The sequence below is a fragment of the Gadus morhua genome, chromosome 4 (assembly GCF_902167405.1).
Source record: "Gadus morhua chromosome 4, gadMor3.0, whole genome shotgun sequence".
NCBI classification, from domain to species: domain Eukaryota; kingdom Metazoa; phylum Chordata; class Actinopteri; order Gadiformes; family Gadidae; genus Gadus; species Gadus morhua.
Window position 1 is genome coordinate 27,677,225 of NC_044051.1, and position 72,089 is coordinate 27,749,313.

Consider the following 72,089-nt stretch of genomic DNA (forward strand, 5'->3'; position numbering starts at 1 on the left):
CGATACGCGTCTCTGCATTCACTTTGTATGGGATCTTTTCGTCGCCCGTTCGCGTTGTTGCCGAAGCTTTGTCGCGCCACAAATCATAATCTGTCGCTGTGCAAGTTTTGTCGCGCCACAGCTTTGGCCGCCAATGGTGCTTCATGCCAATTCATTCTCAACCAATGCCGAGATAACCGGCATTGCATGTCTTTACCTTTTGTGAAAGAGAGAGACGTCGGAGAACCCGATGCAGTTTATTCATAATATTGTAATGTTAGGTATTTTAAGAATCTAAGCTTCCCTCACTTGTCCACTAGGAAGTAGGACCAAACATATAAGCTGCGTTACCCTCACATAGCCACAAGGGGAGCATGACATTATTGAAGGCTGCTCCCTCTTCACCTTTAATTAAGTGAAGAAGCCGAAGCCATAACGTCACCCCGGCCACGCCCACTAGGCCACGCCCACTGCATAGGCCACACTCACTTGACGTCCTGTACGGAGGACATCGAGTGAACAGGCCAGAGTTCAATAGGTAGACGGCGAGCACCCGGGCCTAAGCCCGGGGGCTTGAAGTAGATCACGGTATTTTCCTCTCACTCGTGTTAGATACAATTCCCTCCGTATAGCTTCACTTACCATGCCGAAACATGCCGACGACTTTATAACGAATAAAGTCAGTAAAGCAACCCGGGATTGGACAACTTTCTTCAAGAAAACGCAACAATTTGGTGACCCGCGACGTTTGGAAGAAAGTCCCGAGAATCCCGGCGGGCGCGACGCTAAAACAACTTCAGCAGGCCACACACGTCTGAGGTAAGTATAACTCATTGTTTTAAAGATTAAATCTGAAATAGGATTGGTTATAAGAACATTTAGGTGTAAGTTTGTTTTAGCCACCGACCGGTCGTGCTGCTCCAGAGGCCTAGACCTCGACTTAACAAGACATTTTACATTCAAGTCTGTTGGTATTTTGTTATTAAAGACGATGAATTATTAAGGTAAAAGACCCCCTGACCCCCTACACACGTGAAGTCCCCACCGCCCCCCCTCCAGGCCCCCTACACACGAGTACCCCCCCCCCCCCCCCTCTCCCCATCCTTTTGTTTACCTGGGCGCTCCTGGCTGTTTGATAAGGCAATGGTAGCCTGCACAAAGGGACCCCCGGTGTGTTATGTCTGTCTGTCTGTCTCTGTCTGTCTCTGTCTCTGTGTCTGTCTGTACCACGTGGGAGACGTATTACCTGTGGTTTTTGTGTTATATGATGAATGTCTCGAAGTTAAGCCGAGACCATCATAAGGTAAATGGTGAATGTCTCGAAGTTAAGCGGAGACCATCATAAGGTAAATGGTGAATGTCTCGAAGTTAAGCCGAGACCATCATAAGGTAAATGGTGAATGTCTCGAAGTTAAGCCGAGACCATCATAAGGTAAATGGTGAAAGCGCCGAAGTTAAGCCGGGCCACTATAAGGTTTATTTATTACCGGCCACAAAACTTCCAAACTCTTTACGGTGGGGGGAGGAAAGGTCAGGTTTTTAATGTTAATCTAGCTTAGTTGCATATTAAAACGGAGTCTTGGTCAAGGAGTTCAAATTGGATTGATTCCTCCCGGTTCATTTAAAATCTAATGTGCAATTTTGATTAGCATACAACGCAGCCGTAGAGTGTAACCACGTGGTGTTAAAGAGACGGCGCGTCTTCGTGACGTGGGTTTCCTTTGTCCAGACGTCCGCCATCTTGGTTCTTGCAGAGACCAAGAGCAGCGGGGAGCCCAACTACAGTGTTACATTCTCTCTCTCTCTCGCTCTCTCTCTCTCGCTCTCTCTCGCTCTCTCGCTCTCTCCGTCCCTCGCTCCCTCTTCCTCTCTCCCTCTTCCTCTCTCTCCCTCTCTCCCTCTTCCTCTCTCTCGCTCTCTCTCTCTCTTCTGCAAATAGGTAGGGACTGCAATGGTAAATCTTTTGTTAAGAATGCATGATCTCTGACCTGGACAATAGCAGATCTCCCCCCCATCCTTTTGTCCACAGGTCCAGTCGTCGGATCCCCCCCTCCCCACCCTTTGTCCCTGCAAACATTCTCTTCCCCTACCCTTCCTTATTCATATTGCTTAAAGAAGATCGGGAACGGTGGGACGGGGGCTTCGATTTAACTAACAATAGAGAGGCAAGTGGCCTCGCTGTTGTTGGTTGGGTTGAGGTTCTTGTCTTATTGTTCTTTCTTCCCCTTGCCCCCTCCCACCCTCACACCTAGCCATGTGTTGGAACCAGGATGTAAATTTAGCCTTTGCAACCCAAGCAGTGATGGATGCCCGGCATTCATGGTTTTAACCGGTGCCCAAGGCGGGAGTTAGCTCAACCGCTGTAGTTCAAATACAATAACATTTGTTTCATCCGATAACTTCTGAATTTTTCTTTTAGGTTCAGTTTTTGTTTTGTTTGTAGAATATCACCATATATTTAATACCTAGATGTGCATAATTGTTGTAGGTTTGGATGACTCTTTATTCTACCTAGTTTAGACGGTTTTGATTGACCTAGCTCAAGATTCACCGGGTGTCAGCCGTAGGATTGTGGCACTTCCTGGGAGCCTCCCAGCCACACGTTAATCGACTAATCGTTCCTGCAGTGTTCTGAGGTGGTAACGGTGGGGCTCATGGGGAGGCCCCGGGAGAGTTGTCATTCGCGCGCTCACACGGGGAGAAATCGGGTAAGTCAGAAGGTTGAATTAATGTATCGATTTGACAACAAAAAACTAGATAATTATAATAATAAATACCGTATTTTCCGCACTATAAGGCGCACCTGAGTATAAGCCGCAGCAGCTAAATTGAATGATGTGTACATAGATAAGCCGCACTGGACTATAAGCCGCGGGTGCAGTGATGTTGCTAGGTACGCGTCCTGCGTCCCTGACGAATTAAAATCTGAAAGGACGCACTAAACTCACTATCCATGCGTCCCGGGGACGCATCTCATTTTCCCCATGAAAAACGATACATTGTGAACATTAAACAACTCGTGTTTAATCACAGTAACTGGCCAAAGAAACCTTCTTGTGAGCAGACCGGACAAGCGCTGTTTCAACCCTCTGCGCATCTACTCGGCGCAGACGTGATCCCCTGTACAAAGTATCGCGACATGCTAATTTAGCCGCTACCAAAACAACTAGCTCGTCACCGCTGATTTCATTTCAACAATTAAAAATACGAACTTCATAGTAAATAAACCCACGTTTCCACTGCTCGATGCTGTGCTCATTCGTGTCGATTATGTTGTAACGTTTAGGGGACGTGCTGTAATGAAATAAATGAAACATAATCCGGTGGTGGTGATGAAAACTACATTGAACGGCAGCCGCCATATTGTTATGCCCAAACGGCGCCTGCGCATACATCGCGCTTCCAACGAGATCCCGTTTTTCTCGAGAAACAGGCAGAAAAGAGAGAACGCAAAAATGCCACCAAAGAAAAAGATGAAACCTATTGCAGGTCAGCAAACTATTGCAGCTGCATTTTCTGTCCCCACTACTACTTCCAGCGTTTCCTGCTGGAGCCCGCCACTGGTGGCGGGGCGCGGACCGGTCATAGAGCCCATAGAGTTAAAGTCGGTGGACTCGTCTGTAACCTGTAAAATCCATAGATTAGCCGCACCGTTATATAAGCCGCAGACTCGAAAAATGGGGAAAAAGGCGCGGCTTATAGTCCGAAAATTACAGTACTGTTCATGTAATGGTATAGTTAGGTCTGGGACCTGCGTAGCTAAAAAAACTGTTTTGGAAATAGTAATGAACGTGTACGGGACATGTACAGCTATAAAATAAGTAAAGATAAAACTGGGTTTTACTTTACTTCACTTTGCTAAGACATATTCACGTTTGATGTGGTATGCAGAAAGTGGCGCAATAGGATGTTGTGCAGAGAATAAGGCGTATTCACGTTTGATGTGGTATGCGATGTACATAGGAGTGAATCAAAGTGTGGACAACATCAAATGCGAGCAATAGGTAGAATAAATGAAGATTAGGTCATCCAATATACATAGTTAGTGTAGGACAATCAGGTAGTATGATGAAGGTAACTGTTATTATGAGATACGGTTAACACAGAAGTGATATTGACATGCACATTTTAACATTCTTATTTCCCTTTTACATCTTTTTGATTATAGGAACTTGGTTGCACTACGGTGTTGTTAGCTTTGGTTGTCATTCAATGCGCATGGCTGAAGCATGCGCAAGGAGGGATGTAGTGTGCAATTAAATCAAAGTAGATACTGTAAAACAATTAAAATTAGAATTCATGGAAATATGTTTTTGAACAACTAACTGCTGTACATGAGTTTGTATTTCTGCAATAGAAACAAAAGTTCCAGAACCAGATGCAGACACACCCGGAGCCTACAAACTACCACCGCCGAGCAAGGACTAACAGTCACATGAGGAAATCAAATAACGCTCCGGATGGGTTGGTGACCAGGGCGCTGGCATAATTACAATCCCTCAGGTTAGAATTGGCAGAGAACTCCGGCATTAATGACCCTTTCACAGGATGGATGGAGAATATGTTTGGGAGGTGGAAAGGCACGATCCAGTAAGTGCCCGTCGCGGGAATAAATGCAGAGACCGTGTTAATTGTCACCGGCTGCCGTTGTATTCCCTGCGCACGAGGGCTACTGCATCTGCTGATCACCACAGCAGTGGGCGCCACAGAAGTGCCAAGTGCCATTCAGGCTTACATGGGGATCAGATATGATCGGATGAAAGTAAACGATACATCACCTGAGGGGCCCGACCCTATCCAGCTGTAATATGTAAAATAGTCAACACCTATACTATTCTAGTAGAATCGCCTGTATATAAGATAATCAATATCCCGGATTTACTTAAATAACAAATTTTAAAACAACCACCAAGACGAGTTGTGTTTGTTATTGTGTAGTGTTGCTTGGTTGCGAGTGCAACCCGTTATTTCTGAATCGCTGCATTGATAATGGTACTGTTGATCTTTGAGACGGTTGTTTACAGGCCACCTGTTGCTGACACGACGACGACGGAGAACCTGTTTGGAGGCTCCCATGATGTAGGAGTAACCTCTCTGAGATGAGCCCTTGACAAGGAGGGACGAGTCTTGGGTTCATGAATTACAGGCCCGACGGCGACAGAAAAAACAATGACTACGATAATAACATCGCCCAAAACCACCCACATGAACCAGCGCACCAATACACGAAGATCACCTGAACCCTCCAAATCCATGCTAGCCTATCAATCATTTTGAAATTTTAAAATTGTATTATGACTACCAATTTTTACTTTACTTTTGCACATGTTGAAAATTGTATGACCTTGTAGCACATAACTGAAGGGTATTAGCTTAGGATTTCTATGGATACTTTTGTTAGTGTGCTGTTTGATCATGTGATTGTATGATAACAAGATATATGTTCATTGTTGTATTGTTAAATAATGACCTGTATTTCCAATGAGACCCACAATGTGAATACCGTTTTCATAATACCCCAAATGTGAGTATTATGGGAGCGCGTAGTGGTTTTTCTCGAGTCGTTCCCACATGGTTGATGGTGTTGATGATTGATCCTACTTTGGATATGTTTTCGGTGTGGTAAATGGTGTTTATGATTTAAAATATTATTGTATGGTCATCTGAGATGACCAAGGAGGGATTGTTACGTATTTTAAGAATCTAAGCTTCCCTCACTTGTCCACTAGGAAGTAGGACCAAACATATAAGCTGCGTTACCCTCACATAGCCACAAGGGGAGCATGACGTTATTGAAGGCTGCTCCCTCTTCACCTTTAATTAAGTGAAGAAGCCGAAGCCATAACGAAGACATAACAATTTTCAACATGTGCAAAAGTAAAGTAAAAATTGGTAGTCATAATACAATTTTAAAATTTCAAAATGATTGATAGGCTAGCATGGATTTGGAGGGTTCGTGTATTGGTGCGCTGGTTCATGTAGGTGGTTTTGGGCGATGTTATTATCGTAGTCATTGTTTTTTCTGTCGCCGTCGGGCCTGTAATTCATGAACCCAAGACTCGTCCCTCCTTGTCAAGGGCTCATCCCAGAGAGGTTACTCCTACATCATGGGAGCCTCCAAACAGGTTCTCCGTCGTCGTCGTGTCAGCAACAGGTGGCCTGTAAACAACCGTCTCAAAGATCAACAGTACCATTATCAATGCAGCGATTCAGAAATAACTGGTTGCACTCGCAACCAAGCAACACTACACAATAACAAACACAGTAATGACCACGGAAGAGCCAGTGAATGAAGTATTGATTAGACATTAGCGACGTTGAATGGCATCGACCCTTTCAGATGGCAACGACCGTTTACGAAAGGGAAATCTGCGGCGGCGCGGCAGATTTCCCTTTCGTAAACGGTCGTTGCCATCTGAAAGGGTCTATGCCATTCAACGTCGCTCCTGACGTCACGACGTAAGGTAGGTCCTGTTATTATCAAAAAATGGTGGAACATAGCGGTGCTAATGACTCTGCAGGTCCATTGGAAAAAAAATCCATTCAAAAGCCGACGGAATACATTTGATGGAATACATTTTTCCAGGCAGTTGCGGTATAATTTAGCATTATATTGTATTATTATATGTATTATTGTATGTATTATATTTAGAGCTGTCAGTTAAACGCGTTATTAACGGCGTTAACGCAAACCAAATTTAACGGCGTTAAATTTATTATCGCGCGATTAACGCTATTATTTTATAAAAAAAAAAATATATATATATATTTTTTTTTTTTCTTTGGCTCAAAACAAAGAAGCAGTAGCCTGACTGCTATGTTCAAATGACATTTGTTCAAAGCAGTCGTTTAATTGCACTATAGACTCTTTTTTTGTATCGTCCTGTTTTGATCAGTGTATATGCCAATGTTGTTATCAATAAAAAATCATTTGCACAAGGCAAGCCGATGCACTTCACCATGTTGATAAGAGAATTAAAATGAGAAGAATTATGGGACAAAAAAATCAAGGGATATTTAGCATAGAAAAAGAATTTGCGATTAATCGCGATTAATTAGAGTTAACTATGACATTAATGCGATTAATCACGATTAAATATTTTAATCGCTTGACAGCTCTAATTATATTATATTTAAGCAATAAGCCCCGAGAGGCCGTGCTTTATACTGTAGGCTAATCGAACAGCTAAGGGGATTTATTATACAGTACAAAGCACAGACTCGAGTGGCTTATTGCTTTTCTTAAACGGTTACTACGTTGATCTAGCAAGATTTCATTAAACAAAGGCACAGCAACGAAAAATGTAACGATATATTCATAGATAATCATTCTTCCGCCAAGAAATATATTCCCTCCATATGAATGTTTGCCATGTAACACCGTTTGCCATTGCTATGTTTAACAGTCCGATGTCATAAAAGAGCTTGGAAACGGGGGAAATGAAGCAGACATTGGACACGTTTCCAAAGTGACTGGGAGAATGTGGAAAAACTTGCCCTCGGAAGTACGCAAGGTTCTGTATGCACTAGCTGCTACCATCATTTCTTAATAAATAATGAAATGGACACAAGTATAAGCTTATTGTCACATGCATTAGGCAGCCGTGGCCTAATGTTTAAGGTGGACTTAACATCAGAGGGTTGTAAGTAGATAAAAGCGTCAGCTAAGTGTAATGTAATAATAATAATAATAATAGATTCACAAGTAAGATATGAAGTAAATTGATGTTGGTGTATGTATGTGTCTTGAGAGAGAAATTCAGTATTGTAGAAAAGGCAACAAATGCAAAGGCAAACCTTGATTTTTGATGTAGGCCTATATATTTATAGGATTGGAAAGACAAAGCCCAACAAGAGCGGAAGGACAGGGACACAGGGTTGGCAGAGCCAAATAAATGCCCCCAATCGTTAATCGTTGTTGTATTGTACGAATATTTTGTATTTATATCTTGAATTGCCGACTCTCTAAGTTCTTTCATTCCGTTTGTGTCTGCCATCATAGCCAGTCTTTGTGTCATCATAGTAACCATAGTTACCACGCTGTGATGTACGCGGTGTGTTTTGACGCAATACGTCATAGTCGGGCATCGACCCTTTCAGATGGCAACGACCGTATACGAAAGGGAAATCCGCGGCGGCGCGCCGCTGCTGTGTGAACGTGGGGGAAACACTGGTATTTACAAATGACATTATTAAATTGCATAATGAATGATCAATTGCATAATGTAATGGATTACATTATCACCTGAAAGCCGAGGCACAGTATTGCATTAAGTTGAACATCTTCATCCACATCTTTCCTTCATAATTATATGTCATATTTATACATCTTCCATTAGTGTGTTCTTGACTTTTAATTTTGCTCGGACCCCGTTATATTTTTATTCTTATATTTTCTAGTAACGTTGACAAAATTGCGTCACTATGTTGACGATCATATGGCATATTACCACGTGTAAGACAAAAATAAAACGGATTGGGTTCACTAGCTCTTTTGCGTCAAGGACACTATCTAATCACACCCGATTTCCTTTTGTGTCAACCTTCAGAGTTTTACATAAATACTCAAGAAAGCGGCATATAAAGTGAAAAAACTACGACTGTTTTCGTTGATAGACCAACCTATGTGAAAATAATCTTTCAAACCAATAGATGGCAGCGTTTCACTTCATGAACAAACAGAGCTCAACGGGATTCAGCGGAAAAAAGGGACATAGCGGAGATCTAAAGTCGTCTTTATTTGATGAGCAGTGACAGCTGATGCAATTAACGCAAAAAGCAAAACAGTATTAGTGTTCAGCAAGCAAATAACATTCAAGCAAATAACATTCAACTACACAAAGTACACACTTCTGTTTTGACCACAGGTTCACATTTATCAGGGCACTGATTAATACATTAAAAAGTAAGCAACCTTCCGATTATTATGTTGCAGAGGACTTCAACCTTTTTCCTCCAGGGACCTCTTGGCGGAGTGAGAAGTGTACGGCCAGTGGGCCCATAAAATATATATATTAAGCCATAAAGCCTTATCTATTAATGTATCCAACTTTGAAGCTTAGTTATAAGACAAGTAAAAAACCAATGAGTTCAAATCAATGGGTCAGACTCAAACTTTGGCACTGAACCTTATGTTTACTTGAACAGTACATGTAGGTTATGTTATGTACAATTAATTAATTGTATGTTTGTACTACGATTCATCAGCATATCTCAGTGGGAGGACTGACTCTGGTGAGAGACAAATAGCTTGTCTATTCCTGGGGAGAATGAGTTTCTGCATTTAGTTGTGACTAGCTTTAGGGGTCACAGACCTCGTTTAAGGCCACACTGTTGCGGTAACGTAGACTTACAACAACAGACTTACAAACTGTTTAGTTATTGTCTTCTAAAGGTCAATATGAAAGCTTGACTGTGCATAAATGTTTTTTTAAAGGAGAACCGTCACGCTTGGCTATTTTTTAATACAAGAGAGTAGACTACGGCTGCCATGTTGTGGTATAAATGGCAGTCTTCGACATCAACTCTGTTTCTGCCAAGAAAAAATGGATGCTTGGGCAAATGCCATTATTGGTCTGGGATCGATGGTCTGACCTTTTTCGTGGAAAGTTGCAGGCCGTGATTTTTTTTACAACATGTGAAATTTTAAGATAGGGTTCATAGACACATAATTAGCCGTGGTGAGCGTGCTGCCTGCATGCCATCTTTGGTCACGGGCTTGAGAACTCGCTCCTTTCGGCGGGGTCATTTCAGAAAACCGGCCCGTTCCCTTCAGACGTCTGAGACGTCGACCTGCTGTACCTGGACCTTGAGACCATCACGTCTCGGTGGATCCTGATCTTGGCCAGGTTGCCCCAGAACTTCTCCCCCACGATGGCATACAACACGGGGTTGATGCAGCAGTGGGCCAGAGCCAGCGAGAGTGTAACCCGCTCCGCCGTGTCCGCCGCCATCCTCGCCGTGCAGTCGTACTCCAGCAGGCCAATCCGCATCAGGGTGTCGGTGATCACCGCCAGGTGGTACGGCATCCAGCACAGCAGGAAGGCCCCCACCACCGCCATGATCACCCGCATGGCCCGGTGCTTCTTGAAGCTACGCGTGCGCAGGAGCCTGGCGATGGTGATGCCGTAGCACGTCACCATGACGACCAGCGGCAGCAGGAAGCCCACCACGTGGCGGAGCACCCGCGTGGCGACCTTCCACATCGAATTGCCGAACAAAGGCTCGGCGCAAGCCACCTTCTCCGTGGTCAGGACGAGGGCCTCTTTGACGAGTGCGGGCAGGGCCAGCAGCACGCCCAGGGCCCATATGGACGCACACGCGAAGCGACTGCAGTAGCGCTGTCGGTATACGCGTGTACTGGCGGCGCAGACGATAGTGAGGTAGCGGTCGATGCTGATGCACACCAGAAAGAGGATGCTGGTGTAGAAGTTGGCCTCCGTGATGAGGCTGACCAACTTGCACATGAAGTCACCGAAAATCCAAGTCTGGAAGCCGGCCTTGGTGGCCCAGAAGGGCAGCGTGAGGGCCAGCAGGAAGTCGGCGATGGTGAGGTGGAACAGATACACGTCCGACGGAGTCAGGACGCGCCAATTGACACAGATCACCAGCCCTACCAATATGTTGCCCGATACTGCCATGTGGAAAATAACAATGTATGTGAAACACAACAGCCTGGCCACTGTGGGAGAAATCTCAACATTACAGCTCAATGTGTTGGGGGCCGGCACGAAGGTGGTGTTGATGATGGTGCTATTGGTGTCATAATAATAATCCTCGAAGTTGAAGACGTTATTCATGTCTGTGGAGTGGACGGTTATATCGTTTTAGGATGACGATTTTGGAAAAAACATTATGAAGGCATTAATCAGCCTTGGCATATATTTATTACATGAATTGAAGGGACATCCTTCAGACCAATATATTCCAATTCATAGATCATTAACAATAAAAAGTAGGACTTATTTATTTAAAATAAACTCACCGCTGCAATTTTGGCATATGCTTCCCCAAAATCAACAGGTTGTGATGCCTTTCTGTCGTCAGTAGTTGCTGGTTCAGAAAAAAAAATGGATTGTGTCAATGTCTTGCATTAGCCAATAGGCAGCTCGACTAATGAGGCCGACATCCTTATCCAACCAAGAGCACACTGGTAAATAAACATGGCTCAACAAGTTCATAATCTTTTCAAAGACTTTTGTTTGTTTGTACATTCAGGTAACGTGTATTTATTGAATTAAAATAATTGTTAATACAGTTAGCATATCCAATAAGTTAGTCACTGTTCCCCTTATTTTATCTTTGCCGTGATCTTTTCGTCTGTGCTGTTTTGATAAATGAAAGAAAATAAAAGAATTGATCTTGCCATCAGTGTATGACCCAAAGTGAGAGTCTTGTTTTCCCCTGCTCTGGTGAAAGAATTGGGGCACCACATTGCAGTAAGTTCCCTGTTCAGCACCCGTTAAGTAAGATGTACTCTGAAGCAAGGTGTTCCGCTAAACATGCGTCTCTTTCAGGAACATGTCAGACAACACATTTCTCATTCCGATTTCCGTAACAGTCCAGCCTCTGTGGACATCAGGCATGATATTCTTTGACTAGTTGTAAAAAATACGAATAGTAACAAATTCAATGTGACAACTTTTCATTTAGTCAATTGAAGCACAGATATTAAGGTGCTTTTTACGAAGCGACTCACCTTGAGTTCAGAGGCAGTCCCACTGTATTGGTCTGGTTCCCAGGCTGGTCCTACTAGGTTATGGCAGAGCCTCTTGGGGGTGATGGTATAGATTCGGGGCCGGAAACCAGAGCTGCCATGGGAGGAGTGACGCCTTGTTTCCTGTTTCGTTACCAAGATATTACACAAAAGAAAACTTGGATGAAGCTTACAGAAGGGGATTTTAACAGGTGTATTTCTACAGTATTTTACAGTATTCCTCAATGAGCAGCTAGGGATTAGTGGGCATTTTGCCCAAAATGCCTAGAGTCTGCCAAAGACCGTGAACTGTGATCAACGGGGATTGAAGTGCAACACAGTATCACAGGCAGTGGTTCCCAACCTTTGACCAAAATGTTACCAAAAGTACCTCCTCATATGCAAATAGTAAAGTCAAAAATAAAGCAGTACAGCTGAGCACAGAGTTTTCACAGTTCATAAACAACTATTACTGCAGAAGGCCATGCAGTATGTCGTTTATTTAGCAAACCCAAATCCACACCAAAATTATATCAATGACAGTACAATGGAAAGCATATAATGTAAACACAAAGCAACACTATTTTTTAAATAATAACAGGCAATAATACAATGTTTACTACACACTACGCAATATTTTTTTCCATCATTCTAGATTTGTCTATTGTAGGTCTGTGTGTGTGGATGACGGCTGGTTGAAGCAGCCTCACCTGGCCGATTCTGATTGTACTGTGGGGCTGGGTGAGGCTGCACACCTGTTGCCCATTGCAATGGCGGCTGGTGAATTTTATTATAGGGGGGGCAGAAAGTTTGTAAACCAAACCCCTGTAGGGGGGTCTTGGGCCCTCCTCCCCCCGAATTTATTTGCCTTGTAGAATTCAGCAAGGTTAAGAGTGCAAATACATCAATAATAATTGGGAATTACCGGTATACACAAGTAAACATTCTCTCTCTGTCTCTATCTGTATGTGTGTTTGTGAGAGAGTGAGAGTGACAGAATGTGATTCTAAAAGGGGTGAGTGTGTTACGGACAATCTATTGTGTTGGTAACTTCACTCATAAATCTATCTACAGTTAAGTATGCATTTATACAAATACGATAAAATATCTATATAAAATGTGCAACCTTTTATGTGTGGTTGTTCAAGACACACTGAAGGCATGATGCCACCATAGGTTTGCAGAGAACTATTTACAATATGCACACTGAAGGCATGATGCCACCATAGGTTTGCAGAGAACTATATACAATATACACACTGAAGGCATGATGCCACCATAGGTTTGCAGAGAACTATATACAATATACACACTGAAGGCATGATGCCACCATAGGTTCGCAGAGAACTACATACAATATGCACACTGAAGGCATGATGCCACCATAGGTTTGCAGAGAACCATATACAATATATTTCATTTCCATTTTTTCTGAATTGGATCGTCGACTAAAAGGAACTTCTTTGAGAGACGAAATGGAATTGCGCTCATTTGCAGCCATGTTGAAATCAGCAAGTGACTGGATCGAAGATATCCCTTCGCACTCTTTGTTCAGTTACGTATGACGCAAGCACGTTAGGGCGAGTCCCAAATCCCCATTGAAAATGCATTGAAGGCTCAATTTCCGAAAAAAAAAGTTTTAACATTAGAGTCAACGGAGAAGGCTTGGGCGATTTTCCACGTCGATGAATTCGCCCATAGAGGCGGGACCATTTGAAACGCGACTTGAATCTGACGATTCTGATTGGACAATGACAGATAATAGGTTTAGGACACTGAAAACTACTTTTGCCGTGATAGAATAAAAAAAAAAAAAAAATCCTCTTTCTCCCAGTTGGTAGTGCGTCGCCCAAATCGCCCCTATACACCATCCGCCCCTGGCCCATTGAGTAATCAGTGTACACAGGTTAAACCAGCCATCACCACACACACTCAGGGAGATCTCCTGCATGGCAGTGGAGCACCCTTGCCATGTTCATTACCGACAACTCTAACAACGAACTGCGAGTGTGTGGTTGCTAAAATGCTAACGTCAAAGCTAACGTCACAGCTAATATCAGAGCTAATGGTGTGATCCAGATGCCTCGGACACCAGCCTTTTGAGTTGCACTTGTGACATCATTTCCGGTCTCGGGCGTTCCCGTTCGTTTTTGTGATTGTGTCACAAAATTGGCAAGTTGTTGTTTACTGTTATCAACATTAGCCTCTTTAGTAAACCAGCTCGAAAACAAACAACACGACTTTACATTGTATTGCACCTACAGCAAGACCGTGCAATGCATAAATAGGTGACCAGAATAAAGTGGGAATGTAATCAAGTGTGTAAGAGCATTTAAAATCAACATTAAAATGACCGTGGTACAAATGCAAAAAAAATAAATGGACTTGGTACAAAGACCCATGATATCATCATGGGGACACTCATCAAATTTGGTGACCTATGACATCTAGGGGGCGCTGTAAATAATGAAGATGTGTTTCAACTCCTCTCTCTTCACATGAGCATATTTCAAACTTATTGTCAATGTCTGGTGATACTGTCAGACCAATCCATATAGCCAATCCATTGCTAAAGCCACACACCCCAGCTCGATCCCTCCGCTCAACTACTGTGGGAGAAATTAACCATTACTTTTATATTAACTATGAGTATTATCAGGCCTATATACATCAGGCATAAACATTAATGGTGGAATGTAGAGAAACCACACCTGGACCCAGAGTAATGGCCTGATAAGGCACCAAGGACTTTGGGGCCCAGACTACTGACATCCTCCCATTTTTAGATTAACTACAGGAGATGAGCACATACGTAAGGGAATGTAAGGCCATTTTGAACATATACCAGGAAGGTCATATATTACATGCATGACAGCTCAGGTCTTGGTGGGGATAAGAGGGACTGGGATCGGAGCCGCAGTCAGTGTGTCTTTTGCAAAACCACATGCTCGGCTCTGTTGTACCTATTTTGTGGGTAACAATAAAGTCTCTGTCATTACTTTTTCCGGACTCCCCGATTTCTATTGCTCATAGCTAGTTGAAGTAAATTAGATAAGTTGTTAACAAAAATTGCAACTACACTACCTCAGCTGGACGTCTGGTACCGCCATCGCTAAGAGCTAGCAAAGGCCGTTCAGCAAAGTCACAACTTTTCTCGGTTTTGGGACCTCAGTGGTGGAACGAGCTCCCTGCCGCTCTCAGGACCGCAGAGTCGCTCACTATCTTCCGAAAAAGACTCAAGACTCACCTGTTCAGGGTCCACCTCGACACTGCATAGCTACCCTCCCCCTTCTGGCCACCATTGTAAACTGTATTGTATTGTATTGTATTATTGTATTATAGTACTTAACTGTGTAGCAACTGCAGTAGCTGCTATCATTGCTGTAACACAGGGATTTGGTTAGCCTAGCGATTGTTGTACTTGCACTTGGTTCTATGAACATCCTTTCTGTACCGACAGCGATATATTGATGCACTTCTTATGACAAATGTACTTATTGTAAGTCGCTTTGGATAAAAGCGTCTGCTAAATGCCCTGAATGTAATAAATTATTTCTCATGGAAACGTTGTCAAAAATCAATGGTACATATCCACAGGCCATAAAATCTGTACAATCTTCATGAAACTTGCCCGATATGATCTTCAGACCAAGTTGAACAAATGCGTCAAAGAGCTTTTTCAAATTCAAAACCGTTTGGCCGTGACAGCCAATCAAATTTGACGGTGAAGCTTCCAAACAGGAAGTAAGCCCATTTCTCAGCAACTCTTTAACATATCATAGCCAAACTTGCCAAACAGGAAGTAAGCCAATTTTTCAGCAGCCATTTGACACATCATAAACAAACTGGGTACAAAGACCCATGAAATCATCATGGGGACACTCATCAAATTGACGTCACCTTTGACCTGGAGATCAAAGGTGACCTTTGACCTCTAGGGCGCTGTAATAAATGAAGATGTGTTTTAACTTCTCAATTAACCTCAGGGGGACATCACACAGGAAGTGGGCTCATATCTCTGCAAGGCATTCATTTATCTGAACCAAATTTGGCTCATAGTTTATGATCTATCCTGATGATGCTCAAATAATGGTGACCTTTGACGTCTAGGGGGCCCTGTATTTAATGAAGATGTGTTTTAACTCGTCTCTCTTCACATGAGTATATTTCAAACTTATTCTCAATGTCTGGTGATAATGTCAGACCAATCTATATGGCTAATAAATTATTTCTCATGGAAACATCAGAATTTAGCCGCCATGTTGAAAGTTGTCAAAATCAATAGTACTGTAGCGTCACAGGGTTTGGGAGGAAGGGGCGGGACTTCTGAGAGGGGGTTCCTTGGGGTTTACTTCCGGGCGGGAGTTTTCGGGTGTTGTAGTTTTCCGGTTGAGCTGTGCCTGCCTGTCCGATTGTGGAATCTAATAAACCGGCTAACAAGCTTTCTTCGCTCACTACCTCACCTGTGGTCATTACACTGGTGTCAGAAGTGAACAAACGACGGGAGTGGGTGGAGAGGTGTTCGCCCAAGCGGAAGGCTACTTTGGATTTACTTCGCGGTCGGGCTACAGCGTTAGTTTCAGTGTGTCGGTTAGTTCACGTCGGTCATGTCTTTTCCGAAAGTGAAAGAGGAGGAGGTGGAGCGGGAGACTGGCGCGTTCGGATGGACAGAGGACGCGTATGAGGAGTTTCGCAGAGCTTCCAGAGAGGGGTTGAGAGAAGCTGCATGGAAGCTGGCGGCCGACGCAGGGCTGTCTTCTCTTCCCGCGCGCCCGGAGCGGGAGCCCGCGGCTCGGGATGTAAACAGACATGGCGGCGCCCATGTTCCAGTTGCCACCTCCCATGTCCCAGTCTCCGCCGTTTCGGTTAAGACGCCTAAGTACTCCGGTAGGTCTGACTGGGAGGCGTTTCATGCTCAATTTGAACTGCTGGCTGACGCTGGGGGATGGACAGTAGAGGCTAAAGCATTGCAGCTGGCTTTGTGCCTCACAGACGACGCGTTGTCGTGCCTGCTGCTGCTTTCACCGGGGGAGAGACGGGATTACGGAGCTTTAGTGGGGGCCTTGCAGAGGCGGTTTGGACAATGTGTGAAGCCGGAGCTCCTTCGTAATGAGCTTGGTGACCGCTGCAGGAAGCCGGGGGAGTCGCTGAGGGTGTTGGCTAATGACATTGAGAGCCTGACACGTAGGGCATATGCACACATGCCCCCCAGCGTACAGAGTAAGCTGGCACGGGACCAGTTCATCAGAACCCTCCTTCCTCTGGAGCTGCGGGTTCAAGTGCAATTACAGCACCCAATTTCTCTTCAGTCAGCTTTGGAGATGGCCGTGGAGAGGGAAATCGTGTGGGGCGCGGTTGCTGAGGGGGGCCCAAGAGAAAGTTATCCGGCAGGGGGAGCAGCCCGGGGCCCGGCGGCAGAGGAAAAGCCGGCGTGGGCGACAGAAATTACGGAACTGATAAGGGCCGTATCACTGCAGCCGTCACGCATTCGACAGCGTCCCGACCAAAGAGTCTGCTGGGGGTGTGGCCAACCTGGACATTTGGTCAAAGATTGCCCCACTTCACGCGCGGGTGGGGAAACGCCTCAAGGCCCGCACAGGGGGGGATGTGCGGGCCTTAAACAATTCTTCCCCCGCTCCCCCCGCCCCAGCTGTTCCAGAAACGGAGGGGCCACGTCATCACAGGCTGGGGAGCCAAGACCCACTTCCCCCAGAAGCAGACGTCATCGAAGCTTCTAGGACGGCGGTGGTGGTGGGTCGACTCGGTGATGGGGATTCATGCTATGTTCTTGTGGCCGTGGAGGGGGTGCCGTGTTCGGCCCTGGTGGATACCGGTTCATCAGTGACTGTGCTCAGACCAGACGTGTGCCCGGAGTGGATTCGGTTGAAGCCCACTGTCGTGCAGCGGCACACGGCCACAGGGGGGCTGGCCCCGATGAAAGGTACAGGGCTACTTACGTTGACTCTGGGGGGAAAGGACGTACGTCACCCAGTGTGGGTAGCAGCGGTGCAGGACCCATGTATTCTGGGCTTTGACTTTTTGAAGGCCACAGGTTATCGACTGGATCTGGACGGGGGCACGGTGAGCTTCCGAGGGGGGCCTGTGATCGCTTTGTTGCCCACTGGCTCAGGTTCAAAACTCAAGACAGCGTTCTGCACGGGCCGGGGTTTGTGGCAGTTCCAAGTCCTTAGTTTTGGACTGTGTAACACTCCAGCCACCTTCGCCCGCCTGATGGACCGGGTTTTGTCAGGCATCCCCCGCCAACAGTGCCTGGTATACCTGGACGATATCCTGGCGCATGGCAGCTCCTTTGACTCCGCCCTCGAGTCCCTGCGGCGGGTGCTGGAACGGATCCGTGCAGTGGGCCTGAAGCTGCACCCAGATAAGTGTCACTTTATGCGCAGAGAGGTACAGTTCTTGGGTCACACAGTTGGGGGGGAGGGCATCAGCACAATGGAAGCGAAAGTGCAGGCGGTTGCAGACTGGCCCACCCCGGCTAATCAGAGGCAGCTCAAGAGCTTCCTGGGCCTGGTTTCCTGTTACCGGAAGTTTGTGCGGGGTTTTTCATGTTTGGCTGCTCCTCTTTACAGGCTACTACAAAAGGACAGTGTCTTCCTGTGGACTGAGCAGTGCCAGGGGGCGTTCACCAGCCTTCAGCGTGCCCTGAGCGAGTCCCCCGTGCTGGCCCCAGCTGACCCCTCGCTGCCGTTCATGCTGGACACCGATGCTAGTGGCATCGGGGTGGGAGGGGTGCTCTCCCAAGTGGGGCTTGATGGAGAGAGAGTGGTGGCGTACTTTAGCCGGGCCTTTAACAAGGCGGAGCGGCGTTATTGTGTTACCCGCAGCTCTTGGCCGTAGTGCTCTCCATCCGTCACTTCAGGTACTACCTCTGCGGCCTGCCTTTTACAGTGAGGACCGACCACTCAGCTCTCCAGTGGCTCATGACCTTCAAAGAGCCGGAAGGGCAGGTGGCCAGGTGGTTGGAGGAACTCCAGGCCTACGTCTTCAAAGTGGAACACCGGGCTGGAGCACGACACACCAACGCCGACGCACTCTCTTGGTGGCCCTGCGCTGCCGAGGGGTGACGCTGCTGCGAGAGGAAGGAGGCCCGTGAGAGAGAGCTGCGGGCAGAGGAGGGGGGATGCGCCGCGGTGCAGCAGTTGGAGGTCGTCTGCCGAGGGTTGGAGACCATAGATCGAGGCGATTGGAGAAAGCAGCAGTAGCATGATACCGACCTTCAGCCGGTGTTGCAGTGGGTGAAAGCGCAGCGAAAACCAGACCCTGCGGCTCCATGCCACCGTGGGAGGAGGTGGCCGCCCTCTCCAGAGATGTCAAGGGACTGTGGGCCAAGTTCGGGGCCCTGCGCCTCTGCCGGGCGTGCTGCAGCAGGCCTGGAAGGAGCCGGCCACGGGCGAAGAGAGGTGGCAGGTTGTGGTTCTCAAGGGCCTACAGGGGGCAGTGCTCGAGGCCATGCATGGAGCCGCAGGGTCAGGTCACTTTGGGGTTGCTAAGACCCTCCGACGCCAACGCCAGGGTTTTTACTGGGGCTGGTCCCGGAGGGATGTCGAGAACTTTTGCCGGCGGTGTGACCCCTGCACCGCACGGAAGGGCCCCACCGGGCGCTCACATGCTCCCCTTCAGCAGTTTCTGGTGGGCGCACCTATGGAGAGGGTGGCGGTGGATGTGGAGGGGCCGCTGCCACGCCAGACCGTGGCAACCACTAGGTTCTCACGGCCATCGACTACTTCTCCAAGTGGCCCGAAGCCTATGCCATCCCCGATCAAGAAGCTGAGACTGTGGCCGACGCCCTGTTGGAGGGCATGTTCAGCCGTTTTGGGGTGCCAGAGACTTTGCATAGCGACCAGGGGAGAAACTTTGAGTCCCGGGTGTTCTCCGCTATGTGTGAGCGCCTGGGCATTCATAATACCCGCACCACTCCCCAGAGGCCGCAGAGTGATGGACTGGTGGAGCGCTTCCACCGCACCATGGGCCAACAGCTGGCCATCCTCACCTCCCAGCACCAGAGAGACTGGGATAACCACCTTCCCCTGGTTCTCATGGCTTGGCGCACCGCCGTGCAGGAGTCTACATCATGCACGCCGTCCCTTCTCATGCTGGGAAGGGAGGTTCGTACCCCGGCGGAGTTAGCGTTCGGTCGTCCACCGGATGCCCCAGACGGTTCCCCTGGCCCTGAGTATGCCAGGAGACTCCAAGACCGCCTGGAGTCGGCCCACCTATTTGCCCAGGAGCAACAGCAGAGGGCAGGGGTGAGGCAGAAAATAAATTACGACATAAAAAGCAAAGGCCGGCATTTCCAGGCGGGAGAGCTAGTTTGGGTGTTCAGTCCCCAAAGGAAGAAGGGGAGATGTCCTAAACTGGACAGTCCTTGGGTGGGCCCCTGTCGAGTTCTGGAGAGGCTGGGTGAGGTGGTGTACCGGTTGCACCTACCACCTAAAGGAAGAAGGGTGGCTCTACACAGAGACAGACTGGCTCCGTACCAAGGGGGTGCCTCCCCACTGGCCCAGGGGGGTCCCGTTACCCCTCGCTGCCGCCCTGCCGCCTCAAAGCCCACCCCCCCGGCAACAACGGCAGGGCCTCGGTCTGACGCCTTTCCCCCAGCTGCCGGGGATAACCGGCCCTCCCCTGTATCCGATACCCTTTGCCCCCCATCCCCCCTTCCCCTCCCAGGTGCTAAAGGCCCCGTACCCTTTACACCGGAGTCCCGGGGAGGGGGTTCTCGACGGCCCAGGGGGCCACCAGGGCACTTAAAAGACTTTGTTTGCTATCTGTAGGATGAGTTTAGTAATGTTGTTCAGCGTTGTTCCTGTTGTTATGTGGGAGGGGGTTGAAGCACGTTATGTTAAAAAGAAGTTACGTTATTCTGAGGGCTGTGTGTTTGTTTGTTTTTCTGTGATTCCTCAGGGCGAGGAACTTTGTGAAGGGGGGGTAATGTAGCGTCACAGGGTTTGGGAGGAAGGGGTGGGACTTCTGAGAGGGGGTTCCTGGGGGTTTACTTCCGGGCGGGAGTTTTCAGGTGTTGTAGTTTTCCGGTTGAGCTGTGCCTGCCTGTCCGATTGTGGAATCTAATAAACCGGCTAACAAGCTTTCTTCGCTCACTACCTCGCCTGTGGTCATTACAGTACATATCCACAGGCCACATATTCCGTACAATCTTCATGAAACTTGCCCGATATGATCTTCAGACCAAGTTGAACAAATGCGTCAAACATCTTTTTCAAATTCAAAACATTTTGGCCGTGACAGCCAATCAAATTTGACGGTGAAGCCGCCAAACAGGAAGTAAGCCCATTTCTCAGTAACTCTTTAACATATCATAGCCAAACTTGCCAAACAGGAAGCAAGCCAACTTTTCAGCAGCCCTTTGAAATATCATAAACAAACTTGGTACAAAGACCCATGACATCATCATGGGGACATTCATCAAATTGACGTCACCTTTGACCTAGAGATCAAAGGTGATCTTTGACCAGTAGGGCGCTGTACTAAATGTGATGTGTTTTGTAAACATTACAATGTACATTACAAAACAAATACAATGTAGACATTGTATTATGGCTTGTTATTATTTCAAAAATAGTATTGCTTTGTGTTTTTATATTATATGCTTTTCATTGTACTGTCATCGATATCATTTTGGTGTGGATTTGGGTTTGCTAAATAAACACATTGGGAGCATACACATGACATACTGCATGGCCTTCTGCAGTAATAGTTGTTTTTGAACTATGTGAGATCTCTGTGCTCAGCTGTACTGCTTTATCTTTGCATATGAGGAGGTACTTGAAAGGTCTTGATGAACATTTTGGTCAAAAGTTGGGAACCACTGCCTGTGATACTGTGTTGCACTTGCAGGATAGTTCACAGGCAGTTGTGTTCGATCCCCATTGATCACAGTTCACGGTCTTTGGCAGACTCTAGGCATCTTGGGCAAAATGTCCACTGATCCCTAGCTGCTCATTGAGAAATACTGTAAAATACTTTAGAAATACACTTGTTAAAATCCCCTTCTGTAAGCTTCATCCAAGTTTTCTTTTGTGTAATATCTTGGTAACGAAACAGGAAACAAGGTGTCACTCCACCCATGGCAGCTCTGGTTTCCGGCCCTGAATCTATACCATCTCCCCCAAGAGGCTCTGCCATAACCTAGTAGGACCAGCCTGGGAACCAGACCAATACAGTGGTTCTGCCTCTGAACTCATGGTGAGTCGCTTGGCTCATAGTTTAGGACTCTATCTTGATGATGCCCAAATAATGGTGACCTTTGACTTCTAGGGGGCACTGTAATTAATTATGATGTGTTTTAACTCCTCTCTCTTCACATGAGTAGGTTTCAAACCTTTGTCAATGTCTAGTAATACTGTCAAACCAATCCATATGGCTAATAAATTATTTCTCATGGAAACATCAGAATTTAGCCGCCATGTTGAAAGTTGTCAAAATCAATAGTACATATCCACAGGCCACAAATTCCGTACAATCTTCATGAAACTTGCCCGATATGATCTTCAGACCAAGTTGAACAAATGCGTCAAACATCTTTTTCAAATTCAAAACATTTTGGCCGTGACAGCCAATCAAATTTGACGGTGAAGCTGCCAAACAGGAAGTAAGCCCATTTCTCAGTAACTCTTTAATATATCATAGCCAAACTTGCCAAACAGGAAGCAAGCCAACTTTTCAGCAGCCCTTTGAAATATCATAAACAAACTTGGTACAAAGACCCATGACATCATCATGGGGACACTCATCAAATTGACGTCACCTTTGACCTAGATATCAAAGGTGATCTTTGACCAGTAGGGCGCAGTACTAAATGTTATGTGTTTTAACTCCTGCTCCTTCAAAGAAAAAATTGAGCGGTGTGTAGTAAACATTGTATTATGGCTTGTTATTAATTCAAAAATAGTATTGCTTTGTGTTTACATTATATGCTTTCCATTGTACTGTCATCGATACAATTTTGGTGTGGATTTGGGTTTGCTAAATAAACACATTGGGAGCATACACATGACATACTGCATGGCCTTCTGCAGTAATAGTTGTTTTTGAACTCGGTGAGATCTCTGTGCTCAGCTGTACTGCTTTATCTTTTTCTTCACTATTTGCATATGAGGAGGTACTTGAAAGGTCTTGATGAACATTTTATGGAGTTAGAATCCTGCAAAAAACCCCGCACACACGCAAAACGTGTTTTGCTCACGCATAACGATTCACACGCACACAAAACGTGTTTTACTCACGCACAATGATTCACACACACGCTCAGTGTGGTTTGCAAATACAAAACATCATTCACAAACTAATGCATTTTGCTTCAGAAACAAATACAGTATGTTTTACACAAAGTACAAAAATAAATCCTTCAAGTACACAAAACAATTCTACAAGTACGGAACACGAAAGCTGCGCGTGGATCGGAATGCATTTGCGCACGGATCGGAATGCATTTGCGCACGGATCAGCAAGGCGGAAAATTTGTGCCAAAAGTCACGTGACAAATAAATGTCCTGTGATTCACACTACACAACGGCCGGTGGCGCTGTTGAGTCAGTTTAAGGCCACCAGGACGATCTTTTTTCTCCCCAAAATCTTTATTTGATGCCGGCCAACCGTGTGTGGATTCTATGGAAAGCCAAGAAGGCCACTAACTGGCCCTAGAATGGCGCGGTAAAAGTGCTAAACCGCACGGAAACCGCACGGAAACCGTACGGAATCCTTGCGGCTTGGCAGGAACAACGCCACGTGTTGTTTTGTAGTGTGAATCACAGGACATTTGTTTGTCACGTAACTTTTGGCACTAATTTTCCGCCTTGCTGATCCGTGCGCAAATGCATTCCGATCCACGCGCAGCTTTCGTGTTCCGTACTTGTAGAATTGTTTTGTGTACTTGAAGGATTTTTTCTGAAGCAAAATGCATTAGTTTGTGAATGATGTTTTGTATTTGCAAACCACACTGAGCGTGTGTGTGAATCATTGTGCGTGAGTAAAACACGTTTTGTGTGCGTGTGAATCGTTATGCGTGAGCAAAACACGTTTTGCGTGTGTGCGGGGTTTTTGCATGATTCTAACTCCATAACATTTTGGTCAAAGGTTGAGAACCACTGCCTGTGATACTATGTTGCACTTGCAGGATAGTTCACAGGCAGTTGTGTTCGATCCCCATTGATCACAGTTCACGGTCTTTGGCAAACTCTAGGCATCTTGGGCAAAATGTCCACTAATCCCTAGCTGCTCATTGAGAAATACTGTAAAATACTTTAGAAATACACTTGTTAAAATCCCCTTCTGTAAGCTTCATCCAAGTTTTCTTTTGTGTAATATCTTGGTAACGAAACAGATAACAAGGTGTCACTCCACCCATGGCAGCTCTGGTTTCCGGCCCTGAATCTATACAATCTCCCCCAAGAGGCTCTGCCATAACCTAGTAGGACCAGCCTGGGAACCAGACCAATACAGTGGTTCTGCCTCTGAACTCATGGTGAGTCGCTTGGCTCATAGTTTATGACTCTATCCTGATGATGCCCAAATAATGGTAACCTTTGACTTCTAGGGGGCACTGTAATTAATTATGATGTGTTTTAACTCCTCTCTCTTCACATGAGTAGGTTTCAAACTTATTGTCATTGTCTGGTGATACTGTCAGACCAATCCATGTGGCTAATAAATTATTTCTCATGGAAACATCAGAATTTAGCCGCCATGTTGAAAGTTGTCAAAATCAATAGTACATATCCACAGGCCACAAATTCCTTACAATCTTCATGAAACTTGCCCGATATGATCTTCAGACCAAGTTGAACAAATGCATCAAACATCTTTTTCAAATTCAAAACATTTTGGCCGTGACAGCCAATCAAATTTGACGGTGAAGCCGCCAAACAGGAAGTAAGCCCATTTCTCAGTAACTCTTTAACATATCATAGCCAAACTTGCCAAACAGGAAGCAAGCCAACTTTTCAGCAGCCCTTTGAAATATCATAAACAAACTTGGTACAAAGACCCATGACATCATCATGGGGACATTCATCAAATTGACGTCACCTTTGACCTAGAGATCAAAGGTGATCTTTGACCAGTAGGGCGCTGTACTAAATGTGATGTGTTTTGTAAACATTACAATGTACATTACAAAACAAATACAATGTAGACATTGTATTATGGCTTGTTATTATTTCAAAAATAGTATTGCTTTGTGTTTACATTATATGCTTTTCATTGTACTGTCATCGATATCATTTTGGTGTGGATTTGGGTTTGCTAAATAAACACATTGGGAGCATACACATGACATACTGCATGGCCTTCTGCAGTAATAGTTGTTTTTGAACTATGTGAGATCTCTGTGCTCAGCTGTACTGCTTTATCTTTGCATATGAGGAGGTACTTCAAAGGTCTTGATGAACATTTTGGTCAAAAGTTGGGAACCACTGCCTGTGATACTGTGTTGCACTTGCAGGATAGTTCTCAGGCAGTTGTGTTCGATCCCCATTGATCACAGTTCACGGTCTTTGGCAGACTCTAGGCATCTTGGGCAAAATGCCCACTAAACCCTAGCTGATCATTGAGGAATACTGTAAAATACTTTAGAAATACACTTGTTAAAATCCCCTTCTGTAAGCTTCATCCAAGTTTTCTTTTGTGTAATATCTTGGTAACGAAACAGGTAACAAGGTGTCACTCCACCCATGGCAGCTCTGGTTTCCAGCCCTGAATCTATACCATCTCCCCCAAGAGGCTCTGCCATAACCTAGTAGGACCAGCCTGGGAACCAGACCAATACAGTGGTTCTGCCTCTGAACTCATGGTGAGTCGCTTGGCTCATAGTTTATGACTCTATCCTGGTGATGCCCAAATAATGGTGACCTTTGACTTCTAGGGGGCACTGTAATTAATTATGATGTGTTTTAACTCCTCTCTCTTCACATGAGTAGGTTTCAAACTTATTGTCAATGTCTGGTGATACTGTCAGACCAATCCATATGGCTAATAAATTATTTCCCATGGAAACATCAGAATTTAGCCACCATGTTGAAAGTTGTCAAAATCAATAGTACATATCCATAGGCCACAAATTCTGCACAATCTTCATGAAACCTGCCCGATATGATCTTCAGACCAAGTTGAACAAATGCGTCAAACATCTTTTTCAAATTCAAAACATTTTGGCCGTCACAGCCAATCAAATTTGACGGTGAAGCCGCCAAACAGGAAGTAAGCCCATTTCTCAGTAACTCTTTAACATATCATAGCCAAACTTGCCAAACAGGAAGCAAGCCAATTTTTCAGCAGCCCTTTGAAATATAATAAATAAAATTTGTACAAAGACCCTTGACATCATCAGGGGGACACTCATTGAATTAACGTCACCTTTGACCTAGAGATTAAAGGTGACCTTTGACCTCTAGGGCGCTGTAATGAATGAAGATGTGTTTTAACTCCTCCTTTAACCTCAGGGGGACATCAAACAGGAAGTGAGCTCATATCTCTGGAAGGCTTTCATGTTCCGACCCAAACTTGGCTCATAGTCTTATGACTCTATCCTGATGATGCCCAAATAATGGTGACATTTGACCTCTAGGGGGGCATTAAAACCACACCAAGTGTGATAATTTCTGAGTCTATCTTTTATTTTTTGATGTGAAACTTGTTGAAAGTGCTGAAGTGCCGTGTGTCTGTTGCTGTGGCTATTCTGCTTGCAGATGAGTTGTGTTACCTTGCAACGACGTGCACGATCAACGCATCAAACGACCGCAGAATACGTATGGCAACCCTTATCCGTAGGCGGATGCGTTGTTAGCAGCAAATCTATTCCAGCCATTACAAAGCAACTTCAGTGTGTTTCCATTGTGATAACCATTTGCCAATAGCTTTCATTGTAAGTGAAATTACGGAGACGGTCATCATGTAGCCACTTAACGAATTATGTCTGTCCACCAAAATTTGTTTATGGAGTCATATTCTGCTTGGCCCCCTCATTGCTGCTCGCAGCTATATTCTTCTTTGGCAGATCCTTCATGAACCAGCTCCAGAACGCAAGCCCGTTTACCTTGTGTCTCTGTTAGAATAGTGCGTGCATTAAAGGAGCATTTCACCGGTGGAGGCATGAATATGTATTGAAATTGGGTCCTATATGTAGTCGAATAATAAAATAAAATTCTATTTTGGTGCCGTCTTGACGAGAAAAGGCAGAAAGTGACTTTTTGGCGCTTGTGGATTGAAGACAACAATTCCCACCATGCACAGCTTCGCTGGCGGCCACTCCCGCTGATCATCTCCGCCTATCGGACACCTCCTTGTTCCATCTACTAATGGAACAAATCAGCGTGGAGCTTGACCCGACGTCACTGGCAGAGAGTAGTGACGCTTGCACAGAATTATACGGCCGACATCTTTCTTTATTCTGGGTGGAAATAGTAACATAGTTACGCCATTAAATGCGTTTATGTAAACATTTTTAGCGAGAAATGTGCATTTTACTTTCATAATGTTCGCTCGTTGAATGTGAAGGATGTTTGGTTTGATAGTTATGACGAAGAGGGAACGCTCCATTCACTTGCATGGACAGCGTCTCTGGTTGCTAAGCAACCTCAACGTCTTGGCGGACTATCTGCTGATCAACACTACGAATGCTGGAAACACACCAGACACACCATGTGAAGTAATTTAACCCGATTATTGTTATTTATATCCGAGATTATTTAATCGAACCCGATCTAAACTCTATCATGCACCCAAACACGGCGGCGTTTGGGTTTCCTACCTCGGACTCCTAAATCCAGCGCAGCCACAGGCGCGTTGGCGCGTTGAACCATTTTTGTGATACACAATGATCAAGTTCCAAGCGTCAAGTTAAGCACGTTACACGCATTTGGTGTGGCCGTAGCATTATGCGGTTTCACCCAAAAAAACGGCTTTGTGTGGACGGGGCCAAGAAGGCGAACATCACGTCACCAAGTCACCAAGACGGGGAGACAGCGCCAGGCGACTTACGCCACTATCTGCCAATGGATCGTGGATGCATGGGCTGATATAACAGTCTCAACTGTGGTCCAAGCTTTCACAAAGGCAGGAATAATCACTGAACTGCCAGGCAACAGCGGCGACACTGACTCGGATAATGACGAGAGGGATCCGGGCATGTTGGATGCCGTACTCGCCCAACTGTTCAATTCGGACACACAAGAATTCGAGGGATTCGTAGACGGGGAATGAACTGAAAAAGTGAGCTTATTATTAAGAGATATTGATATTGATCAGATATTGATGAGATATTGTTAATATGCACATTAACGTTTGAACATCGTTACCATGGGAGTGACCGGAGTTGTCAGAACGCTTAATAAAGTTTGACTTTATCTGACTGTTTTGTTGACATTCCCTTTAGCACAGCTCGGTCTAGTCGATGCATAACGCAACCCCAGTCAAACGTTTGACTGCAGTATCTTCTATTCTATGCGCCTTATAATCCGGTGCGCCCTATATATGAAAACAGTTCTAAAATAGGCCATTCATTAAAGGTGCGCCTTATAATCCGGTGTACCTTATAATGCAGAAAATACGGTAGTCCTCGTTTGTATTTCTTTCGAAATGGTGAACTTTTGCATGGAGCCATCTTCTATGTCAGATCCAGTACCCTCCGCCAATGTACTTCAGTTTTATCAACAGCCTCTGTTATCTTAGCTTCAGACGCTGTGGATGTTAGTTTCTGCTGGTGATGTCCCACCCACTGGCACTGCTCTAATAGGTCTGTAGCGTCAGTGGGTCCCACCCCCTAGAGGGGGGTTGGACTAGTGGTTGTAGTCTTACGAGAATCATCCCCTCTTACACTTCCTATTTTCTTGTACGCAAAAATCGTCATATTGCGTCATTGAAAACAGGAAGTGTTGGAGATCGATACGGATCTCTCCAGTCTCTCCAGAAAATAAGGGAATGATGCTAGACCATTCAAAAATATGCGGGGGGTTCTAAAAATACAAAGCTTATGTGAAATGGGTGAAGTTGCCCTTTAAGTGCCAGGACATACAACATACAATGGTGGCCAGAAGGGGCTGGGTAGCTATGCAGAGTCGAGGTGAACTCTGAACAGGTGAGTTTTGAGTCTTTTGCAGAAGCTGGTGAGCGGCTCTGCGATCCTGACATCGGCAGGGAGCTCGTTCCACCACTGAGGTCCCAAAACAGAGAAAAGTTGTGACTTTGTTGATCGACCTTTGCTTGCTCTTAGCGATGGCGGTACTAAACGTCCAGCTGAGGTAGTTGAGCGGAGGGATCGAGCTGGGGTGTGTGGTTTTACCAATGCTTGGAGGTAGGAAGGGGCAGTTCCATCAACTGCCTTGTATGCCAGCACCATCATCTTGAATCTGATGCGAGCTACTACAGGGAGCCAGTGGAGGTCCCGGAAGAGGGGGGTCACATGGGAGAACTTCGGTAGGTTGTACACGAGGCGTGCTGCCGCATTCTGGATGCGCTGCAAAAGTTTAATCGCAGAGGCAGGGAGTCCAGCCAAGAGCGAGTTGCAGTAGTCGAGGCGGAAGATGACCAGTGATTGGACTAGAAGCTGAGCTGCTTCCCTTGTGAGGAAAGGCCGGATCCTGCGGATGTTGTAAAGTGCAAATTTGCAGGATGGGGCCACCGCAGTGATGTTTGCGGTGCAGCATAACTGATTGTCCAGTACCACACCGAGGTTTCTGGCAGTTGGAGAAGGAGATACAGTGATGTTCTCAAGTCAATTCAATTCAATTCAATTCAATTCAATTCAATTCAATTCAGTTCAATTCAATTTTATTTGTATAGCCCTTAATCACCATTACAGTCTCAAAGGGCTTAACAGGCCAAATATTTGTGACACCCCCCTTTACCCATGCCCCCACACGGGCAAGAAAAAACTCCCTTGAATCAGCAGGGAAGAAATCTTGAGAAGAAACGCAGTGTAGGGGATCCCTTCTTCCAGGGATGGTCAGGAGTGCAATGGGTGCCACAATTGACATACAGGTAAATACATGCACATCATATTAAAATGGTGATGGGGTTCTGGCCGGTTATCCATGAGGAGAGTCCAGGCATCCAGTCCAGTACCCGCAACACGCTAGAACAGACAGAATAGTGAATTAGAACGGAAAAGTACATAGTGGGAATGTATAATGTAATAAGAAAAGCACAAGCAAACAGAGTAGTCTTCACTCTCGCATCAGTTGTTTTCACACTCCAAATGCAAGATTGTAGAGGTAGGTTTTGAGCTTCCCTTTGAATAGCTCCACAGAGTCAGCTTCCCTGATCGCTGATGGCAGCCTATTCCATAAAAAAGGGGCTCGATAGGCAAACGCTCTCTGTCCAGCCGATTTCTTTTTAACCTTCGGCAGTGAAAGAAGGCCAGCTCCCGAAGACCGGAGAGACCGAGAAGGACTATAAGGAATGATCAGGTCCTTCAAGTACGATGGAGATAATCCATGCAAGGCTTTATAGGTTAACAATAGCACCTTAAAGTCTGATCTGAAAGTTATTGGTAGCCAGTGTAGAGAGGCGAGAATAGGTGTAATATGATCAAACTTTCTCGTTCTGGTCAGCAGTCTAGCTGCCGCATTGTGTACCAGCTGTAGACTTTTTGTGGTAGAGTTCGGTAATCCCGAGAACAATGCATTGCAATAGTCCAGTCTTGACGAAACAAATGCATGAATCAGTGTCTCTGCATCCACTGCGGATAACATTGGTCTGATTCTTTTACACCTCGAGACGTTCATCAACAAACGTCAGCTGGTCAATCTTTCCCTGGCATTAGGAGGAGCTCACTCTTGCTGAGGTTAAGCCTCAGGTGATGGGCAGTTGTCCAAGTGCTGACGTCTGCCAGACATTCAGATATGTGTGTTGCTATCAGGGCTTTGTCAGATGAGTGTCGATTCGTCAGGTAGGATGTGAACCAGGAAAGGGCAGATTCAGCAATGCCAAGTTCAGCAAGAGTGGCAAGGAGGATCTGGTGGTACACCATGTCAAATGCTGTGGACAGGTCGAGGAGAATGAGAACCGATGAGAGGGACGAGGCTCTGGCAGCAGGGAGGGACTCTGTGCTCGAAGGCACGCCCCCTTTTTGTCTTCATCTTTCGAAAATCTGAGAGTAGGCCGAGAGCAGTGATGAGGCTCTCAACAAAATGGCTGCGCCCGTGAAGAGATTTTTTTTTTTTTGTATTTGTACCACGAAGGTCATTTTAATGTCTATTTTAAATGCTCCTACACACTTGATTACATTGCTAATTTATTCCGGTCAACAATATATACATGGCAAGGTCTTGCTGTGCGTGCAATATAATGTAAAGTTGTGTTGTTTGTTTTCGGGCTTGTGTGCTACAGAGGCTAATGTAGCAAACAATAAATAACGACTAGCCAATTTCATGCCACAATCACAAAGACGAACAGGAATGCTATGAATGCTACGACACCGGACGTCGAACATGCAACTCGGAAGACTGGCTTCCGAGGATTCAGGAACACACCAATAGAACACTAGTGCCGTGTTCCAATATCATACTATCCGTACTTACTAGTCTTAGTTTGAGTGGTAGGGCGTTCCAATTCAGATCGGGCGAAAATAAGTGTACTGAAAGGACCCGGATGCGGTCAAATCGCAAAGTGTGGATCGATGTACACTTTTCGTACTCAACGGCAACGTAGCGGAAGAGGGCTGAGCCAAAGTCGGCGCATTTTCCACATAGCCTGCATTAATTTAGTCATTTTGCAGTTTTTATAGCTTTTATTGCTTTTTATAGCTGCTAGGCGTAAAGAGTTCGCCGTTCAAAGCAGGATGTTTATTACGGGGGAGGAGCCGCGGCGGCAGTCGTGACCGTAATATCCGGTTAGTGCACCACAGAGTATTCGATTTGGAACAACACTGGCATCTGAAAATTAGCTCACATAGTGAGTACTGATAGTGTACTACATTTAAGTGTACACATGGAACGGAAGTATGGATATTGGAACACGGCGCTGCTGGCCAATGGAGTCGAACGTCCGCACTGGCGGCCATCTTGCCACAGTCAGCTCCTCTCCCATAACATTGTGTTGGTAGTGGTACATGCAGGCTACTTTTTAAATAACCATAACTCGCTCAATTGTCAACCGAACTTCAAAGGGTTTGGTTTGTTATAAACGTCAGAGATGTAGTTTGGACACTGCATACTTATGAATAATTATGTTACGTTCTAAAAAAATACAATAATGTTCTAAAATAGGTACAAGATTATAACCACGCTAATAATGTTGGTAAGAAACCAAACCGTTTGTAAATCCGTCAAGGTTTCAGCGAGATAAGAGTTTGTGCAGATCACTGACTGACCACAGATTCCAGGTTACATGCTGCCATTCCAACATGCTTCCATTCCGACGTGCTGCCAGTCCGATATGCCGCTATTCAGACATGCCCCCATTCCGAAACCTTTTAGTACCGCCATTCCGACAGTCTATCAATCAGTGGCGCCAACTTCAGGTCAACATCGGGGGAACATAAATATTTTGTTCAAATGGGTTCAACCAAAAAGTAGCCGTTTCTTTATCTGTAATTTATTTGATCAATTCCACATTTTGGTTGTGATGATGTATGAAATAACCCATTCCATCAATTGACGACCGCATTTTACAAGTGTGTTACGAGTGGCCGGGCGTGCACTTATTTAAGATGCCCTGGGAATGTATAAACATTCTATGAAATTTAAAACTGGATCATTTAGTCGTTTGAGTTGGATTTAAACTCAATGCAGGACCACTACTGGAGTGGATTGGACGAATATGGGAACGAAATTAATTGTTTGGAGTGCAGCAGCAGACCGAATGGGCGCAGTTGTGTCGAACACGTGCTGAGCGACTCCCAGCTGATCAAAACTCTAACCCGCAAGTCTGAGCTACCAAGAGTTTCTAAATCTCTCCACTTCTCTGTAGACTGTTAGGGCACGTGCCCACTACATGCGTCCGTTGACTGATGTGGGAAGGCATGGCTGACTGATGGGGGAGTAGTCTTTGCAGAGGCATTTTTCAACTTCTTGACTGAGCCGAAGGCTCCAACGGAACGGACGGATCCACAATGCATTGCGCGTCCGTCCCCATTAAAGTCAATGGGGATCACGCAACGGACGCATGTAGTGGGCACGGGGCGTTATGGTCAAATCCACGCGGCCTGTGTGAAGTGGGCGGAGCCGGTGTGACGTATTAGCCTCGGCTTCCTCACTTGTCTGAGGTGCTTCCTTATGTGGATGGAGCAGCTATTGCAGCCTTCAGTAAGGTCCTGCTCCCCTTGTGGCTATGTATAGTATTTACGGCTTATTTGTTTGGTCCTGCTTCCTAGTGGTTATGTGAGGGTAATACAGCTTGTGTGTTTGATCTGCTTCCTAGAGGCTATGGGGGGGCAGCTTATGTTCTTAAATACGTAACAGGTTGAACCAAAAAGTAGCCGTTTCTTTACCTGTAATTTATTTGATTAATTCCACATTTTGGTTGTGATGATGTATAAAATAACCCATTCCATCAATTGACGACCGCATTTTACAAGTGCGTTACGAGTGGCCGGGCATGCACTTATTTAACATGCCCTGGGAATGTATGAATATTCTATGAAATTTAAAACTGGACCATTTATTCGTTAGAGTTGGATTTCAACTCAATGCAGGACCACCATTGGAGTGGATTGGACGAATATGGGAACGAAATTAATTGTTTGGAGTGCAGCAGCAGAAGGAATGGGTGCAGTTAACTTCATTCCGACATGCTGCCATTCCGACGTGCTGCCAGTCCGACATGCCGCCATTCAGACATGCCCCCATTCCGAAACCTTTTAGTACTGCCATTCCGACAGTCTATCAATCAGTGGCGCCAACTTCAGGTCAACATTGGGGGATCATAAATATTTTGTTCAAATGGGTTTGACCAAAAAGTAGCCGTTTCTTTATCTGTAATTTTTTTGATTAATTCCAAATTTTGGTTGTGATGATGTATGAAATAACCCATTCCATCAATTGACGACCGCATTTTACAAGTGTGTTACGAGTGGCCGGGCTTGCACTTATTTAACATGCCCTGGAAATGTATGAATATTCTATGAAATTTGAAACTGGACCATTTATTCGTTAAAGTTGGATTTAAACTCAATGCAGGACCACTATTGGAGTGGATTGGACGAATATGAGAACAAAATTAGTGGAGTGCCGCGGCAGAATGAATGGGCGCAGTTAATTTCATATCGGCCCAAAGGCAATACAATTTGCTTTACAAAGGAGAACGGCGAGAATATAACCTGCCCTAAACCCACCGTTCCACACAAATTCTCGCAGGGGATCAATAAAAATAAACCAACAGTTTTTGCCCATAGAAAGCAAATCCGTTTAACATAGAGTGTTAAACAATATCCTCAAACTTTTTTTTTTATTATGGGTTTCCACTAAAAGGGCAAGTAAATATTCCCTCGTGGGCGGGATCTGGTCCGGGGATGGCCAATGAAATAGCCCTGCTCTCTGATGACATGTTTTGTGTGTGTGTGTGTGTGTGTGTGTGTGTGTGTGTGTGTGTGTGTGTGTGTGTGTGTGTGGGTGTGTGGGGGTGGGTGGGTGGGTGGGTGGGTGGGTGCGTGCGTGCGTGCGTGCGTGAAAGACGTCAACCTCATAGAGCTCCGAAAACATCACCTCAAAACAGAGACAAACGCTCTTAGAATTAGCCTACACATTTGTTTGAGGAGTGAATTTGCTCCATCGATTTGTTTGCAGACAGCCTGCTGCTGTGGAATTGCGGCCAGGTGTCATCAAAATTGGCCCGTGTAATAAGCAAGGCCTTTAAGGTGGGTCATGCAGGTCATGCAGTTCACCTCGTCAGTCCAAGTATTGTTCATGATGAAATAAAGATCAGTTCAACGGGAGCATTACGTAGTGCCAGGCAGACACACGGCAAATTACACATTTATTTTTGTCTTGTAATCTCCCAAACAATCGGCTACAGCAATTTATTGATATTAGAAAATTCAAAACGGGCTACATTTGACTGAATTGTAAAAGGTATAAGTGGTAATATTGTAGCGCTTGCGGCCCGACACTGCAGGGGCGAACTAGCGCAATGATGTAGACACAGAGGTGCTGACGTTTAACAGGAGAACCAGGCTTTATTATCCTTTCCATATAACTAACTAAGGGGTTGGAGGAGTGCCCAAAAAACAATATGGCGATACCGAACACTGGCTAGCTGTACCCGCCCCCAGTCCCAACTGGCCTATCAGGTTGAACTAGGGCAACTCCTTCCCCCCACAAACTCCCCATCAATCCACCCCTAGTCCTGCTGGGTTGCTACACGGCCCCCCCCTCTAATTCCTCATCCCTGAGGAAGAGCAACCCGGGAGTCGCCGTTCCCTCTGCGACCTCCATGCTAATCCATGCTATCCAACAGAGGAGTTCCCGTTGTTGCAGCAGTGTTCCTTGGCACCACAGCTCCAACTGGCGTCACCTCCTCCCCTTGAGGCACATTCTGTTGGTGTCTTGGTGGGGTCCTCCTGTGGCGAGGTGACCTGACCCGCGCCCTGGGAGTCGTCACAGGGAAGCCGGGCTGCTAATTCCCCCGGTATGGTGCCATCCTATCCCTGTGCAGCACAACTATGCGGCCTCTGGGAGCCAGTCTGACTCTAAACACAACCTCGCCAACTCTCTCAACCATATAGCAGGGGCCAACCCATTTGCTGTCCAGCTTGGGGCAACAGCCTTTTACCCTCTTAGGTCCATACACCCAAGCACAGCGGCGACAGTAGTCCTCAACATCTCTCCTGCTCTGGCCCCAATAGAAGAGCCTGCCGTAGCCGTCTCAATGTCTTTGTTACCCCAAAGCTACTCCAGGGGATCCGTGATGTGCTTCCAGCACTTTGTCCCAGAGGTCCTTTGGCACGACCACCTGCCAGCATGGCTCCCCAGTGGCTGGCTCACGCCAGCACCTCTTCAGGGCTCCTTCCTGCAGCTCCAACCCAGGCCATTGAGACCACAGTCCTCTGACTGTGGCCGACTGGGCCACCACATCTTCCAAGGGCGGCCGGTTTTCTGTCTCCAGCCATCTCATAACCGTTTTAAGGTCAGGGTCCTCGGTTTGCAGTCCAGCCCAACCCCTAACATCATCGGGTAATAGGGCTCGACAGATCACCTCCCCCGTCTGTAGGTTAGCTGCCTCCCGTTCTTCTTCCCGGTTACAGTGGTGACAGTCTGGGGCACACGGTCGGCGGGAGAGGCTGTCTGCATTTGTGTGACTCTCACCGGCTCTGTGTTGTATGGTGAACTGAAAGGCCTGGAGTTTGTTAAGTATTTTAAGAAGCTGTATTACCCTCACATAGCCACAAGGGGAGAAAGACCTTATTGGATGCTGCTCCAGCCACAGATAGCAGCACCTTTAGATAGGTGAAGAAGCCGAAGCCATTACGTCACCCCGGCCACGCCCACTAGGCCACGCCCACTTGACGTCCACTAGCGGGTGATTTGAAGTGCAGAGCCCAGAGATCAATAGGTAGACGGCCGAGAGCCACCCGGGCCTAAGCCCGGGGGCTTGAAGTAGATCACGGTATTTTCCTCTCCACGCGTTGGATACAATTCCCTCCCTTAAGCTTCAGACTATTTTCTTCGAAGAACTACGTAATAATTTGGTGACCCACGACGTTTGGAAGAAAGTCCCGAGAATCCCTGCGGGCGCGCCCTAAAAAAACTTCAAAAGGCCACACACGTCTGAGGTAAGTAGAACTCATTGTTTTAAAGGCCCACTATGCAACTTCGGGCATTTCTTCGCTGTTTTCTTGGTTTTGGCATGCACATTTCTCTACACAGCGCCCCCTAAAGCTTCGTAGTAGATATTTTACAACACTGTCGTAACAACTCGTTGACGACTCTTCCCCATGCACTTCTACGCGAGCCATGTGCCTTTGTTTTCAAAGAAGCCGGCGAATGCGTGGAGCCATGTCCGAAGTAGATGTTCATAAAGTGCAGGCAAGGTTATACATTTTTAAAATGGTGTATTTGTAATGCAATAAACATAAATCCATCCTTTTTTAAAGTTGACGGGGAGAATTTATATTATAATTGTTTTATCATAGGTTGAACAGAACAATCAGTGTAAGAGTGTTGGCCAACATAATAATCTAAATAAACAAGAAGATCCCACAAGATCCCCGAATTCAGACTGAATTCGGGGATTCAGTCTGTATCTGGGGGACTAGACAGACGAACAGCAAAACACCCATGGAAACAAAGGTGTTTATATGGTTGCAACCAAGCAAGCTAAAAACATACAGGGCTCACAACAAAACGGTCGAGAAAACAATTTTTACATGGCTCACAACAAAATGGTTGAGCAAACACATTTGTACAGAGACTATCAACATCAAGAATACCACAAAGACAAAGTTCACCCAAGGGTACTTTCAATTTCAAAAGCAACACGGCCAAGTCGGCTTCTGATTTGCAGTCTTCTTTTTCTTTCAGTTCACGCTATTCCTGAAAAGCTTGCCCAACGTTTACTCGTGTCTGGCCTCTCTGTCGGTCAGTCTCCCTTTTCTCTTCTTCTGTTCCTCCGACATTGGGTTTCTCTGTCTCTTTTTAGTCGGCTGATCTATGATGAATGTAACAATCCCTTAGTTACTTGTGTTTATATCGAGCCGGTTCCGTGTTTGGGGGTCTGTGCCGTGAAGCAATTCGTTACTTCGCAAGACCCGAGACTCCCGTGAGAGAGGGCGGCGGTTCGCCGGCAGAAACATATTCCTTTTCACCGCCAAGATGCGCAAGGGGGAGTCGAAACAACGAACAATCAAACAAAAATGTATAATAGAACCATCGCAATGACTCTTAGCCTGTTATATTAAGGTAAATCAAGCCAAAAAAGTTGCATCGTTCCCCTTTCACTCGTGTCTGATCTCTTTTCTGGTCCATTCTTCTTTTGTTCCACCGACAGTCGCCTCTTGGGTCCCTTATCAGTCGATTGATCCATGTTGAATGGAACAATTGCCTCGCAACTGGCTGTTCATATCTAGCCGGTGCCATGTTTGGGTGTGTGTCTGTGCCGTAAAGCATTTTCGAAACTACAATCTGACTACATTTTCGAGGATACTTCCGCTGCGTCACATCCGGAATGTCCCGGTCCGAGCAGATCAAGTTGCATATGCGCTTTTTCACTGTAGAGGCGACATGGGAAAATGACACACCCACCAATCGACCCAGAAATGGATGCAGAACCATCAGCATAACTCTCAACCTGCATACTTAATGTAATTTTGGCTAAAAAAGTTGCATAGTGGGCCTTTAAAGATTAAATCTGAAATAGGATTGGTTATAAGAACATTTAGGTGTAAGTTTGTTTTAGCCACCGTCCGGTCGTGCTGCTCCAGAGGCCTAGACCTCGACTTAAAAAGCATAACAACACGTGTTGCAAGGAACTCTGAAGGCCCTCCCTCTCCCCTTCTTTACACTTGAGTTGTTTTGAGTGCTCGTCGTTAACAATCGTTCTTGGTAATGGTTGAGAGGTAAACCTCCACTATCGGTCTCTGTATAGATCGGGCCAAAATAGTATATTAACAAGAGTTATCTTTCACTTCTCCGCTGAGGCCGGCACGGTCTGTGTTCCTAAGCAGTAGCTCCATAGCGGACGTTCGGAGTGAATACTATATTATCTGCCGATCCGCTAAATGCCACCCTAGGCTGCATGCTTACATTTTACATTCAAGTCTGTTGGTATTTTGTTATTAAAGACGATGAATTATTAAGGTAAAAGACCCCCTGACCCCCTACAATCGTGAAGTCCCCACCGCCCCCCCTCCAGGCCCCCTACACACGAGTACCGCCCCACCCCACCCCTCTAACGCCTCCCTCCCCTTGAAACCTTTTCATCTGCCTCTTAAGATCCCGTCCAACACCCCACTCCCCCCCCCCTCCGCACCCCTTCGTGAATCTACTTTCAAACACTCTCTTCCCCTACCCTTCCTTATTCATATTGCTGTTAGAAGAAGGCCACTCGCCTCTCTATTGTTAGTTAAATTGAAGTTATTTTCTTATTGTTCTTTCTTACCCTTGCTCCCTCCCAACGTAGACATCTGGTCATGTGTTGGAACCAGAATGTAAATTTAGTATGTGTTTGTATATTTGAGGGTCTGTGTGTCTGGGTGCTGAAATACAGGGAGCCAGTCCCTAGTTGATATCGGCAAAACACGCAAATATTTGTGTAGGTTGTAATCAATGTTTTTTGATTCACCAACATTAATAGTTTAAACGATCTGTAAATGTTTACATTTGTACTAAATGTATTCTTTCTCTTCAGGCCTTTGCAACCCAAGCAGCGATGGATGCCCGGCATTCATCAATTTATTGTTTACATTTCTTAATATTCTCTCTCTCTCTCTTCAGGAAATAGCAGTATATGCAGTAACGAATGCCTAACACTCAGACATTATGTTTTTCAAGGTTGCTGGGCCCTTCTGTCTGTTTTCATGCGTTTGTGTATCAAAACAGGAGTGCAATAGACACGGGTTGTGTCATGCACATTGATATTAGAGAACCAGGATGGTTCAAATAGACACAGGGTTCAACTGCTAAAATATTATGTTTAATTAATAAATGATGATGGTTTTAACCGGTGCACAAGGCGGGAGTTAGCTCAACTGCTGTAGTTCAATTACAATAACATTTGTTTCAACCGATAACTTCTGAATTTTTCTTTTAGGTTCAGTTTTTGTTTTGTTTGTAGAATATCACCATATATTTAATACCCAGATGTGCATAATTGTTGTAAGTTTGGATGACTCTTTATTCTACCTAGTTTAGACGGTTTTGATTGACCTAGCTCAGGATTCACCAGGTGTCAGACGTAGGATTGTGGCACTCCCTGGGAGCCCCCGAGCCACACGTCGACTGCACCAGGTGTCAAGACGTAGGATTGTGGCACTCCTTGGGAGCCTCCGAGCCACACGTTAATCGACTAATCGTTCCTGCAGTGTTCTGAGGTGGTGACGGTGGAGCTCAATGGGAGGCTCCGGGAGAGTTAAAAATCGCGGGCTCACACGGGGAGTGGTGACGGTGGAGCTCATGGGGAGGCCCCGGGAGAGTTGTCAATCACGGGCTCACACGGGGAGAAATCAAGTGAGTCAGTAAGTCAGAAGGTTGAATTAATGTATCGATTTGATGTTGACCAACAAAAAACTAGATAATTATAATAATAAATACTGTTCATGTAATGGTATAGTTAGGTCTGGGACCTGCGTAGCTAAAAAAACTGTTTTGGAAATAGTAATGGACGTGTCCGGGACATGTATAGTTATAAAATAAGTAAAGATAAAACTTGGTTTTACTTTACTTCTAGATAATTATAATAATAAATACTGTTCATGCAATGGTATAGTTAGGTCTGGGACCTGGGTAGCTAAAAAAACTGTTTTGGAAATAGTAATGGACGTGTCCGGGACATGTATAGCTATAAAATAAGTAAAGATAAAACTGGGTTTTACTTTACTTCACTTTGCTAAGACATATGCACGTTTGATGTGGTATGCAAAAGGTGGCGCAATAGGATATTGTGCAGAGAATAAGGCGTATGCACGTTTGATGTGGTATGCGATGTACATAGGAGTGAATCAAAGTGTGGACAACATCAAATGCGAGCAATAGGTAGAATAAATGAAGATTAGGTCATCCAATATGCATAGTTAGTGTAGGACAATCGGGTAGTATGATGAAGGTAACTGTTATTATGAGATACGGTTAACACAGAAGTAATATTGAACATGCAAATTTTAACATTGTTATTTCCCTTTTACATCTTTTTGGTTATAGATAAAATGGATTAGCGATACATCTGCTGGGAAGGAAACCTATATGCTAGGGTTCTCAATTTAGATTCAGAAGTAGTGGGCTCACCTTTCAAATGCCACTGCTGCTGCTGTAACGCTTTGATACAACGTCAGCGTTTCATAGTATGATATTTTTTTAATTCTGATAAGTTGCGACACATAGGTATACTGACTCATGTATCGTTTATAGTTTAGTGCATTTGAGAACAGTGTGGTCTCAAGACGGCTGCATAGACCCACCAATATCGACCTTTGGTTTTGTGTACTTGTTTTCATTTCTCTTCACAAAAGATTGGTTTAAATACAGATGATTAAGGAAAGGAACTTCAACTTGGTTGCACTACGGCGTTGTTAGGTTTGGTTGTCATTCTATGCCCATGGCTGAAGCAATGCGCAAGGAGGGATGTAGTGTGAAATTAAATCAAAGTAGATCCTGTAAAACAATTAAAATTAGTATTAAAGGAAATATGTTTTTGCTGTACATGAGTTTGTATTTCTGCAATAGAAACAAAAGTTCCAGAACCAGATGCAGACACACCCGGAGCCTACAAACTACCACCGCCGAGCAAGGACTAACAGTCACATGAGGAGATCAAATAACAGCAGGATTTGAATCGGTTCAGTTTTGGTTGTCCACCATTAGAAAAAATATTGTTTGTATAAATAACAAATATCATAATCAGCAACAGTTCGTACAGTTTTCGACGAATAAGGTTAAAGGAATATATAAGGTATGGATATGTTATTGACAGAGCAAGGAGGGGTGTATGCGATGATAGGCACGTACTTTTATCCCCAATAACACAGCTCCGGATGGGGTGGTGGCCAGGGCGCTGGCATGATTACAATCCCTCAGGTTAGAATTGGCAGAGAACTCCGGCATTAATGACCCTTTCACAGGATGGATGGAGAATATGTTTTGGAGGTGGAAAGGCATGATCCAGTAAGTGCCCGTCGCAGGAATAAATGCAGAAACCGTGTTAATTGTCACCGGCTGCCGTTGTATTCCCTGCGCACGAGGGCTACTGCATCTGCTGATCACCACAGCAGTGAGCGCTACAGTAGCGCCAAGTGCCATTCAGGCTTACATGGGGATCAGATATGATCCGATGAAAGTGAACGATACATCACCTGAGGGGCCCGACCCTATCCAGCTGTAATATGTAGAATAGTCAACACCTATATTTAAAAACCTACAAATTTTTAAACAACCATACCAGGCTATGTTTGTTATTGTGTAGTGTTGCTTGGTTGCGAGTGCAACCCGTTATTTCTGTATCGCTGCATTGATAATGGTACTGTTGATCTTCTTTGAGACGGTTGTTTACAGGCCACCTGTTGCTGACACGACGACGATGGAGAACCTGTTTGGAGGCTCCCATGATGTAAAAGTAACCTCTCTGTGAGCTGAGCCCTTGACAAGGAGGGACGAGTCTTGGGTTCATGAATTACAGGCCCCGACGGCGACAGAAGAAACAATGGCTGCGATAATAACAACGTCCAAAACCACCCACATGCAACAGCGCACCAATACACGAAGATCACCTGAACCATCCAAAATCCATGCTAGCCTATCAATAATCTTGAATTTTTTAAATTTTATTATGACTACTAATTTTTTACTTTACTTTTGCACATGTTAAATTGTATGACCTTGTAGCACATAACCAAAAAGTATTAGCTTAGGATTTCCATGGATACTTTTGTTTGTGTGTTGTTTGACAATATGATTGTATGATAACAAGATATATGTTCATTGTTGTATTGTTAATAATGACCTGTATTTCCTATGAGACCCACCAAGGTGAATGCCGTTTCAGTATTATGGGGACGCGTAGTGGTTTTTCTCTATTAATGGAGTTGTTCCCACACGGTTGGTGGTGTTGATGATTTATCCTACTTTGACTATGTTTTCGGTGTGGTAAATGGTGTTTATGATTTAAAATATTATTGTATGGTCATCTGAGATGACCAAGGAGGGATTGTTAAAGGGGGCCTATTATGCCCCTATTTACTGTTCATTATTTAATTTGTTTGACCTCATAGAATTGATTTACAACAATAAAGGGTTGTCTAGCACATTATTTTTTTCTCATACTTTATGAGTATTACAACCCCTATGTGAAACACCCTGTTGCTTAGAATTTTGAGGCATTTATAATCTTGGTGCTGACAGGGTGCTGACGTCTCTTCAGGCACTCTGTCACTCTGTCTATGGCTTCAGTGCTACCTTACCAATTTGAGCCTGAGTTGGACCCCGAAAGCGATAATGGAGCAGACGACGCTAATGACGAGCGCGATTTTAGTCGTAGAATGGACCAGGACATTTCACAGTGGTAAGTTTTTGTTCATGCTATTATACACACACGCGATTTATCATGTATTTAGAGTAGCTTTTCAGACTTAGCTTGCGGCTAGTAGACCACTCGTACTCTTCAAGGGTCCGTAACAAGCTTTTTATGTCCCGACATGGCATATTGTTGACTACTTTTGGCCATCAAAATACACCGTTATAACATAACATCTCTACTACCTAGGTGCAACTGTGGGAATTGTGCCTCTATGCCCAACGAAGTGAAGAACGTCTGCTGTAGAGTAATCCCAAAGGTAAAACTGATGAGCTTTAGGCTAAGCTAGTTTGTGGAGAACGATGTCATGTAATCTATCATCTTCGGAGGATGTATATATATATATGTATTATATGTATACATATATATATGCTCAGAAGATGAGAAGCCTACCACTATCATCACAAAACCTTATAATTAACTTCTAGCAAACTATATTACATGTTTAGATCATCTCTACCATATAGCAACAGTAATATCAGTCCACTTGTAATTCAAAACGAGTAATCTCATCATTCTCACCTGTTAGCTGTAGTTCCAGCCAACTGTACCATGTTTGTTATGTGAATTCATTAGTGATAAAATTTTTTGTAAATAACAATCCTACTCAAATAGATGTTGCTTCAGCAATACCAGTTACGAGAAATCTCACCTGTTCACTGTTGTCTCAGCCATGTGTTTACAATAGCAATCATTGTTATGTAGAACTAATCAGTGATTTAATTCTTTTTTTCAATAAAAGTATGACTGGAAAACAGATGTTGCTTCCTGAATCTGTATTGTCCTATGCAGTCATGTTGTACTCAGTGATGTCAAGGTCACTTTACACAGTAGTTATTTTGTCTTATTGTATTTATTAGGTACTAAGATGAATGAGCCAAGTGCCAGAATCAATAACCTGCATGACACAACCTGCATGACACAACATGCACACAAACACATACAGTCTACAAAATATCTACAATATCTACAAGTATGATTATGGACCTGTGAGGCACACAACAGATGAAGAGTAAGTCATTTTGGCTGTAAGCTCCCACTAAACAAAACCAAAGCAATATTATACTATTAATATTATTATGTGATTTGAATCAATTTACCATTAAAAGAAAAACAAACTATAAGGCCGCGAGCTACGGGGCCTTACCGTGCACCCTCACCTCCTAACGAAGCCAACTATTTCTTTATGTTGAGCATGGTCAGACCATTCAAAAAGATTTGGTTTCGTTTGGAGGTGGGGGCTGCCCAGTATAGGCCCAGCCTATAAGAGGTTATTGTTGAAAACAGTTTAACAGAAAGTTCCGCTCCTTGTCCCTTAGGCGTTTCAGGCATCTTGCCTATCGCAGCTTTGTAAGCTGGTGTTGGGGATATTTAGGACATAGTTGTCGGGTCGTCATCCCGTCATGTGTGGTGCAGCGGATATGGCAGCAGTTCCCATCTGGTGACTTCGTAGGCTTCAGACCACCTCTTGATTGAAGCGGGAGACGTGACGGGCAACCAGCTCAGCCTTGGGAGTGTGTGTATATTCCGCTGAAAGGTCTGGAGGGATGGGGATAGTCTTCATTTCCTCTTCAAATGATGTTGGGTCCTCAAAAACCTCCATGAGCAGCCTCATGAGGTCATGTACATAGTCTGGAAGATATAGCAGTAACATACTAATTAATGTTGCCATAACAATCTGTAAACTGATGTGCGTGTGTGTTTAAAGATTATATTTTACAAACTTACTGAATGTTGGATCTGTTTTCACGGCCTTCACAACACCTTCCCCACTCTTCGCCTGCCCTGCAGAAGTCGTAGCTTGCTCCTGTGATGCATTTTCATTGTGGTGCATTGATGCTAGATACAACTTATGGTATAAAAAAAAAAAGCACCGCCATTAAACAACACAGAGTGTGCCTGACAATCATTCCAATCAATGGCTTTCACAATTACGAGATGGTGTAAATTATTACCTGCACAACATTGAGGAGTCACTCTCCTCCTCTTCCTCCAACTCAAGCCGTGGTCTCTTGCTAGGTCACCAGCCTGGGCCCTTTATTGGTGTTGAAGTCAGCAGTGAGTGTGGCAAAAGAGAGGTTGTTCCGAAGTCTGCACTGACAGGAGACACCTGTGTCTGCATGGCTACAAATAACAGAAACAAATCGTATTACAAACTGGAAAATAATAATTTAGCAGTTAGTTACCTTGGTAATGGAGTAACACTGCAGAGTAAACCTTGGTTACCCATCACAAATGCAAGAAGCCATTTGCAAATATAAACCATATCCTATTTGGTTATGAAGTTATTTAGCCGATGCTTTTATCGAATTGTTAGTAGAAAGTAAGTATGTGATACATGAATGTATGTATAGCCCATATTCTAGCAACATCAGCAAGGGTGAATCTTCAAATAGATTACTGGACTGCAGATTCTAGGTAAACCAAAAAAAAAAAACGCATCCGAAAACACAGGAAAAGGATGCTCCCAAAGTTTCGTATGGATTGCATACTAAGTCACTAAAAACTCTTAGTGGCTACATACCTTTGCTTCTTACGTGTGCCTTTAGCGATCCCATGGACAACTGTGTGCCGCCTAACGTCGACTTCAACCGTGCACTTTGTATTCCCACAGAATGCATTCCCACTGGCGAGTTTGTTTGGGTTCCCGTCGATATAATCTGAGGCGTGTCAGTCTGGCATCCGACGCGTTGAAAGGGGCGATTATGGGCACTGCAGTCCTGCTAAAATTATCACACATAAATCACGACGAAAAATGATTTTACACAGTACAAGCTAACAACATCTGAAACAGGAACTGTGACCATTTAACCCACCTTATAGTAACACCTCACATAAGGCTAGCTCTCATTTTACAGACAGTTTAGAATTGTAGTTTGAGATCCCGCAAAAGGTTTGTGGAAGATTAACCAGCCTCGCAACAAGACTAGCAGCTAGCTACAGAATTAATTATTTTAATGGTAGGGTTAATTACCCAAACTTATATTACACACAACACAGCCACTTTTGTTATTATAGGTTTACTTACATGTTGAGAGTCATCTTCACGCAGGTTGCTGAAGCAGCCATCCGTGAAGTGGAGGCGACACAGAAAAAGGCTCGGTAAAGTCGGTGGAATAGGGTTAAAAATGAAATCTAGCCAACGGCTACGTGAAGGCTCTGCCTTTGGCAAACCATACAAGGGAGAGGTCCCTTCACCACCAAGAAAACACCTTCTAGCCAATATTATATATATAATATATAAATAGTATTATGTCTTTCTGTCCATCTACTTCTCTACTCAAACTCTTGTTTTACGATCCATTCCCCGACCCCAGCGTGTCCAGGAACGCAGCAAAAGGTCATTGATGATGCTCTCCCATTGACTCCCAGCAAAAGTACATGCTTACGTCACCATGTACCGGAAGTAAAAGAAAGCCGCGGAGAAAATCCCAACGAGCCGTTTCTAGGTAGCTCGGTAACAGTGATTTGCGGTAGTCATTTACTCCCCCTTGCGGGAATTTTATGGTATTGTAACTTTGCCAACCATTTATATACCCCAAAACGTATGTAAAGCGCAATAGGAGAAGGAAAAAATGGAAAAGCATAATAGGCCCCCTTTAAGTATTTTAAGAAGCTGTATTACCCTCACATAGCCACAAGGGGAGCAAGACCTTATTGGAGGCTGCTCCAGCCACAGATAGCAGCACCTTTAGATAGGTGAAGAAGCCGAAGCCATTACGGCACCCCGGCCACACCCACTAGGCCACGCCCACTTGACGTCCCCTAGCGGGTGATTTGAAGTGCAGAGCCCAGAGATCAATAGGTAGACGGCAGAGAGCCACCGAGCCTAAGCCCGGGGGCTTGAAGTAGATCACGGTATTTTCCTCTCCACGCGTTAGATACGATTCCCTCCCTTAAGCTTCAGTTACCATACCGAAACATGCCTACTTCATAATAAATGAAGTCAGTTAAAAGCAACCCGGGATTGGACAACTTTCTTCGAAGAATATTGCAATAAGTTGTTCGATCTATCTGGCGACTTGTCCTTCAGGTTCTTTAAAGGACATGAGCCACTTCAAAGCAGCATGATCAGTGCGAATGGTGAATGGAAGGCTGCGGAGGATGTGCTTGAAATGGTTTACTGCATCAATCACTGCCAACAGTTCCTTGCGCGTGACACAATAGTTCCTCTCTGACTTATCCAAGGTACGACTGTGGTAAGCAACAACCCGCTCTCCGTCAGGGGTCAGCTACGAGAGTACAGTGCCAAGGCCTGTGTTGCTAGCGTCCGTGTCAAGGATTAATGGCAACTCTGTGGCTCAAGGCCTGTTTCAGCTCATGGAAGGCTGCATTCTGTTGTGGTCCCCATTCGTACGGTGTGTCTTTGCGCATTAAGACGAACATGGGGGCAGCTACAGTAGAGAACCCAGCCACAAAGCGCCTCTAAGAGGATGTGTGTCCCAAGAACGATCTCAGCTGGTGGATGTTAGTGGGGGCAGGCCAATCCCTGACGGCTGCTACCTTATTTGGCTCTGTCATGATGCCAGCTCCACTGATCTTGTGGCCCAAGAAGGAGACCTCTTGCCGTAGGAAGCTGCACTTCCCCAGGTGAAGCTTCAGGCGTGCACGCTTGATCCGCTCCAGTACCTACATCAGGGTCCCAAATGCTGAGTCAAAACATAGTCCATGGACAAGGAGATCATCCAGGTAGACGAGGCAGCGTTCAGGGGGCATATCTACAAGGACCTTTTCCATCAGCCTTTCAAATGTGTCCGGGGCGTTGTATAGCCTGAATGGCATGGTGGTGAACTGCCACAAGCCACGTCCCGTGGTGAAGGCAGTCGTTGCTTTATCCTCTGGGGCCATGGCCACTTGCCAGTACCCACTCTGGAGGTTCAATGAGGAGAACCATGCTGTGCTAGCCACGTAATCGAGGGACTCATCTATCCGTGGCAGTGGGTAGGCGTCCTTCACAGTTCTGTCATTCAAAAGTCGGTAGTCGACGCAAAACCTTGAGCTTCCATCCTTCTTAGGAGTCATTACGACTGGTGACGTATTGGCTCCGCCCTCCTCACCTGTCTAAAGGTGCTGCCATCTGTGGCTGGAGAAGTTATTTCATCTTATGTGTTCGATCCTGCTTCCTAGTGGCTATGTGAGGGTAGTGCAGCTTGTGTGTTCGATCCTGCTTCCTAGTGGCTATGTGGGGGCAGCTTATGTGCTTAAAATACGTAACAGAACCAGGCTTTATTATCCTTTCCGTACAAATAACTCCGGGATTGGAGGAGTGCCCAAAAAACAATATGGCGATACCAAACACTGGCTAGCTGTACCCGCCCCCAATCCCAACTGGCCTATCAGGCTGAACTAGGGCAACTCCTTCCCCCCTCAAACTCCCCATCAATCCCCCCATAGTCCTGCTGGGTCGTTACAATATGAAGAGCCGTGTGGGAGCCGAAAGGGTCGGTGACTATCCCCAATGACGAATGTCAGTGTGGGACACTACGCATGAAACTAAGAAATAATCATATTAAATAATGAAAGTACAATAATAGTGATGCAAATTATATTTATGACCTCATGTCGGAATGGCGGGACATGCGGACCCCGGGTACGGTGTCCCATGCTGTTCCCGCAGATAAAGGAGGGGCACAACAGCACAGACGGGGCAGAGGGAATCCACTCCCCCCTGAAGCAGACGAGAACACAGAATCCACGATGGTGGTGGGTTGGCTGATGAGGCCAGATGTAGTTCCAGTGGGGACACAGTTGGAGCAGACTACGGTGCAGCTGTGGAAAGTGACTGGGGAGTTGGACCCTATGCTTGGTAAGGGGAGGATGACATTGAATGTGGGAGGTCTGTCAGTAGATTTTACAGTATGGGTGGCCCAGCTGCTGCATACTGGGGCTGGACCTTTTGAGGGCTGCGCGCTCTCTGCTGGACCTGGGGAAGAACACATTGACCTTTCCCGGGGGCCCCACTGTTAAACTGATACCGCCCGCCCAGTCCCCAAAGCCACACCCCCTGGTCAGGACAGCCATGGAAAAACACTGCCATGACACAAAAACCCCAGTAGAGAGAAACACCCCCCCTGTTCGCAGATTCCTGCCACTGGTGCCCCATGTCCCCAGCAAGCCCCCCTCTGCACACGCCCATTGATTTTCCCCAGCCCAGTCAACTATGGTAGGGGAGACGGACAGGTTGTCGGTGGGGAGAGAGTTATGGAGACAGAACTGTGACCAATTGGAGCAATGGCAGCAGGAAGAGCTGTGGAAGGTGTTATCTGACTTTACGGACATTTTTCAACATGGTCTCACAGGAATCCGTGAAATGACTACGGTCGAACGCTTAACTCGAAATCCGTGGCCACATCACGGAAACACGCCGATATCCGTGTGTGAGCCACGGAATAACAGTGTCCTTTACTTGCATTAGAGCAAATTCCGTGGCCACATCACGGACAATTGAAGTGATTCCGTCAGACCACCACGGATTTTGAGTTAAGCCCCCGCTGTGGTCAAATGTGGCACACACACAGATTGAAACGGGAGCACACACACAGATTGAAACGGGAATCTGTGTGTGTGCCACGGAATATCATTTTCATTTACTTGCATTGGAGCAACTTCCGTGGACACAACAAGGACAATTTAAGTGTTTCAGTGAGACCACCCCGGGTTTTGAGTTAAGCCCCCGTGGTCGACCCGCTCGTTGAAACGGGGATCCGTGTGTGAGCCACGGAACATCAGCGTCATTAACTGGCATTGGAGCGAATTCGGTGGCCACATCACGGAAATCGGCGTGTTTCCGTGATGTGTCCACGGATTTCGAGTTATTCGTCCGTAGTCATTTCACGTATTCCTGTGAGACCAGGTTGACATTTTTGCACTAACAGACAATGAAGTGGGCCTGACACACATGGTCCAACACGAAATAGACACTGGGAATGCACGGCCCAGCAAGACGCGTCCCCAGCACCTCCCCATGGCTCACCGTAGACAGAGCTGTTGAAGAGATGCAAAGAGATAGCATGACCGTCGGACAGCCCCTGGGCCTCGGGAGTGGTGATGGTGTCGAAAAAGAGGAGGACCAGGTTGAGATTCTGCGTGGACTACAGACCGCTGAACAGTGTAACAACAAAGGACTCGTATCCATTACCCAGGATCAATGAGTCACTGATCTTGATGTCTGGCTTCTTTTCACTCGACCTGTGAAGCGGATACTGGCAGGTGCCCCTCAGCCCTGAAGCAAGACCAAAGACTGGTTGTGGCAGTTTCGGGTCCTCAGTTTCGGCCTGTGCAACGCCCCAGCAGCCTTCGAAAGACTCATGGACAGGGTGCTGGCTGGCATCCCCCGTCAGAGATGTCTGGTGTATTTGGATGACATCCTGGCCCATGGGAGCTCCTTCCAAACAGTCCTGGAGTGGCTGAGGCTGCTGCTGCACAGAAGGCGGCGGCGGGCCTGAAATTAAAACCGAATAAGTGCCGCTTCATGAGAAAGGAGAAGAAAGTGCATGCAGTGAGAGACGGGCCCACACCCACTGACCAACGACAGCTGAAGAGCTTCCTCGGCCTGGCCTCATATTACAGGAAGTTTGTGCGAGGTTTCTCCTGCACAGCCGCCCCCCTGCACCACCTGCTGCAGAAGGACAGGGACTTCACCTGGACGCCACAGTGCCAACAAGCCTTCAACTCCCTCCAGAGGGCACTGACGGAGGCCCTCATCCTCATCCCCCTGGACCCCGGGTTGCAGTATACTCTGGACACGGATGCCAGCGCCGTGGGCATGGGTGGCCAGAGGGGGCGAGAGTGGTGGTGTATTTCAGCAAAACCTTCAACAAGGCTGAGCGCCGCTACTGCCTCACGCGCCGAGAGCTCAATCTCCTCCGCTGTTTCTATATTTTCTATATATTTTTTTAAATCAGTGTAGGCTATGCTATGTTAGCCCATGGTTAAATACATGTTTAGGCCTACCAGAAGGATTTGGAGCAATGATTTTGTTACATATTTTAAGAACATAAGCTGCCCACACATAGACCCTAGAAAGCAGGACCAAACATATAAGCTGTAAATACTATACATAGCACAAGGGGAGCAGGACCTTACTGAAGGCTGCAATAACAGCTCCATCCACAGAGGGCAGCACCACAGACAGGTGAGGAGGCCGAGGATAATACGTCACACCGGCTCCTCCCACTACTTCCGGGCCTTGCGGATCCATACCATAACAGACGGTTGGAGCCAGAGCAAGCCAGAATCTCTTGGCAGCCCATAGGATAGGGTTAATATAGCTTTGGTCAGCTGGGAGACGCTCTGCACGTGCAAAGACACGCTTCAACCTCCTTTTGCTTCATAGTTATCAGTTTACCATACCGAAATACTTTACCAAATAAAGTAACTGTTAAAAGCTATCCTTTGGATTTGATCACTTTCCTTGAAGAATGCTGCAATAATTTATTCGCAAAGACTGCAATATTTTTAGAACACTGTCATGCACCTGCGCATGAAATGGAAAATCGATCTCTGAGCAATAGATTTCAGCATGTTCTTTCTGGACAGAGCCGTTTACGAACGTCGTAAGGAGTGTTTCCTAAGAAGACTCCTTCTTAGGAAGTGACCGTTTGGGAACCACCCCTATAGAGGTAAACAACTTTGATAAGTCTTAACGTAGGAGTCTTCGTAACACGATAAGAGTGGACGTTATCGGGAACCATGGCCTGGATGTTTTGGCCCGTTTCTGTAGCTGAAAGTATGCAGGAGCTGTTTACTGCACAAAAAACCGGCAAACTGAATAAAGAAAACTTATGAAGAACAGTAGATGGGCTTGCATTAGCAACCACACTAATAAACCAGATTCACCTCCGTGCGTCCTTTTTGTTTGGAGGAGCCCAGAAAAGTTACCTAGGTGAGGTGAAGAAACATTTGCTAGACTGGAGCCCAATGTGTGGCCTCTCCAGACCGCTGGGGCCCCAGAAGGGCGGCCAGGGTACACACTGGCCACCAGCAGCGGTGATGAACAGCCACCCCTCAGCACCAGCCCATTCCCCAACAACGTGGTGGAGGGCAGAGGAGGATAAAGGAGGCAGCCCAGCAACCACCACAGATAGCATTCTGCAGCCAGCCACCCCTGCACTCAGCCCACAGCGGCCCAGCCAGCCAGCCAGCGCAGGAGCAAAGGACCCCATGATTCATGAGGGAGAATGGGAAAAGCCCTGTCGCCCTGGGAGAGGGTGGCTCTTCCACGGGCTGTTTCCGGCCCTCTGAGGAGCTGCCACCACAGCCCAGCTGAACCTCAACCCCAATCCCAGCATCCCTGTCCAGACAGCCCAGCCAATGCCACTTCTGCTGAGACCTCAGCCAGGCAAGGCAGAACCCCAGGCCTCTGGTCTCCAGGATGGAGGGGGGAGGTACCTCTAGGGGGTGTGGAGAGTCAATTTGGTGTTGGGTATGTGGGAGTGTGGAAGATGGCTTGGTGATGCAGCTTCACCTGGCCGAGTCTGATTGGACTCCGGGACTGGGTGAGGCTGTACACCTGTTGGGCATTGAGTCATCAATGTGCACACGTTAAACCAGTCATCAACATACACACTCAGGGAGATCTACTGCACGGCAGCGGAGCATCCTTGCTCATTGTGTTCAATATCTAAAACAGTAACAATAAACCTGCGTCCTTTATGTTTGGAGTAGGCGAGAAAAGGTGGAGTGTAGTACTGGCCATTTTCTACAAGGTCAAACCATGTTCAACGCTCCAGGTGTAGAATATCGCAGCCTTTGGTGTGATGACAGGTTTGACAAGATGGCCCCCCAATGACGTACCTTCAGGTTGAATAAAAAAAAAAGTGTAAAATGCGTTTAATATATAGGCCGATGACAAATAAATGTAGATATGACAGGAAGTCCAACACACATCAAACAAATATTGAATTCACTGTGCTGCTAAGTGACCAAATAGGAAATATTGAGACACATCCGTTATGCTTTCACTGATCAGACAGAACAGGAGGAATGTAATCACCTAAAAGTCAGGTCAACTCATGACATAAGACAAAGTAAACACACAGGAATGCATACGGACATTCCTCGATTGATCGGGGAGTCACACGCGTACATCATACCAACAAAGAACAAGCGTTCATAAACATGTATAACCTTCCCTCTGTCTCTGTTCTGTCTCCAAGTGAGCACTAATTACCTATTGTGAGTATTTGCATTGAGCACGGGGGTTGTAGCCCCTCCCCTGAAACCTCGTAAATCACATCTCGTCCCACGCTCCTAACAGTGTCTCCCTTTGTTTGATGTCTTCTCTCTCTCTCTCTCTCTCTCTCTCTCTCTCTCTCTCTCTCTCTCTCTCTCTCTCTCTCTCTCTCTCTCTCTCTCCTCCATCCCTCATGCAACATTGTGTGTTTCCTTTTGTGTGTGCGTGTCTGTGTGTGGATTTGCATGCTCATTGACCGTAGCACCACAAAGAGACCATGTTTGTCCATCATAGTACGGTCAGAACACACGTGTTTGTCATTAATGAATTACTATTCTGAATTAATACTTCTATCTCTCTCTAGGTCGTCCTCAGACGAGCCCTCCATCGTTTCTTCCAGTCTTCCCGATTCTCCATACATCTGGCCAGTTCATTGGTACTTTGCGCTCCTGCATCCTTCTTGAGTACATCCACGTATGTTAGTGTAGGACGTCCTCGAGACCAATGCCCATGGGTTGGTTCCCATAGTACCAATTTGCTGGATGGCAGCTCTTGGTGTCTTTGGCAGCGTCCCGCCAGTCTCATTCTCCTGGCAGCTACTTTCTCACTCACCCTTGGTATTCCTTCATACAGGATCCTGTTGGTAACATGTGTCCTCTTGCTGATGTTAAGTACTGCACACAGCATTCTGGTGTAGCACCCGTCTAAAGACTTCTGCAAGTTTGGCTTCAGGGGCCAGCATTTGCTGCCGTAGAGGAGAACAGACTCTACCGTTGCATAGAAGAAGCTGAGTTTGATTTGACGGGGGAGGTTGGAGTTCCATGCACAGGTCATGCCGTTCAGGGCCCTCCATGTGAGTGCCTTCCTCACCTTTAGGTCCTGCTCGGTTGAGTTGACCCATGAGCCCAGATACTTGAAGTCCTCGGCTTCCTTCAGCACAGTGCCACCAGTTGTTGTCAGCGGTTGATTCTCCGGTGAGATGTTGTAGGTGATGACATCTGTTTACTTGGCGTTTAGCCTACGTCCAACCTTGGCACACTCCAGCTCCACTCTGTTCAGGAGTTCCTGTGCTTGCTCTATGTTGTTGGAGAGCAGGCTGATGTCATCCGCGTAGTCCAGGTCTGTCAGGACGACTGCAGGGTGTCGCTTTGACCTCCTTGGGGTTAGGGTGAAGCCGAGGTCCTGCTCCCGCCCACTCATGGCTTTTCTGAGCGCGTAATCCAGGACTATGATGAAGAGGAAGGGGGCTAGTGTGTCCCCTTGCATTACTCCAGCCAGGATATCAAACTCCTCAGTGTTGCCATCTGAGGTAAGCACCTTGCATCTGTTCCTGCGTACATGGTCTCAATAGCCCGGATTAGGTTGGGAGGAACACCGTAGGCCTTAAGGTTCTTCACCATCGTGCCTCTGTGGATCGAATCAAATGCCTTTTTGAAGTCAATAAAGCACAGTTCAGCTGTCAGGTTATCCTTCTTTACCTCCTCGATCTATAATTCATCTTATCGGATCTAATCCGTAACAGAATCACCATAAATGTTCGAGGTGAATGACAACCCCTGGAATGTTGCGTCTTGCCTCTGTGAGCAGGGTTCAAGATGAACAACACCAACAGCAGACTAAACACACGCTGGTAGCGCTTTTTCTCCAACATGCTGTATGAGAGTGTGTGCGGTGATGGCTGGTTTAACCTGTGCACATTGATAGTGCGTAAACAAGCCATCATCCACACACACACACACACACACACACACACACACACACACACACACACACACTCCACACACATATCCCCCACAACAAAAAAGCTAGGGAAAATACCCAGCCAAAACAATACAGTTTGCTGGTTTCTATCTGCTGTGGCACCACCTTGCCCCGAGTTCTTCATTTCATAAGGTGAGCACAGACACACACACACACATTAAACACAATGTTCGAAATGATGACAACACCTGTTGTCTTGCCGCTGTGAGCAGGGTTCAGGCTGAACAACATCAACAGGGGACTAAATACACGCTAAAAAGACATCAACGTGTGTGTGTGATAGCAACGAAGATGTGTAGGGACGGCATGTGGCTCATAAGGTAGAGTGGCTTGGCTAGTAACCAGAAGGTTGCTAGTTCAATCCCTGGCTCCTCCGTGAGTGTCGAGGTGTCCCTGACCATGACACCTCACCCTTACTGCTCCCGATGAGCTAAAGGCCAGTATCAGGAGTTTAGGAGGGTGACAGCCGCAGGGAAAAAGCTTCCCCTAAACCTGCTAGTCTGGGTCCGGAGAGACCTGTAGCGCCTCCCGGAGGGGAGGAGGGTGAACAGTCTGTGGTTGGGGTGAGAACAGTCCTTGCAGATGCCGCGCGCCTTTCGCAGGCATCGCTTGCTCTGGACAGCCTCGATGGAGGGGACTGAGGAACCGATGATGCGTTGCGCAGTTTTCACCACCCTCTGCAGGGCTACCGGTCAGAGACAGAGCAGTTGCCATTCCATACTGTGACACAGTTGGTAAGGATGCTCTCAATGATGCAGCGGCAGAAGTTCACCAGGATCTGAGGAGACAGATGGGCCTTTTTTAATTTCCTCAAGAAGAAGAGACGCTGGTGAGCCTTCTTGATCAGCTTAGAGGTGTTGAGGGTCCAAGAGAGGTCCTCTGAGATGTGGACACCCAGGAACCTATAGCTGGTGACAAGCTCAACCTCCGTCCCGTTGATACGGATGGGGGTGTGTGTGCCACCTCTAGCCTTCCTGAAGTCCACGATGAGCTCTTTCGTCTTCTTAGTGTTGAGAGCCAGGTTGTTGTTGGCGCACCATGCAGTTAGGTGTTGGACCTCCTCCCTATAGGCCGTCTCATCGTTGTTGCTGATGAGACCAATCACTGTAGTGTCGTCTGCAAACTTGATAATCGTTTGGAACCATGTATAGTTGTGCAGTCGTAGGTGAAGAGGGAGTAGAGGAGGGGGCTCAGCACACAGCCCTGTGGAACGCCAGTGTTCAGGGTGAGGGTTGAGGAAGTGTGTTTATCCAACCTGACAGACTGTGGTCTGTTGGTTAGGAAGTCCTGTATCCAGGTGCAGAGGGAGGTGTTGATGCCCAGATCAGTAAGCTTGGTGATCATCATCATCATCATCATCATTTTTTCCCGCTCGACGCATTTCATGGCCTTGGGGCGCTTCTGCTGGAGAGTTGTAAGTCTGTTCCAGCATCAGCAGGATGTCTGGATTCGACATCACATCGCGACATCAGTCAGGGTTAGGTGCTTTGTCAAAGACACCTCGACACTCTGCTTGGTGAAGCCGGGGATCGAACCAACAACCTTCACCTGAGCTACTGCCGCCTAACTAGATCAGGTTGGAGGGGATGATGGTGTTGAACGCTGAGCTGAAGTCAATAAACAACATTCTGACATAGGTGTTGTTGTTGTCAAGGTGGGAGAGGGCGGAGTGGAGTGCCGTGGAGATGGCATCCTCTATGCCAGTGGTTCTTAAACCTTTTGTCTGGCGACCCCACAAAAAAGTATTGTAAGGTCTGACGACCCCACTTTCCCCAAACAACTAAATCAAGCAAAAAATAGTAAGCAAGGTAATTAGTTTTATTTATTCCATATGAACAACGACCAATAAAACCAACAATCACGATTAAACAAGTGTAGGCTGCCGCTATCAGATCAGAACACTATGTGCGTGGCGCGCGCGCACACAAAAGCACACACACACACACACACACACACACACACACACACACACACACACACACACACACACAGCATTAGGCTTACAACGTTACATGAATTATATTTATGGCGATAACAATAACGGTATTTTTATATTTCGCTTTTCTGGTTTACTATCTTTAACAATTTCAATGGGAAGGGCGGGCCTGCTTCCGTGAACATAGCAAGTTAATTCTAGGAGGAATGCTGCATACGGCGACACAGAGATTTTCCTCCACGGTGCTGAGCCGACATCTGTATTTATTTTTTATATATGCGAGGGACGAAAATGTCTTCTCGCACAGATAGGTCGACCCGAAAGGAGTTAGAATGTCCATGGCAGCCTTGAACAATCTGGGGTATTCCTGCGCAACCGACAGCCAGAATTCATCCAGTGATTTTGAGGCAAACGATGTCTGTATGGTTCGGTCACTGGATAGCTCAAGCAGCGCATCTTCGAGCTCAGGTGACAGATCGTTTGAAGAGCAGCTGGTGAATGGTTGTCGTATCCAATCATAATTCTCCACATTTCCCGTCGGAAAATATTGATGGAATTTTTCGAGGAGGCTTTGGAGATGAACGTTGATGGAGGCCTTCAATGAATTTACATTCCTCCTCCAAAAAGTCATGCACCTCCGAAAACATCTCAAAATCCCCACTCTCCGCACGGACTGCCCAACACTGCAGCTTTTTTGTGAAAGCATTCACTTTGTCTGAGAGGGTCAGGATGTTAGTGTTAAGGCCTTGTAGTGACAGGTTGAGCATATTTAATTTGTCGAATATGTATGACAAATAAGCAAGACGGGCTATCCATTCCGAGTCAGTGAGATGGTGCGCAAAAGCGGAGTTTGCGTCTAAGAGGAAGGTGCGCACCTCGCTTCGCAACTCTAACAGGCGTGTAAGAACCTTGCCCCGTGAAAGCCACATAACTTCAGAATGGAATTTGTGTGTAGACCCCATTTCCTGACAGAGAAGAGTCTAGTATTGAGTGGGCGAGATTTGATGAAATTCACCATTTTAGTTGCTGTCTGGAGAACCTTGTTAAGCTCGGGCTCAAGTGTCTTGGACGCCAGGGCCTCTCTGTGGATAATGCAATGGGTGAACTTGGCATGTGGTGCAACGCTAAGGACCTTTGCTTTCAGCCCTTTATTTTTCCCCAACATAGCTGCCGCACCGTCTGTGCATATGCTTAGGCAGTTGGCCCATTGCAGCCCTGCGTCTTCCATCCAACCATTGAGACAATTAAAAATGTCACTGCCGGTACACCTTCCTCCCATCGGAGAGCAGAACAGCATGTCCTTGTGAAGTTTTCCTTCATAACTGTAGCGAACAAACACCAAAAATTGTGCGACACATGTCACGTCAGTAGACTCATCTAACTGTAAAGAAAACCTGCAGTTTTTTACTCTCTTGATTATCTGACATTTCATGTCATTAGCGATCTCGATAATGCGCTTGGACACTGTATCATTGGAGAGGGGTATTTGCTTGAGCGCACTTGCAATCTTTTCACAATGCTTTGCGGTGGTCATCGCAATTGCTGCAGGGAGGATGAGGCTTTCGGCAATTGTGTGTAGCTTGTGTGCTTTTGCCACAAGGTGGGCCACTTCGTAGGAAGCTGCCAAAGCTTTGGCGGGCAAGGTTGCTTGCTCATGCACTGCGGTCTTCTGACCTTGCAGGGCAGCTTCTTTTTGCAGAAAGAAAGTCATTTGTTTCGTAGCGTCCTCGGGATGGCGGGTTTCGAGATGTCGTTTCATTTTGACAGGTTTTAAGCTCTCATTCGCCAGAACATCGCCGCAAATCACACATTGTGGGTGGTCGAGGTTACCTTTTACTTGGCAAGTGAATCCATACTTCAGAAATTCTTTCTGATAATAACGACGCCTCGGTTGTTCTTTTTTATTCTCACCGGCCTGTAGACGCACTGGTAGATGGCACTTCCGAGCTTTTGTTCGATTTATTAAGCAGCCACCTCTCCATTTTGGCTTGTAGGCTACCTATGTATTTTTAATTTGTTCTACTTAAAATGGCGGAGGGAGCAGATAGTTACATTGTTTCTATCAGCGGAGTAGCCCATTGGCTGAACCAGATCTTGTTGAAAGACGAAAATATATTTTCTCTCTTCTCGACTTAACTGCGTGTAAAGAAGAAAAGTGTAGTAGAGTTCATACGTTTCAGAACAGAGGATGCGTATACATCAATGTCCGTGTGGGAGTCGATGGTGGCCTGAGTGGCAAAATCCCTGCAGACAGTGCTACCAAAAGCGCTGCTGAAGTGCAGAGTCTGCACCCTCTGGCCAAACCTTGACTGTCCTCACTGTGGGTTTCACCCGTCTGATGAGTGGGGAGTACTTAGGCAGTAGGAACAAAGAGAGGTGGTCAGATTGACCAAGGTGGGGGAGGGGGACGGCTTTGTAAGCATCAGCTATGTTTGTGTAAACATGGTCTCATGTCTTGTCTCCTCTAGTAGGGCAGGAGACATGTTGGCGGAATTTGGGGAGCACAGACTTTAGGTTGGAGTGGTTGAGGTCACCCGCAACAATAAAGGCTGCCTCGGGGGTCAGAGTCTGTTGTTTACTAATTGCATTGTGCAGTATTTTCATTGCAAATGCAGCATTAGCATCCGGGGGAATGTAGGCTGCAGTCACAATGGTGGATGTAAACTCACTGGGCAGATAGAAAGGTCTACATTTCAGCATGAGATATTCTATGTTATCCGAGCAGTGACTCTCGATGGTGGTAGTGTCCGTGCACCAAGCTTTGTTAACATAAATACACAGACCCCCACCTCTAGTCTTACCGGACTCCTTCGTTCTGTCTGCACGGAGAGTGTAGCGTTCTGCTAGATCGATGGCGCTATCCGGAACGTTGCTGTTGAGCCAGGTTTCTGTGAAAATCATTGTAAAGCGCTTTGAGTGGTGGATAGAAAAGTGCTGTATAAATGCACTAAATTGATGATGCATAGTTGGCTTTGACAGGGCAGAATGGTGGTTTTGACTGATTTTTTATTCCTAAAAGCTATTTCCAGCCAACAGCTTCAAAAACATGTTTTCTGGAACTCATATACTATGTTTACTTGTTGGGTAAACCCCATAATATGTCTCCTTTAGGCATGACCAACATAATGCCTATTAATAGTGTTTTTTTTTCGAATCATAACACACGCTATAACAATTCACATTTTAAAATCCACATGCATCATGTAAACGTGGTTTCATACATCAATTGGTAGACAGGCAGGTAGATGTTATTCAAAATAAATGCAATAATATTATATAAATGATTATTAATAGGCTTATCATTATATTCATCCTATTTTTATAATAACATATATGTTTAATATAATTCGTTTTTGTTAGAATCAGACATAATTTTAATGTTTTAAAATGTTTTGAATTGGTACAGGCACGCAGCGGACAGGCGTCTGTGGCTTGGTCCTGAGTGGCGGCTGGCGGGGACGCGGAAGCGAAAGACGGAAGCCCGGAATGAAGGATAACTGTCAGAGAAATCGCAGAATTTGACCAAATTTTCGGACCGGAGTCGATCGTTTTATACAACAACTACCCGTATTCCACATCGGCCCTCGCTGCAATGATTCTGCTAGAGATCAACAACCGGATCATAGAGGAAACGCTGTCGCTTAAGTTCGACGGCGCGTCCAACGGGTGAGTTATATCTCTGTTGCTAACCGGCTAACAGGCTAACCTAAGGTTTTTCCATTATCATTTCTCAGCAATTCTGAACGATTATAATATAGTTTAGATATGTAAAATACAAGCATTCCCCGGGACACATCCTAAACACCAACCCCGGTCAAAAGCTTTAATATATAATATATATTAGCTTGACTTTAGCTGGGTTTCGCCGAGCGGTGGGGTGTGTCTGTGGCTCCCATCTCCTGTCTGAGGCTCCTGCTGACGGCTACCTCACTGCTGAGCTACAGCACTACACAACCCAACACATCAACATAAACACTGCAACATCCAACACGCTGTGTGACACATGATCACACGTTGAATCCGAGATAAACAAAATCCAAACTGCAGATCCCCGGGGACGAGAATGCAAGATGGGAGATATTTAATTTATCATTAAATTATCCCAATTGAATGCGACTATTTGGCAGGAATTCACACTGGATGGTTCTACAGCGTCCTGATCTAACATGTCTGTTCAGTGCACACTACATGGAGATGTATCGTCTGAAATCTAATGTGTAATGAAAGCTAGACTATGCAGGCCGTCGCCCTTTCACACACTTCCGCGTTCCTGCTCCAGTCTGGTCAAGTTTCTGCAACGCCTGCAGCTCTGTTTCTGCACACATAACTGCTTTTGAAGTCCTTGCAAGGTGGAGCATGGTGTATAGTACAATCGATTGTATACATTAAGTCCTACGAATACAACATTTACCAATAAATGCAATATCATTTATGAGAGAATTCAAATGTTGTGTGTTAATTTAAACATGGGATCATATTTTTGATTTTGGGTTATTTTACAATGATGAGCACTGTGCGGTTTTAAAGCTGTTTTTAAAGTATTGCTTGAAACATCAGACTGATTTTCTCATTTCAGAACAAAACCGGAGGCTGTGGAGGTGACCTTTGCAGGTTGGGTTGTGTGACTATTCAAATTACATTTGGATATTTCAAACTGTTCTCCTGCACCTTACCCCCGTTTTATTTAGCTTGTCTTCATCCAAAGAGTTACTTTTCACACCTTCATCCGATCCTTATAGAACAACTATGCACAGCAAATACAACATTTAGCAAATTTAATACAAAACATTTAGTACAAAAACTTTTAGTATCCCAAACCACGTCAACATCCAATGGGGTGCAATTGTTCAGCAGAACCTATATTAGGATTTGTTTTTACAAACCGGAAAATGAATGCTACCATAGCAACACACTTCCCTAATTATCATCCATTAATGCCAGGCCTTCTGTGCGCATATGTGTTGTTCCCCTCTGGTGTCTTGTGCATTATGTCATCGGGTAGAATAAGGGAGGCTGGGTTAACTCACTAAGGTTCGCTGAAAGACCCTGGGTTCAATTCCTTTTGTCCATAGCCTTACCCGTAGGCATCAGTGAGCATGAGCTCAACCCCTACCTGCTCCTTAATGACAGAACTCCTATCTCCCATTGGTGTTAAAACCTCCCTGCTAAACGACTCGATAGTTAATTGTCAGTTATTGGAGGGACAGATGAAGTGCTGGACCTCAACCCTCCCTGCCTCCCCCAGACTTCGATGGCGTCCTCTACCACATCTCCAACCCCAACGGAGAGAAGACCAAGGTGATGGTCAGCATCTCCCTCAAGTTCTACAAGGAGCTGCAGGAGCATGGCGCGGATGAGGTACACAGAGAGGGAGAGGGGGAGGGGGAGAGAGAGAGAGAGAGAGAGACCACAGCCACTTATTTGAACTCTGTTGTGGACAAACTAACTAACTCTGGTCCACTTAAGGACGGGGCTTCGAAGAGAACCCTAATGAATCTCTTGCTCCTATATTGTAGCAGTGAAAGCAGCTTGGTTATTTGAAGCACTTGATGTACTTAAATGATTTGTGCACTTTTGGGGTACTATCTTCATGGTTTCATGCCCTTATTGTGAGTCACCTTGGACCATAGCATCAACTAATTACATGTTGGGCTACTCCGGTTCACTTCAGGTGTGAACCTAACACGACTATAGGAAGCAAACTGGAAATAATACTATTTAGCCAGGTGTAAAAAACGAACCTTTCCTGCATTCAAATGAGTTGCGGTCAGACATGGTGATATCAGGAGGTGAAAGCGTTGATTGAAATATGTTTGGACGACTATATAAAGCGTTTGCTAATGGTGGAAAAAACATCAATCAGCATAACGAAAACGCAAGACTGCCCAAGGTTGATCCACTATTATTGTCCATTTACATTCAGGGCATTTAGCAAAGGTTTTTTTTCCAAAGCCCTTACAATAAGCACATTTGTCAGAAGAAAGAGAAGCAACAATATATCGCTGTCGGTACAGTAAGGATGTTCATAGAACCATGGGCCAAGCACCAACATCTCTACGTTAACCCATTGCCTGTATACAACAAAGATAGTTAGGATAAGATGCTACACAACTAAGTACTATAGATGTGTCACAAGGATGGGTTGTTAGTTTCCCTCTAACCCATGGTTTCTCAACGGGGGCGTTCACACAACCTAGGGGGGCGCTGGGAACCTGATTCCATTTTTGGTAAAAAAAAAAAAATCGTATTTTTTTTTTTTTTTTTTTTTTTGGGTGAAAAAATAGGCTACCTGAAATAAATAGCCTATTTTCATTTATTGGTTTCCAACCCCTCTACCGTCTCAGCTACTTACTAGACAGTTACTGTCTATGCGCAGTGGAACAGTGATAATACAGCGCGGTTCGGTCCTGCACACGCCCGGACTCCCGTTACATCAGCTATCGTCATGATCTCTATAGTAACGCTGATAAACATAACCCAAGTTTGCCGGTTAACAGTTCAATAACCAACACAACACATCAAACATGGCCGATAGCAAGAAAAAAATATCAAATTTTGTTTCATAGTCCGTTTTCCTCCTTCCTCTTGTTCAGCTTCTGAGCGTAGTCTCCACGGAGTGGGGTTGTTAGTTTATTGGGGGGGGGGGGGGGGGGGGGGCGCCAGAGGATCAGGGTAAGGTCAGGGGGGCGTTTGCTCAAAAAAGGTTGAGAACCACTGCTCTAACCCAACAAAGTCCTGTGTGGTCGCTAACCACACAAAATGACAATTTAACAAGCACCAACCTCGTCCCTATCTCTGACCAGTCCACCGGACTATAGTTGTGAAAGCAGAAGCACCCTAACGGCGGATCAGACATCAGTTTACAAAATTCTTTAGAACCCCACTGCTGTAACAATCAAGAGGAACATGAGGAAAACACCTATTTGTTACAACACAAATGTTTGTTTTGTTTGTCGGCACAAGCGTATCATTACAAACTTGCAGAATTAAATCGAGCCTTTACAGTTCACATTTGGCCGGTACATTAGAACCTTATTGGCCACGTTGGCCGACCAGAATAATGGCTAGCAGAAACCCTGCAAGGGATTCATAATTAATGATGAATTTTTCACGATATGAATTAGGGATGGGCCGATAGTCGATTCTATCGACTATCGACGATAGATGGATTCCATCGTCGATCGTCTCAAGTAGCCGATAAAAAGGCGATAATTATATTTTAATTATTTTTATTTTTATTTTTTATTATTATTTTTTTAAAAGCGCTGTGGTAGCTATTTTTTCAACTTGAAAAGCACCGCAAATTGTAATTGAAATGAACTGGCACCGGTGGAAAACATACTATGTAGCGCTGACCTGCCATATTCACTCACTGCTGCTAGAGGAGAGGGGAGGGGCTCGAAACCTACCGGTCTGCTCGCACGGCGAAATGACATCACACCCCGCTGCACCATTTCCGGGTCACAGCTGTGGTACATGAGCAGTGTTCGAAATCGTTCCCTATTCACTCACTCACTATTCCCTATAGTGTTCATGATATAGTGCACTACATAGGGAACGAACAAACGAGAATTCGGACACTACGCTGAACATTTCTAAACGTCATTTGCGTCAGTAAATGCGCGGGGTATTTGTGTGACGCAGACAGATGCGCCCAGATTGTGTTAACAACCGGGCACTCAAGAGGAAAGCTGGAGGTTGTATTGATGTTGAATGTTACATTTCCTTCAACAAGGTTTTTCTTATTAATTTTGAATGTTTCATTTTCTTGTTAAATCCCAAATAAATTGTTGATATTTCTAAACGAAAGCCGGAGACTCCATCATTAAATGTAGTCGTTTTCGCCGCTTGCGGTTATTGAGCTTCTTCTTCTCCTCCGGAAAAACACGCATTGTGGTATATGGGAATAACATGTAGGGAACATCATATGTACACTAACATTTTGGGTATTTTAAGTGCATATAGGGCATGAAATTAACCAGTGAGAATTCGAACAACACTACAAAATAGCGAGCACCCTATATAGTGCACTATATCCGTGATAGGGAACGATTTCGAACACAGCTACGAGCTGTGTGTCATCAGCGTGTGTCATCATGACAGCGCCGCCGGCGCCGACGCATCGAAACTTAAATCAGCGGAGGCTCACGCTGGTCCAAGGGGAAGACCATCGTATTCGTTTTTAAGAAAAAATTCGAAAAATAAAAACGCGATTTTTTTCAAAGTGATAAATTATTATAAATAATTAATATTATAAAATTATTATAAACATTAGGGCCATATGAAATCCGTTTTATTTTTTTCCAAATTCTGTTCTATTTTTTTCCAAATTCTGTTTTTTCCGTTTTAATTTTCATTAATTTCGTTTTTACACTTAAAATCATCAGAACGAGTGTCAAATAAGTGCGAACGAATACAATTTAATCAGAGAAGCCTACATTTATTAAAACATCACAACATTGCACTCTTTTTTTATAAACTCAAATTGTTGTTTGAAGGGGCGTGCCCTGGCTACGCCGTTCATTGTTTTTCATATGGATTTTGGACTTCAAGTGGTCATCGCACGTATCTTTGCGTTTCCAATCGATAGTATGTTGACATATTCTACAAAACACCTGAGTGATAGAAGTGTTTTGGATATTATTCGGCTCTGAATTTGGGGTTAGAACCGAATTACGGGCGCTTCAACTTCTTCTTCGGCTTCTTGTTAGGAGCGGGACCTATTGTTTGCGTGGTGGTTTTCTTTTTAAACATTGTTGTGCGAGTGACTGCTAAACATTCAGTGACGTTAATGTCACCTGTGTTTCCCTTTTCCCTCGGAACTGAATTTCACCAAAATAATGGCGAATTCCGCTGCATTCCGCTACATATTGTAAATGTGACGTCTGATGTGCCTTGTCCCTGTTGCATGTTATATGTGCTGAAGAACAGGAACCTGCTGGAAATCAGTTATTTTACTAAGACAGGCCCGTTTTAAATTGTAACTTTGTTACTTTTAATACTTTCCTGCTTAAAGGAGCATTTCACCGGTGGAGGCATGAATATGTATTGAAATTGGGTCCTATATGTAGTCGAATAATAAAATAAAATTCTAATTTGGTGCCGTCTTGACCGAGAAAAGGCAGAAAGTGACTTTTTGGCGCTTGTGGATTGAAGACAACAACTCCCACCATGCACTGCTTCGCTGGCGGCCACTCCCGCTGATCATCTCCGCCTATCGGACACCTCCTTGTTCCATCTACTAATGGAACAAATCAGCGTGGAGCTTGACCCGACGTCACTGGCAGAGAGTAGTGACGCTTGCACAGAAGCATACGGCCGACATCTTTCTTTATTCTGGGTGGAAATAGTAACATAGTTACGCCATTAAATGCGTTTATGTAAACATTTTTAGCGAGAAATGTGCATTATACTTTCATCATGTTCGCTCGTTGAATGTGAAGGATGTTTGGTTTGATAGTTATGACGAAGAGGGAACGCTCCATTCACTTGCATGGACAGCGTCTCTGGTTGCTAAGCAACCTCAACGTCTTGGCGGACTATCTGCTGATCAACACTACGAATGCTGGAAACACACCAGAAACACCAAGTGAATTTATTTAACCCGATTATTGTTATTTATATCCGAGATTATTTAATCTAACCCGATCTAAACTCTATAATGCACCCAAACACGGCAGCGTTTGGGTTTCCTACCTCGGACTCCTAAATCCAGCGCAGCCACAGGCGCGTTGGCGCGTTGAACCATTTTTGTGACACACAATGATCAAGCGTCAAGTTAGGCACGTTACACGCGTTTGGTGTGGCCGTAGCATTATGCGGTTTCACCCAAAAAATCGGCTTCGTGTGGACGGGGCCAAGAAGGCGAACATCACGTCACCAAGACAGCGCCAGGCGACTTACGCCACTATCTGCCAATGGATCGTGGATGCCTGGGCTGATATAACAGTCTCAACTGTGGTCCAAGCTTTCACGAAGGCAGGAATAATCACTGAACTGCCAGGCAACAGCAGCGACACTGACTCGGATAATGACGAGAGGGATCCGGGCATGTTGGATGCCGTACTCGCCCAACTGTTCAATTCGGACACACAAGAATTCGAGGGATTCGTAGACGGGGAATGAACTGAAAAGTGAGCTTATTGTTAAGAGATATTGATATTGATCAGATATTGATGAGATATTGTTAATATGCACATTAACGTTTGAACATCGTTACCATGGGAGTAGTCTCGCAAAGCCAGACCAAACTACAGCAAGTAGAATGGTCTGGAGCCACGCTACCTCGAGCCGTCTATCCGTTGGGAAACTGGGCGGGCCTGTTTTATTTCTTTAAACCAATCACAATCGTCTAGGGCGGGGCTAAGCCCGGGAAGCAGCAGCGGTGTCCATGCAAAATAGTGCCGGGGGGGAAATTATTTTGACGGAACTTCTTGACGTTCAGAGGCTGTCAGAAATGGCTCAATCCCAAACGCCACAAAAAACCATTAACGATGTATGTCGCCTATGTGGAGATAATTTTATAGATAAAAAGAACAAACATCGTTTGATTCTTTGTCACGATGATTTCAAGCCACCATACACTTTGGCCCTTGAGGAGCTCACGGGACCTATAAAAACGTACGACGTTTTAACATTTATATGTGGTTCTTGTAGAACACTACTAAAGAAATACCGTAGGAGCTATTGTGAAGTGGAACGGATCGGTTCATTGGTTAATCCATGTCAAACGCTCATGCCGCCGTCAGAGTGAAACGATGCGCCAAATCCACACCAACCGCCGATAGTCGTGACCGCAAACGCATCGTCCCCGGGGAGAATCCCCGGGGAGAGTCTGGGCTTTTCCAAGGTAATGTCAAAATAGGCTATGTTGTGGTCCTACCATTGTAATGAAATCAGATAGTCAGTAATCAGTAATTACATTATATTAAAATTAAACAAGATTTGATGTCTAGTTCCACAAACAATTTCGAAAACTTGGTAACGCCAGCAACCGGAAGGGGAGGAGTCGCGGCCAAATCGGCCGCTAAGCAATAGACGCTGTCCACTTCCGTTCAGCCAGACTACCATGGGAGTGACCGGAGTTGTCAGAACGCTTAATAAAGTTTGACTTTATCTGACTGTTTTGTTGACATTCCCTTTAGCACAGCTCGGTCTAGTCGATGCATAACGCAACCCCAGTCAAACGTTTGACTGCAGTATCTTCTATTCTATGCGCCTTATAATCCGGTGCGCCCTATATATGAAAACAGTTCTAAAATAGGCCATTCATTAAAGGTGCGCCTTTATAATCCGGTATGCCTTACAATGCGGAAAATGCGGTAGTCCTCGTTTGTATTTCTTTCGAAATGGTGAACTTTTGCATGGAGCCATCTTCTATGTCAGATCCAGTAGGCTGCCCTCCGCCAATGTACTTCAGTTTTATCAACAGCCTCTGTTATCTTAGCTTCAGACGCTGTGGATGTTAGTTTCTGCTGGTGAAGTCGCACCCACTAATAGGCAGTGTTGGGCAAGTTACTTCCAAAATGTAATATATTTCATATTACTAGTTACTTGCATTTGAAAGTAATAAGTTTCTTTACAATATTACCTTCTGTGTAGAGTAATAAGTTACTTATTACTTTCACCAAAATCAACATTCAGGACAAGGCGGATGGGGGGGGCAAACATTAAAGTCTAATGAGGTCTATATTGCATCTGCATGTAGTGTGTACCATGAATAGCTGAATTACAATAATGTTATGATATAGAATAATTAAACAACCAAAACCTTTACACGACAAGACACAAACTCTTTTTCTATGCCTCATTTATTAGCTCCCGAGTTACAAAGTGCAGCCACACAAACATTTAACAAAAAAGTTGGATTCCCATGAAATCAAACATGTTAATAGTTTATACTATTTCAATAATAAAATAAAAGTGCACTTCAAGAATGACGTCTGACAGCCACCAGACAGGGCATGTTTTGTAAGTATTTTAGAACCTGAGCATATATCCTGCCCTGAAATAGCAGTAAATAGCAGTAATAAGAAAGAGCATGAGAACAGCATAAATAATGAAACACATTCAACATTTCAGTCCCACAGAGACTTTACAAGGAACTTATGCTGAGAGCCTATTAATGTTTTGGTTAGGACCAAACAACAAAGTCTTAATAGACAAAATATACAGCCAAACAAGGGCTGGAGTTTGTGTGGCTCGGATTGTAACCAAGCCCCCAGGAACACTGCATACTTCCGCAAACCACCAGTGCTCAGCGGCCAAGCCTGGTATTGCAGCTGTTTAAGCGGGCTGTGTACGGGTCCCTCAAATCATGGGACCCAGAAGTAGATATCTCTGTTCACTCCAATACAAGTGGGGAACAGGAATGTGTCTCCACAAAAAATGTCTGGATATCAATCAAAGGCTCATAATTACCTTAAATGCCATGTCCTCAAAACGCCACCTCAAGCGTTTTATTAGCCGTTATCTCGCTGGGGAAGAGGGGTGTGCAGCTGAAAGGAGTCGTAGTGAAACAAATGGCATCCGAGAGGGCCTAGTTCAGTGCTCCGTTAACGTGTCCGATTTTTGGACTGGTTCATCTGCTGCTCAATAACTCTCACGGTCCTCTGCTTGCGATCATTGTGATTCATCATGTATTGATCCATTTATTCAAAAGATCCAAAGACAAAGAACAGATGCATTACGGTATCATTTTATATTGTTGTTGGACCGGAGTGGGGGGATGGGCACGCATGCGTTCTATATTTCTGCATCCGGTATGTCACGGACTAGGCCACGTGTCTTGGCCACATAACGCGGAAGCAAATCGCTCCTGTATGTTACCCTGCGCCACTGAGCAGTTTGTATATGAATGAATGGGCGGCCACTTTCCAGTCCGTGGTCCATCCTTTATTATGTCCATGACTGTAACGCGTTACCGGACTCAGTAACTAATAATATTACCGAAATATAGTTAGTAATGCGTTATATTACTCCGTTACTGCCTAAATGTAATATATTACGGTAACGCGTTACTTTTGCAACGCGTTACACTGCTAATAGGTCTGTAGCGTCAGTGGGTCCCACCCCCCTCTAGGGGGTGGGACCCACTAGTGCCCACTAGTGGTTGTAGTCTTACGAGAATCATCCCCTCTTACACTTCCTATTTTCTTGTACGCAAAAATCGTCATATTGCGTCATTGAAAACAGGAAGTGTTGGAGATCGATACGGATCTCTCCAGTCTCTCCAGAAAATAAGGGAATGATGCTAGACCATTCAAAAATATGCGGGGGGTTCTAAAAATACAAAGCTTATGTGAAATGGGTGAAGTTGCCCTTTAATAAAATAATAAAAAAAAATAATAATAAAAAAAAAATTATCAGTTGATTCCGTTTTTATTGTCCAATTCCGTGATTCCGTCTGCGTTTTCGTTATCGCGGATTTCATAGGGCCCTAAAAGATGCCCCCCCCCGATAGTATTGACTATCGGCGATCGCTAGGGGGCGCTATCGGTCGATGGAAGCTTGTAGACGATTGCCCAACCCTGAATCACTTCATGTTGAATATGTGAGCGTAATGGGTTCATTCTAAAAGGTCTACGTGCTTCACCACATGCTGAGCCGGTGAGGCCGTCTCTCTCTCTCCATGTATGGTAGAATGCTGCCTGGGCCCCTCTTAGAAACAGGAAGTGAGCTATCTGACTCACCCCAGGCCAGGAAGGGGGGGGGGGGGGGCGGGGTGTGTGTGTGTGTGTGTGTGTGTGTGGGCTTCCTTCCAACGACAGTCTCTCTCCTTTTTTCTTCTTCATATTGTTAACATCCCCCTCCCCTACCGCTCTGTATCTTTGCAAGCAAGAGGCAGATCAGGGGAAATTAGACTCTGCTGGATCGGGTTTGAGTTTGCACTGTGGGAAATCGTATCTTCTTTGATTAGTTTGGCCTGTGAGAAGCACCCGGAGTCCATTTAGTGAGACTTGGAGGGAGAAGAAACTCACCTGTGGATAAGGGGTTTGTTTGGAGAGATAAGGAACATGGTTGTGGTGAACGTTGCGAGTGCAGACATGCCCTGCTGGCATTCTTCCATCAAATGGACTACAGGTCCCACAATGCCCCTGGGAATGTACCAGGTTTCCTCCTATACAGATTTGGATTCAAATGCTTTTCAGTTATTCAGGCTTCTTTTTTTTGTTTTGGGTAATAATTCTATCTTCACGTCTGTAATGTATTAACACAAAATAATGATGACGGTTTATATTCTGCATTCATTCTCGTGGGAGTATATTATTTGCTGCAATGTTATCTACAGACGATGATTTAAATGGGAGAAAAAAAGATAAAGAGATAAAAAGTTCTGAATCAGATTATACTATTTATGTTCTGAGAAGAGTAAAGTCCCTCTGACTATATCTTAAAGGAGACTTATTGTACCACCAGATGTGAGTGTGATTAGCCTTACAAGCCGTTTCGAAAATCTGCCCCATATGACATCACTAGTGGGCATGTCCACCTAGATCTGTGCTGGATAGATCAGTCTACCAGCCTACCCAGTGGACTGAGGTAAACGTTGCTCATCTATCCAGCACAGATCTAGGTGGACACGCCCACTAGTGATGTCATATGTGACCAATTTTCGAAACAGCTTGTAAGGCTAATCAAACTCACACCAGGTGGTATAATATGTCTCCTTTAAATCACTGGGTTCGATCCCCATGTCTGCCGTCTTCCTGTTGGGCTAGTGCAAGAGATGGCCAGTCTGCTCCTTAAATCCCATTTGGCCAACGGCCCTTCAACAGTCACTTCGTATAAAAGCGTCCGCTAAAATAATGATAATATCAAAACGGGGACCAAGCACAACTGGTTAACGACCCAACGTACATACCTAACCCAAGGCATCATTCCTCTTCCTCGACCAATTAGAGCTTGGCGGTCAAAACCACTTGGAAACAATCAACAATACATTTGACAGAAGGTGTAATCTTTACGATAAGTGCATTCCCCTATCAGTGCGTTGTCAAGCGTCCTCTACCAATCTGTACATTAGGGCCATACCTCACACACATTTGCATACATCTGGGGCGGCGGCGTTAGTCAGTCATTCCCCGGCAGAGAGACATGCACACACACAGACGGACCTGTTTAAAGATGTCTGCCTCGGCTGGTATAAATTATAGCCTCCCGCACGACAGCTGGTTCTGAGGAGTGGGGGGTTACTGCCTTTTGTTATGCAACCATTACACATCTTCTGGTATTAAGCTTATTATGATTATTAGTGTTTAGGCTGGTATGACTTTAAACTTGCCTTGCCTCAAGCCAAATCAGCAAAGGACAATACATTTAAGGGCATCATGTGCATGAAAGAAAATTTGAAAAATAAC

At 45.4% G+C, this 72,089-nt stretch overlaps 2 protein-coding genes and 2 long non-coding RNA genes across 4 annotated transcripts in view; 2 read left to right on the forward strand and 2 right to left on the reverse strand.

The window, feature by feature from the left end:
• Nucleotides 1-8,697: 8,697 nt before the first annotated feature.
• On the reverse strand, nt 8,698-11,793 carry LOC115542249 (C-X-C chemokine receptor type 2). The gene is made up of 3 exons (XM_030354424.1): nt 11,678-11,793; nt 10,964-11,031; nt 8,698-10,780 (listed from the first exon to the last, which is right to left on the reverse strand). The coding sequence occupies exon 3, from the start codon at nt 10,776-10,778 to the stop codon at nt 9,729-9,731; it is 1,050 nt and encodes a 349-aa protein (XP_030210284.1). The 5' UTR covers nt 10,779-10,780; nt 10,964-11,031; nt 11,678-11,793; the 3' UTR covers nt 8,698-9,728.
• Nucleotides 11,794-21,810: 10,017 nt separating this feature from the next.
• On the forward strand, nt 21,811-25,552 carry LOC115541571 (uncharacterized). The gene is made up of 3 exons (XR_003976382.1): nt 21,811-21,895; nt 24,033-24,173; nt 25,359-25,552. It is a non-coding gene; the product is annotated as an uncharacterized LOC115541571 (long non-coding RNA).
• Nucleotides 25,553-43,727: 18,175 nt separating this feature from the next.
• On the reverse strand, nt 43,728-46,727 carry LOC115541337 (uncharacterized). The gene is made up of 4 exons (XR_003976336.1): nt 45,384-46,727; nt 44,815-44,983; nt 44,588-44,708; nt 43,728-44,491 (listed from the first exon to the last, which is right to left on the reverse strand). It is a non-coding gene; the product is annotated as an uncharacterized LOC115541337 (long non-coding RNA).
• A 13,421-nt stretch (nt 46,728-60,148) lies between these two features.
• arpc2 (actin related protein 2/3 complex, subunit 2) overlaps nt 60,149-72,089 on the forward strand; it is a 17,176-nt gene continuing 5,235 nt past the window's right edge. The window contains exons 1-3 of the mRNA XM_030354081.1: nt 60,149-60,396; nt 61,307-61,341; nt 61,976-62,088. Coding sequence (XP_030209941.1) covers nt 60,323-60,396; nt 61,307-61,341; nt 61,976-62,088 — 222 coding nt within the window. The 5' untranslated portion in view covers nt 60,149-60,322. The remainder of the gene's footprint in view (nt 60,397-61,306; nt 61,342-61,975; nt 62,089-72,089) is intronic.

What these genes read in the sequence shown, in the direction of transcription:
- LOC115542249 (XM_030354424.1), bottom strand. Translation starts at nt 10,778, where the DNA reads ATGAATAACGTCTTCAACTTCGAGGATTATTATTATGACACCAATAGC.